We start from the raw sequence: 71,922 nt of genomic DNA, 5'->3' as shown, positions 1-71,922 counted from the left end.
CTAAAACTTGATACCTATGTCATTGACACTAGTCTGGCTCAAGCACTATTTATATGCTGCCATGTTGATGGAGTGCTTGAGTAACAGAATAAGTCAAATAACTACAACTACCTGACTGAATGACCCACTTTCATGTTTTGGACTATTGACAGTGGCAAATGCGACTATCCATAGAGTGGATGAAAGAACAACGTGAGTACTTTTATCCTCTTTATAGGGGGCAAAGGGGGAGGGGGCACTCTAGGGTTGAACCCATGGAAAAGGGGGATTTGACTATCCTCTCCTGTGCCCTAGTGTTGCCGTTTGATTTAACCAAATACACACACACATACAATGGAAAATGAATCTTGAACAGATCTAATGTGACATTATTTAATGCAGTATCCTTGAAATAAAAAGCTACTTGCTTTCAAAACTACCCTCTTCAATTTAAACTCAGGTATAGCAAATTAAAAAAAGGGACTTCAAATTTAATATAGGGTAAGTTAGGAAAGTTATAAAAATTGTCCATTGACTTTTCCAATTGAACAATATTTTGGAACTTCCCAAAATAGAGTTATGGACAAACAATATGGGATAAAGGTAATACTTGAATTCCATTAGATTGGACAAGATGTGTCTCAGCTTTAAGCAATCTGGAAAAGTTTTAATCCTCAACTAACCTGATAAGGGCATTTTTCAGAAAACTAGAAATTCCTAGATACCCTATCAATGAGGGGATCAATCAAAATACTTAAAATTGAATATGGTATATTAAACTCAAAAGATAGAAAGTAGGACAGGTATTTCATTAACATTATTGTACATTTAGTTCAAATAAAGAACTTAGGTGTGGCGGGACTCCTTTAAAAGATGTCTTTCTAGAATTATTCACTATTGCCAGTAATAAGGAATCTTCAGTGGTAGAGCTTATTCAACCTTTTTTTTTTTTTTTTTTTTTATTTTTTATAAAAAATGAAAAAGTAATTAGTTATTTTGACAGCTTTTACTATTTTTTATAAAAATTTTCTTAAAATAAATAATTAATTTAAGGCACACATTAACACATTCTTACTAAAAAAAAAAAAAAAAGAAAGGTAGAATAAAAATTTTCTTCCATGATGATGGATAGCTTTAAGGAAAAGTGCAAGTTAAAAGCACCCATCGTATTTTCATGTCGACAAGGAAGATGGAAGAGGTTGTCAAGATTTCCAAAACCCAACCCCCAAAAGAAGTGACAGCCTACTCAAATCGAATGTGACGTGTGATGGAGATTTGGGTGATGTGAGGAGGTTATTAGTTGATCCAATTAAATCATAGCATTGTGTTTTTTCTTGTTGTCAAGGCCTCAAGAGTCAAGAGCTATTATGTCCATGTCCAGTCATACAAATGCAATTCAAAAGCAACCCAAAAGTCATATGTGACATAAAGAAATTCTTATACTGTATTTCTTTTTATAAAGTGATCCAACGGTTTTGGTGGGTGTAGGTTAGGTTTTAATCCCCACCAACATCATTTATCCAAAGCCAATTAATTAATTCAGTTAAAAAAAAAAAAAAAAAAAAAAAAAAAAAAAAAAAAAAAACAACAACAACAACTCTACCTGTATGTCATTTTATATAGTATGAAATACTCTGTTTTAATAAGATATATACCATGAAATATTTAACAAATAAGGCTTTTTTTCCCCCGAAGTACATAACAAATAGGTTAGATGCATATAAATATAAGATTATTTATTAAAGAAAAAGACTATCAAGTTGGATTAGTAGTCAAATAAATATTTCTTGGTAAACGAGAAAAAAAATGTTTTTACAGATATTATCCATCCTTGGATGTTGATGTTAGTGTCATTTTAGCCCTTAAACTTTTGACTCAAACAATTAAAAATAATGCTAGAGATAAAAACTATTTTACAATTTTTTTACAAACTGCTGATATAGTGAGTGATTATTGGTAGATGAAAAAGTAATATTAATGGTGGGTCTAAATGAAAACCAATAAGAGGTTAGCCACATCAACATTTTGTGAAGAAAAAAAAAAGTGAGTTTCAGTTAGCTCAACTTGAAACTCTCTAAAAAAAAACATTTTGTAAAAATGTTGTAAAATAATTTGTGGTTGTAACATTACTCAACAATTAAACTGCATAACTTTATATTTGTGATAAATCATTAAAAAAATTTAGTGTAAAATATTAAAGTTAAATAGATTTAATCATGTGATGTGCACATGATTTTACCCAATCATATTAAAAGTCCAAAAATGATATTTATGAAACCCCCAAGATTTTTTTTTAATACAAAATATAAATTTTACTCTAGTCTGATCTAAGTGTATATATGTGTGAAGCTCTCTTCTAAAGACTTGAATTTCGGCCTTTACCTCCCACACCCCCACAATACCTATACTGCACAGTGATCATCGTATCAAGGGTGTGTGTGAAACCCCCCAAGAATTAATAAAAGAGATGTTAAGGTGACCATTGGCAAATAGTATAATAAATCATAAAAGTTTTTTTTTAAAATATTTATTATATGGATGACATGACTTCAATTACATTTTTTTGAATAATTTGATAAATACAACAATTAAGGAGATGAATATCACATGTCATATTTCCTTGGGACATCAAGAAATGTCAAGCAAGAAGAATTGAAAGACTTTAGAATAGATGTCATCAAGTACAACCTTTAAATTTGAGCCATTCCATTGAAAAACTTCCCAAAGAACCACCTAAAAAAATTTACTATTTCGTTTTTACTCTCTTTAAACCATGGAGAAAAAGAATAAATATTCTGAGTTCTAACCACTATAATAAATCTAATTTAACCAAAATACTCAGACCTAAATCATATTTGATCCCAAATTTAAAGAACTAAAAAACAGAAACTATATTGGTGGAGGGTACGGGGTCTAATGGAGACAGAGATGTGATTGTCTTCTCAATTTTTTTCAATCTCTCCACTTTCTATGCCTAACTGGATCTCTTTCTCCACTTTCTATTTAGATGGATTTAATGTTTGACTTTTTGAAGCAATTAGTTTTCTTTTTATACAGAGAGGCTATCAAATGGTGTTTTAACGTTAGGAAACATTATAATTTATTGCTTTTTAATTGTGAATGTGGTTGAAAGTTAGATGGGTCTTTTTTCCTATGTGGCAGCACTGCCACTTTCGATGCCTAACCAGATCTCTCTCTCCATTTTTTGTTTGGATGGGTTTAATGTTTGATTTTTTTGAAGCAATTAGTTTTCTTTTTATACGGAGAGGCTATCAAATGGTGTTTTAACATTGTGAAACATATAATTTATTGTTTTTTAATTGTGAATGTGGTTGAAAGTTAGATGGGTCTTTTTTCCTATGTGGCAGCACTGCCACTTTCGATGCCAAACCGGATCTCTCTTTATCTTTCTCTCTCTCCACTTTCTGTTTGGATGGGTTTAATGTTTGATTTTTTGAAGAAGTTAGTTTTCTTTTTATACTGAGAGGCTATCAAACAGTGTTTTAACGTTGTGAAATAGTATAATTTATCACTTTTTAATTGTGAACATGGCTGAAAGTTAGATGGGTCTTTTTTGTTTATGTGGCAGCACTACCTTAATTGCAGGGAAAAACTTCTGCTTTTGTATATAGTAATAGATGTTGTTCTTTGTGGTAATGTTTTTTTCCTAATATTCATTTACAAAATCCAATTTAAATTTTATTATTGTATGGAATTTTCATTTACAAAATCCTAATTAAATTTATTATTGTGTGGCTTTATCTAGCATTTTGTTAGTAAATTTCATTAAAACTTAATAAATGTTAGACTCAAAGCCTCAATAAATATCACACAATAACTCAAGTAAAAATCACAGTAAATTTTTTATTTTTTATTTTTAAGATAGAGAAATAGTTATAGAAACTAAGAACCAGTTAGGTAGTTTAAAAAGAAGTGTTGTTTTGTCATAACAAGTGCCAATAAAACTATGAACCTTTTTTCAAAAATAAGAATACATCTATCACTAGCTCATTGGCTTGCATGCACAAATGTATTTTTTTTTTCTTTTTGAAAGAGTTTCAACATATGACGTTTATGTTAATAATAGTTTTTTATCATCAGATCAAGACACCATTCAGTTTTTGACGTAGATAGGGATTGAACCCCAATTCATTGGTTTGCATGTACAAATATATATTGATTATGTGTATTTTTATAACTATTATTATGTCCACGAGATACACCGCCTAACAAAAATTATATGTAAACTAAATAACAATATAATAAAAATTCAATGATAACAAATAATTTTTTTAAAAAAAAGAAAAGAAAAGAAAAAGAACAGACCTTATTTTAAATTACATAATAAACACACATGATAAGTCCAATTTCTTATCAAAAATCAAATATTAACAATTGGTTATACAGTAATTTAAAATGAATGAAACTCATTTTAACTTAATATTTGCATTTTAATAGTCGTTTTTTTTAATTTAATTTATAAAAAAAAATGTGTAATAGAATTTCACTAAAAACCAGCTAGGCTAATAGTTTCAATTTTCTTATATGAGTCACGTAGCAAAATTATGTCATATAACTTTTAGTGTCAATATGATGTATGGGACCCAACTTTTATTATATATATATATATATATTATAGATTATTAAAATAATATAAAATAAATCATGAAACTTGTTTTAAATTTCTACAAACTCTTAGTAGTAAAATTATAATCAAAGAAATACTTTTAAAATTTTTTAAAATTTTGACAATAGAGTTAGAGATATTATTTTTTAAAGATAAGTTTAAATAACCACTCATGTATTTATATATATATATATATATATTTATATATCACAATTATGTGAATTTTTGTCATTTTTACTAATAGAGATTTGTTGATGCCTTGATGGTATGAATTTAAATTAATTTAAAACTAACCAATTATTAATTATGTAATTTATTTAAATTTTTGAAAAAGGTAGTCATTTTTTTTAAAAAGAAAAAGGGTAATCACTTGGTGAAGTTTGGTAGAAAAGTTTGAGTAATATTATTTATAGTTTTTTGAAATATATATGAGTGAAAAAGTGTGTGGAAATGTGTGTAATGTTGTTTAAAAACTGAAAATAAATTGTTTAACAATTCTACCAAACAGGGCTCAAAAGTTTAGTTACTTGAACCATAAATAAATAGACATTTGGTACAAGTACAACCAAAACTTTAGGACTCAATTTTTATTATATAATAATATATGTGATATTATGTAATATGATTTGTGGACAATGTGAATTTAAATTTTTTAAGTATAAAATACTTTTTTTTTTTTTGAAAACAAGTATTAAATTCCTTAACTTGTGATCTGCACTCCTTAACAAAAATCAAATTATTATAATATTTTATAATTAAAAAAAAAAACAAAAATCAAATTAAAAGCATAACATCGTAAGGGAGAGAGTACAATAATTGTCTTGTCATCCTTTCTCAGCAATGTGAGCCTCCATACAAATAATTCGTGTTTGGATAATTCTCCATTTTTTAGCACCATGTGATTTATATAAATCATGTGTAAAATAGGTTTTTTATTTATTAATTAATTTAAATGTGTAAATAGGCTTTACATAATCATTGAAAGACAAAGTAAAATTTTCTTGATTATAATAAACCAAACAATTACTAGAAAATATCTTTTTAATTAAAAGTTAAAAAAGAAAAAAAAAAGAAAAGAATGGCGGATTGATAATTTAGGTGATTAACGGACCAATTTGGCAATATCTTTTTTATTTTGCAATATATATTAAATTTGTATTTTTTTTTATGAAAAAAATTGAAAATTTTTTAATAGGAGGTTTTTATTTATTTATTTACAAGGTAGAAATTTTATTATAATACGATCTAAGTATATATATGTATGAAACTCCTTCATAAAAACTTGAATCTCAATTCTTACCTCTTATCTGCACAAGTATTTATCTAAAGTTTATCATCATATCAAAAATATGCGACAGTATAGGATTTTTGTTACAGTTTTCTTCTTAAAAAAGGAAAAAGATCTGAATGTGTAGACTGTAGTGACATTTTTTTTTCTTTTCTACAAAATAATTAAAAAAAAAAAAGAAAAAAAAAACCATCTTTTATCTCAACAAAAAATTCCTGATAAACAGAAATTATAAAATGTTGTATTTATTAAATTATTAATTTATTTTCAATTTGCAAAAACAAAATTATAGTCAGAGCTTTGTAGCTGTATCTGTTTGTGAAGATAACGGAGCAACGGGTCTTATTCTTTGGAGGAATCCAATCAGCAAAGATTCTACAACATCATCGTCCTATTCGGCTATTCCTAAAAAGTTAGCTCTGTTAGATTTTGCTTCACAAAATTCCCAGGATTCTTAAAAACTAAAAAGTAAGCTTTTTCTAATTTATTTCGAATGTCAGAAACAAAGCACTGAGCCTTGTTCTCTTTTACACACAGTTCATCAGCTTCTTCGTCTATGTTGTGTTGGTATTTGGCCAAATGGGTTCATTCCATTGATGGGTTTTGGAGCAAAGAGGCTGTTCTCAAAAGGGTATAGCTTGGATTTTTTGGTACCCTTTACTTTCTTTTGGGATTGTTGCTGTTCTATGATATGTGAAGGAATTTTCTGAGGAAATGAGGGTTCATTCTTTGATGGGTTTGCATGTACTTAGGTTTCTCTTAATTGGGTAGAGTTTAGGTTCTTGATTTGTGCTCACAAATGGGCCTTATATTTTGGGTGTTGTTGTTTGTGAAATTGGAGTTTATAAATTGATGGTCTTATTTGGAATTTTGATATCTGTTCACGGAAAGGANGACAATCTGAAAGAGGTGTTGAAGCAGACTGAGAACTTGGTTCAAGATCTGCAAGAGGAACTAGAGATGAAAGATTCAATGACTGTGAAAGAACTGGCTAATGATAACTACGAATCTCAGGATACATGTGATAACTACTGTGACAGGGCTCTAAATGCTTTTTCCCCTGAAATGCATTTAGATGGTTCAACAAAATATGATGATAAAAAATCATATGATCAGAAGGCAGAGGAGAGTTCAGAAACTATGAGTAAAATTGAAGCAGAGCTTGAAGCAGAACTTGAGAGATTGGGACTAAACATCAGTGCACGTAGTTTGGACAGAAGATTGTCTGATATTGTTGAGGTAAGCCTGTCTCTTTATCTTTGAATTCTTAGTAAAAGGTTGATAACATAGCCTCACCATTCAATGGTGTCCTGCCATTGACATTAGACTAGGTGTTCAGCTGTATCATTCATTATTTTTTCTTGTTTAAAGAAATCAAATAATGTGAAGATATTTTATCTAATCTAGTAAAGACAAATGCCATAGAACTCTGCCTATGAAGTTATATAATTCTTCATTATGTCAATTTAAATCTAAGTTCTTTATTATATTTTTTTGGTAAGTAATATAACTTCATTGAAAAAAGAAAACAATACAAAAAACCAAAGCAAACAAGCAGCTTACTGAAGAACTAGAAAAAACAGCAAAACTATAGAGCAAAGAAAGAACAATGATTTAACAAACAGTCAAAGAATTAAAAGTAAAAACACCCAAAGCATTTGTCCACTCTAGCAAAGTTTGGAGAAAAAACTTCATATCATGAGTTGATCTCTCACATCCTTCAAAAGTACGAGCATTCCTCTCCCACCAAATTACCCACATGATACAATGAGGAATCATACTCCAAATCACCAAGGACTTACGTTTGCTACATTTATACAACCAACTTGCAAGAAGATCCACAACACGGCATGGCATAACCCAATGAACCCCAAATAAAGAAAATACCATATTCCACAACTCTCTAGCTACATGACAATGTAAAAATAAATGATCAATGGACTCCTCATCCTTCTTGCACATGCAACACCAATCCAACACAACTACTGTGCATTTTCGTAAATTATCTGTATAATTGAAAACCCCGCTGGCAGAAGGTTTCCAGCATAATTGATCCATTCCATTCCCTCTCACCAAGACAGAATAAATTAAATCCAAAAAGTTGACCACCAACTTATCTATCAAAAAGCAAAATTGACCACCAACTTATCAATCTTTCTAAAATAGTTTACTGATATATGTCTTTTTTTTTTTTTTTTTTTAAGAATGTACTAATATGTGTCTTAAGGATATACATTAATAAATCTATTTTTATAATAACTTTTATTAAGGGGTGTCAACCGAAAAAAGATACCCGATCCAATCATTTGACCCAACATATCTTTTTTTTTTTGAGAAACTGACCCAACATATCTTGTAGCTTAAATGTCGATTTATTGGTTGATGAAGGGTTTTATGCCATAAATATTGGGTGAAAAAGGTAGGAGACTATCTAACCGACTATCTTACAATATACTCCATGTTTCTTCAAAAAAATCTCTCATTAATGAAAAACCATAGTTGGTCATAGGAGGCCGCAATCTTACGACAAAAAAAACCCATAAATGGTCATGGGAGGTCGCAGTCTTTTCCTAAGATTGTCATCTCTCTCCCTCCCCCACCCTTGGTTGTTGCTTGCTCCCCAACGTCAATGCACCCTTATTGGACTTTTTAAATTTTTTTTAAAGAAAATTACAAATTGCACCCTTTAATTTTAACTTATTGTCAATTCCAATTTTTTTTTTTCCAATCCTTTAATTTTAATATGTTTTAATCTAGTCATTTATTTTAGTTTCATTCAATCTCGCTATTAATTTTAGTATTTTTCACTTTTCAAAATAACGGTTAGTTTGGTAGGCTAAATTGTGCAAATTAAGCTAAAGGAATACATTCAAAATGAATAAAATTTTTAATTAAAGACTACTATGAAAAATATAAAATGATTAAACTAAAATATAGGTCTGTATATATATATATATATATTGTGGGGCCAAAGAATTTGGCGACCCCTGCCCATTTCATACTAAGCCCAAGGTTCACGCTGAGGAGGAAGGAATGTCGGAGGACGAACAAATAAAGCACAAATTGCTGAAGATCATAGCTGAGGATAATTCTATCCTCGGCCAACCAAGATCATAGAAGGGAAGAGCGTCACGCCACCTAAGGCAGCCTCCCAGAGCATTCCAAAAAGAATGATGAGTACAATGGACCAGTCATGGGAGCATGGTGTAGGAGCAATTCACGGAGAAACTGTCACCTCCGCATTAAATACCCCCAAGTAACGTCCTGACCGCATTAATGAGGAAATGACTTCTGAATAGTGCTATCTCAGTTACCACGACTCACAGAACTCTAGAAAGAGTGTCTGATGGGACAGACATTCAAGTATAAGCTTGGATGATCAACAAGTGGAAGACCAAGATCGTCTAAAAAATGATATATAATTGGAGAAGCCCACCATAGAGAGGTGGTGGCTGGAAAAAGGGAGAAAAAGTATTATGGCGATCTCAAAAACTCTTGTAACCATTATCACCCAACATATATATAAGAGTAAAGCTCTTCGGATTGTGCTGAGGACAAACTTTCTCTGATAAACTTAACTCATTTTTGTTTGATCGTTATGAACCCCCATATTAACCATTGCCCATGCACCAAAGCCTAACTTTTTGGCCCACTCCCTACAAATTTATTGTATTGGGTTCACTGGGGCCAAGATCCCATTGATTTTTGGGCTTGGTCCAAAAATTGAGACCCTGCATATATATATATATATATATATATATATTTTATATGTATTTATATTTCTGAAAGCATATCTTCACTGGAATTCCACTTTAGTCTCTTTCTATGTTGTATTGGTAGCATTACTATTCATTTTCTTAGGAAATTGGGAGGTCTTATGGAGAATGTAGTTATGGTTGGTTGCCTATTTCAAGATGTTAGGCAACCTCTAGAGATTGAGCCAAACAGCATCTATACGTGTGAAACGACACATGAAAGATACTTGGATATAATTGCTTTCTTGAAAATATTGATCAATTCACATGCATAAGTGGTGGACCAACTACACAACTTAGAGAAATGGAGCCAAACAGCATCTATACGTGTGAAACGACACTTGAAAGATACTTGGATATAATTGCTTTCTTAAAAATATTGATCAATTCACATGCATGAATGGTGGACCAACTACACAACTTAGAGAAATGCCTACTAGGAAGTGGAGTATAAATGAAAACAATAGTTAGGCAAATTATTGCACTAAAGTTCTGTAGATGCTTTTGAGAGAGAAATTCTATAAATACTTGATATAGATTTGACTCGAGCATGACATTTTTAGTTTTCTCTAATTATAATCTACCGGTTTTGTTAATGATTTGCCAACAGGGGTTTGGCTTAATTGATAAGGCTTGGTCACTTTGTCTAACCCACCTAAGTTCGAGTCCCGCTACTAGTAGAAGTCTGTTGGAGGGCATCTACATGAGTTGGCTCAAAGACTTTAACTCTAACACTCTGCCCGGGGGTTAGCGTAACCTAGCGAAGCCCTATTTTTATTTACCAAAAAAAAAAAAAAAAGGTTTTATTAATAATTTTTAAAAAATACTTTTTACAACAACTGAGGAGGAGAAATTTTAATTGTGATTCTCCTTATAAGGGAGACCAGACAATACCGTCAAACTACAGAACTGTTAATGACCTTGTCAATGATTCTAAATGTAATATTCATACTTAGCTTATGATTTCCTTATCTTGCCTAAAACATGGCAGCAAATAAATAATAAAAAAGAGATGGTTTTTGCAGTAATATATCAGGCCTTATAAACATCTATCCTTTATTTTTCCTGAACCGCGGGTCATGGAAGCAACAAGCAAAGAAATTAAAAGGAAAGTAATCGCCATAAATTTCAACAATAAGGTTAATAAAAACAACAATAAAAAATTTCTGAAGGAAAAGAACATAATCACCATAAAATCCTGCATGTCCAAATTTTGAAGTTGCATGATAGTTTCCATTTATTAAGGGGACTCAATGGCTCCAAGTTCCAACTCTTATTGTTCAGTGAGAATATATTTACTCATCTTTTGTCCATTTATTCTGTAACAAGAGGTGAGTAGGTAAAATGTACTTGCTCTTTTGGTAGAAAGGTAAAATTAATTTCAAAGACCTAGAAACTATGTCCTAGGGTGTTGCTGGCAGAATCAATTGATCTCTCAATTTTTTGTCTGATTGACTAACATCTGATGTATCAGATACAGTAATACAGCATGATAAGAACCTTATTATAGTTCCTTGAAGAACAAAAGTTTTTCAAAGCCATCATGGGCTTCCAGTTAGCAAGCTTTCTCAAACCAAGACAGGCACACATACAATCCATGATCCTTGTAATGGAAAGACAGTAAGCCAGATATGGGAAACGATATTAGATCAAATTAAAAATCCAATAAAATTGCTGAATATGTATCACTAACTATTCATGATTCTTTATACAAAGGTTGCAAAACCATCACATGGCTTCATCAAGAATAACAAGTAACAGTGCGAAAATAACAAAACACTAAAAGTGATCTATCTACCTAAAAGGCTTAAACAATAGTAATCATGTAATGGTAATTAATCCCTAGTAAAAGCATAAAGTTATTGTTCAAATTGGTTGATTGCTCAACGTCTACAGCTGAAGTTTCAGTAACCATACAACATTTGGAGTTTGAATTCTCTAAAACTCACATCCCAGCTTGTGGAAAGAGCCAAGATCCAAATATATACCTGTCATGCCAAGTACTTAAACATGCTTGGGTTGTCTAGGTCCCTCTCCAGAAAATCACGAGTGATAAGATCTTCAATTCGTGTTTTGATTAATTTAATATCAGGCTGCACATTCCAAGTTCATCCATGATCAGATTGTAAAGGAGGAGTTATTAGAGAAATAATATAGCAGAAAAGAAGAATACAGGCTATACTCCCCAAAATTACTCAATCCATATCTTTTTTTTAAACTTTAGACAAAAAGCAAAGCTGCACAAGAATTTCAAATTGCTACAACATAAAATGGGCTGTAATTATTCAATACAGTTAACCAGGAACACTAACTACCTAAATTGTTAATATTATATGCTTAAAGTCTTAATGGTTGGCCTTTCAAATTCATAAAAATAATTCATCTATTGATTTCAACTGCAGTCAAATTAAAGCTAATCGAAGACTGTTTAATTTTTTTTTTTTTCAATATCACATATGAAGAAGTATATGCTGTACCTTGAACATGTTGCTTAACTGCTCCACACACTCAATGACCAACTTTTGGAGCTCCAAAACTTTCCGACTTTTCATGATGCGGACTATTGCAGCATCAATAGTGTAGCGCCTGTCTTTGTCAACTTCTTCAATTACCTTCTTCCTTTCATCCACCGGTGGGACAGGAATCTTCATTGAGCAATATAAGAAAAAAAATAATCTTTAATATAAAAAAGAACAACAGAAACCAAAAGAAAGCAAAAAAGGCAAGGGTGAATAGAAGTTATAAGTTAAATTTAAGGATTCTAAAACAATCTGAGACCTTAATCCTCCTCATTCTGTCAGTGAACTTGGAGTTGAACTCGAAGTTGTCAGTTGGAGAGATAGTTTTTGTGTTTGGCTCCTTTTTAAGGATCTTATATTTGGCGCATGACAGTGAATGAAGCAATCTAATCAAGTCATCATCAGTCAAGTTCAACTGAGTTCTGATTTCTGAAAAGCTCAATCTATCTGAAGAGTTAAATAGCAACAGCGCCGCAGCCTGTCAAATATCAACAAAAAAAAAAAACCTTTAAATTCCATATTAAAGTCATTAATCTCATTCCAATAATAAGGTCTCCAACATCCCCTTGTCCTCTTTTCCAAATAAAGTATGAAGGTTGCAGAGTGTAGATTACCTGATAGGTTGACACTATTAGTTCAATAGTTTTTGTCTCAAACTTTGCATTAATGTTGCAAGTTCCCAATGAATAGATCCATGTAAGTCTTCTGTGTTTTGTTTGTGTGTCATAGAAATCTTTAAAAACCTGGACACACTTTGCCTGAACCAAAAAATATGTAAACAGATTAAAACTTTAGGCAACGCCTTTCTCTTTCCTGAAAAATCACACCAGTACTGGAAAGTCAATGTTTGACTATAGAAGTGGACATTACCATCTCCGTGGGGAGACTGAGATTAAAGGATTTATAAGTTGGCCAGAATCCACTGGTAAGAACTGTGACACTAAAATCAATCCCAGGATTTGCATTTGAGTTACTGCGAAGATATTCCACTAATTTGGTCTGATATTCCCGTGCCAATATTATATCGGTGACCTGGAAGAATAAAAAGATGCTAAGCATACTCTTAATTAACACAAAATATATGCACATATAGAAAATTTAAGCTCAATAACCTAGGCCAACTAACCATCCCCTCCATCTTTGATGTAAACAGTCCACCACACAGCTGCTTCAGCTTGGACAGAATACTCTTTTCGTGGTCCTCATTAGCACCCCGATCAAAAAGTAGACGGCGAGCTAGCTTCTTCCTGCCAACAGTCGGAAGAAACAAATATGGGTGCCAACTTGTAAATATAAAATAATAAATTCTATTTCAAACAACAAAGAAAATGAAACATGAAACAAGATGAATACCTACTATAAGATTTAGACTTATACCTGTAGAATTCTGCAAAAAGGTCTTTATCATAAACAAATGCAAGCAGCTTAACTACCTGCAGAAATCAATTATACAGTTTAATTCCAATGCCAGGAATATTCAAAGGAAATCAGGTAGAAAAAAATACATCTATTTATTGGAATTGAGACAATTCTTTCCTTTCTGTTACCAACATAAGATTTATTGGAGATAATGAGATAGATTGAACCAAATGCTTATGCATTGCCTCTCAGGAAGTGACCTATTCTTAAAACATAAAACCTTTGTTCTATATTCTAATTCAACATCATTTTTTTATCAGGAAAATTCTAATAAGCATACCTTCTCAATTGTTTCTTCAATGTCCTCATCACTCTCATTTCCACCCTTGTGGAGGATGTTATCACAGGATGCAGCCAGTAGTTCAGCACTTGATCTGCCAGCAACAGCTTTATTGCAGAATACCTCAAAAGCCTCTTTCAGGGCCTGTTGAACCAAAGAAAAGGGGAGTTTAGACAAAAAAAGATAGAACAAGGTTTAAACATGCAATATTCTCCAATACAAACCTTGTTAAACAAACTGTGGTTTGAGAAAAAATCTTTCACTTGTGCCACGTACTTGTCAAGAAGCTTGATTATTTTTTTGATAAGGACCTGAAGACCACACAACTACATCATGCTCCTTAACCGTCTTCAATATTCCAAAAAACCTGATCATGCAGATTAAAAAATTTACCTGTTCCTGCACCCCAACTTTACTTGCATCCTGGAACATTGTTTTTAGCAATTAGCATCATCGTCAACAATTAGAAACAAAGATCGTTAGATCACTGCATGTTTAGTTTACTAATGGACCTATGCTGAGAGAATATAGAGTTGACCAATGCATACATAACCTAGAAATCCCTTCACATACTGGAAATCTCTTCTTTCCACAACCTATTTTGGTGAAGCATTAATTATCTTATGTCTTCACAAGCAAAAAAAGAAGAAGCTAGTTTACTTTATGAATTAAATCTTCCTCAAATCTAGACAACTAAAGTTACCAGTGAGCAATATTCATAATTTCAACCACAGAGCTATCATTGGCCTCCAGCATTTCTATCTAAATACAAGGTGTCACTGCAATTTACTAGTCAAATTTTGATAGGCATTAAAAATGGAAATAGGAAAAGAAAAAATAAGAAAAAAAATTATGGCGTTATCACTAAGCATAAAACTAATATACACTTCTATGATTGAGGGTAACTGATGTGGGAGATGTAAGAAAATTATTATTTAATATTATTTATATGTGTAAGTCAATTATATTTTTATGTTTTAGGTCCTAGTAGTTTATTGGGCTAATTTAGAAGCAATGTTATTTTTGTAATAAGGCAATTGAGTTTCTTAGCCAATTAGAACTAGGGTTTAGTAATCCTTTATAAGCAACCTATTGTACTCTTGAGGAGATAGTTGATATTTTGATAAATGAAAAACAATGGCCATTTGGTCTTTCTTTGGTCTGGTGCTGACTCCAGGTCTACCTTAGGTGCTGACTCCTAGTGGTTTTCCACTTGGTGCTGATTCCAAGTAAGGCCTAGATGCTGACTCTTAGGTCATATATTTTATTTTTCCGTTATTTCAGTTTTGTTATGGTTGTTCTGCGTCATATTTGGTATCAGAGCAAACATTGATCTATTTGAAGCATTATCGCAGTCAATCCAAAACCAAAAAAAATATATATATGTTAAACCACCGTCACAACCCATTAGAAATCCCAATCACCGTTGCTTCTTAGTTCTTACCACCACTAGAAGACCCCAAAAAAAAAAAAAAAAAAAAAAAAAAAAAAAAATCATGCCAGCACCACCACCATATTGCCACCATTTACAATTTGACACAAACATCCCAATCACTCCAAGACCCCATCCCCATGGCCACAGATCCTAAGCCCATACTCAAATCACCAAACCAGTTGCAACCACGAAGACAGAGAAGTTCTATCACCGCTGACCTTGGTTCATCAATTTTTGGTCTTCCTCGCGCCGGAGATACACCTCCATCGGTTCTCGCTTGCCGCCGTGACCCAGTTGCAGCGACTCACCGCCAGCAGCTTCGATCCCCTTCCATCCTTGTCGCTGCCATGACCATCACTTGCTCGCCACCGTGCCGTAGCAAGTCCACCAGCAACCCCTCAACCCCATCTAAAAGGTAATTTGCCACCTATATTTTTTGTTTTAACCTTTAAGGCTCTGCTTGGGAGTTGATAAGAAAATGGAATGAGATGATCATAAAGGAATAGAAAGTAATAGAATGGAATGGAATGTATTTAAATAAGAGAAAAGAATGAAAAAGAATGGAATGGAATGAAATTAAGTAATCTTGATTGGATGTTTTAAAATAAAAGAATGAAAATGAATGGAATGAGATGATCATAAGGGAATGGAAAGGAATAGAATGGAATGGAATGTATTTAAGTAAGGGAAAGGAATGAAAAAGAATGAAATGAAATGGAATTAAATAACCTTGACTGAATGTTTTAACATAAAAGAATGAAAATGAATCAAAATGAATGGTATGTAAGTAATCTTGTTTGGGAGTAACATAGAGGGAATAGAATGGAAACACTTTATGACAATATTACTATTAAACACCTATTTAAAAATAAATTGTTGAATATATAAGGGTATTTTGGGTGTTTTAGTAAAAAAATTATTAAATCTAATTTCATTCCCTCCCATTCCTACCAATTTCGGGGGTATGAAAATTTGAGGTTTTAAAGGAATAGAGAGGAATGAGTGTTCTCTCCTACTCATTTCATTCCCTCCCACTTAAACTCTCAAACAAGGGAATGGACTTTCCATTCCCTCCATTAAAACTTCCAAACAAGAGAAAGGAAAAATATTCTAAAATTATTTTTTTTGTTCCTTTCCATTCCATTTCATTCCCTCCTCCCAAGCAGAGCCTAAGACTCCAGTACACTTGTTTCTAAAACGCTATCCGGCAGTTTTTGTTTCCCTTTAGAACTGCATTAATCCACCATTTTCCTGACCCAACTACCCCATTAAAAAAAAAAAATGCCCATAATAGGATCAGCCCAGTAAACATCACTCAATAAGATTCTTGGTCATTGGGTTATTATGGCAATATCTGAAACACCTTATTTTGATGGTTGAAAAACTAATCCATGGGATTTTGTCTATTGGATGAATGGGATGGAGCAATTCTTTGAGCAAGCAAATTGGACAGATAACAAAAAGGTTAGGTACGTAAAGTTGAAGTTAAGAGGCGGAGCACAAATGTTTTGGGAGAGGCTTGAATATTTTCGCTATCTAAACTATGAACCTGCCATTAGTGTGTAGGAAGATATGAAAGAAAAGTTTTGTAATGAGTATTTGTCACCATACTTTCGAGCTAAGTATCTACCCCAATCTCAGTGTGGTACTTTTCAAATTGAAGCAAATACGATGAATCCTCTTCCTTATCCCATTTCATGTCCTCAGTGCACTTTTGAACAATCTATCAAGGAATTAAATGAATTATCTGTAAAGCTCATGAAAGATGTTCAAGATGTTCAAGACATGATTGCTTAGATGAAGCACAAGAAGACTCAATCCGATTTAATTGGGAAACCAAGGACACTAGATCCCAATGAACTTATTACTGCCCCAATAGAAGACAACGTTGATGATGAAATCTTGGTCGTGGAGAATCCTCCAGTGACACCAAAGCCTAATGTTGACACAGACGTACATGCCTCAACAAGTGTTGCTTTAACATGCATGCAAGGAAATGAATCTATTGAAGAGCAGCAAGGTGAAGAGATGGTGCCTAAAAAGAGTATTATGTTAGAGGATGCACATGATGTGGAAATTGAAGTTGTTGAATGTGCTTTTGATCAACCCTCCACAGTCCTTGAAGATTTACATCTTAGTGAAGTCGAAGAGGTTAAAACTACAATGCTTTCTATGATTCATAAGGTTCAAGAAGAGATTATACTGATTCCACACATTGATTTTGTTATTCCAAATGAGTTTGATGTGGTGGAATTCAAGGTTTTTGTTTTCCCTGTACTCTCTAGGTGATTCCAAACTTGAAGCACGTGTTACTTGTCAGCATCCTAATACTTCAACGCTTTAGAACTCGAGGTTGAGTTTTCTCCAACCCGAGGAGAATGATGCGGGAGATGTAAGAAAATTATTATTTAATATTATTTATGTGTGCAAGTTAATTGTATTTTTATGTTTTAGGTCCTAGTAGTTTATTGGGATATTAGTATTTTAATTCAGAAGCAATGTTATTTTTGTAATAAGACAATTGGGTTTCCTAGCCAATTAGAACTAGGGTTTAGTAATCTTTTATAAGCAACCTACTGTACTCTTTGAGGAGATAGTTGATATTTTGATAAATGAAAAACAATGGCCGTTTGGTCTTTCTTTAGTCTGGTGCTGACTCCAGGTCTACCCTAGGTGCTGACTCCTAGTGGTTGCCTGCTTAGTGCTGACTCCAAGCAAGACTTAGGTGCTGACTCCTAGGTCATATCTTTTATTTTTCCGTTATTTCAATTTTGTTCTAGTTGTCCTGCGTTAGTAACACTACTAGTCTAAAGTGTAAGATGGATATGTCTACCGTTTGTAACAGAATCACATGCAGTGCAACAGATATTGTGGCTTTATGATCACATAGAATTACTGCTAAGTTGAACTAAAATTCATACATAAGCTTGTTTTATTGACACGCTTTTGTTCCACTTAAAACAAAATTGGCTGCAATCATGTGCATAAAAGCAATTCATGCACAATGAACATAGCATAATTTAGAGGACAGGAATATTAAACATGTGCCAGCTTTACCAACAAAAAAAAAAAAAAAATACTCAACCTGATTTCTTGCTGCATCTTCAGCCTCTTTGACCAAAGCAGTACCTTCACCAGTAATAAGCTGCCACACAAGAACCCTCAACAGTATCAGTAATGTTTAAAAAGAACATGTGAAAGAGGCTCATCTCAGTCTCAAAATGAATCTAAGCACAGAAGCAGCCACCTCTTTGTATATAGAAGCAATATTTTCCAAGCCTTGAGGTATTTCATGGTAAAGTCTATACATTCTGGAAAGATCCTCTACCTAAAAGCAACATATCCAAAGAAGAGAACATTTTTAAGCATCTAGGAAGTAAAAAAGGTTAGAGAAAATTTTTTAAATGGTGAGAAAGCTAGACAAGAATATACCTTCTCTTCTCTAAGCAATGCACAAAATCCAGAACACTCCTTCTCAAGCAGTTGCTTTGATTTGACCATCAACAACTCATGTTGCACTTTCTACAGACAAATTATATAGCTGTGAATAAAATGAACTTGAAAGCACTGACAATCTCCCCAAGAACATATAATCTTAATTAATGTTGCATTCATGAGTCTGAAATTACTGATCAAAACTCTTATGCCGCTGAATTTTTCTTTCCACATCCCTTAACACGGATGGCTAACAGAGAAAGAGACTTACGACAGAGAAATAACTACACCATCATGATGATATTTTACCACGTCTATGACTCTATATAATATATGCAAGGTTGAATCCTCAGATAGGCAGTTATTCAAATATTTTTTGTGCATCAGTGTGCAATGAGGTACTTTTCTCTCCACAAGTAGAAGTTGTTTTCTCAAATTTAACGTATTAATCATCAATTACATTAATTTTTAGAAGAAGATAATCCATTAATTTTTTGAGCTTTAATTAGTGCTGAGAATCAAGGAATATCAGATGTATGGGTCTCTCTCTCTTGGAAAAAAAGAGGGAGAGGGAGAAGGGGGTTTAAGTGATGCAAAACCATAACTTCAAAGAAAACAAATGAAACAGGTGGTGCTTAAGGATTTACTATAATAAATAAATACCACCCCCCCCCCCCCCCCCAAATAGATGCATTAGAAAAAAAAATTAATATATTAACTAACCTCCACCAACTTCTTCTCAGTGCTTGGATGCATGTAATGAGAAACTCTATCCCTCTCCCTTTTCAAGCATTCCTCAGCCTGTGCAAATTTATAATAGGTTTTAGATCAAAGAGATTAAACCAAAAAAAAAGATCTTTATAATTCAGGAATATTATGTTCATATACACTTGCCTTTAACATGTAATCTGGACAAGAATCCTCCACAATCCATTTTGATGCCTTACGAGAATAGTATTCACTAGTATCCTGAAGCATGAGTGCTTCAAAATCCATTTCATAACAATTTATACATTCAGATCCAATTTCTATAAAGAAATCTGAAACATTCTTCAACAGTCCTCGGTCAATTTGCTGTCCTTCACGTTCTTTATTTATCTGATTGACAGGTATTGGTTATTCAACTTTTAATGATAACAAAGAGTAGAACCTCATTAGTTTATAAGGCAGTATACTTACCAGAATAATTACAACATCTATGGCATTTCTACCCACCTCCAGATAAACCTGAGATTAAGTAAAATAGGTACACCAGAATGATTAAAGTGTATTTGAAGCAGAGGAAGAGGAAAGATACTTGAAAAAAATAATTAAAGGTGACGAATCAAGAACTCATAACAAACCAGATTGCGGAAGCGTGTAACTCCAAGTTCCTCAAGTGGAGAAAAATCTAGTTTTTTAACTAGGTAGGAACGAGAAAGATATTCGAAGAAACGTGACAGCCATCTAATCATTACTTTGTTGTTAACCCATCTTTTCACAAGTTCCATAAGCATAATCTCACCATGCTTCTCTTTTATAGATGGTAATACCTTCAAAGGATCCCAAAAGATAATTAGATAAGCAAAGGAAAACAAATAAAGAGTAGTGCTAGTACAAAGATACATTGAGAAATTATTTATGCACGGTACTAGCAGAAGCATTAAAATAAAAATAAAAGGGAATCTTAAAAATAAGGCCATAGAAAGAATTAATCCAACATGTAAAATTAAAATGACATATCAATTCTGATTCCAAGCACACAATTAAGAGTTTCTCAACAGTATAAATGGCCTTATGAAGAGTATTAAAAACTTCAGGAAGCATCATGGTCAGAAATTTCTTATTTTCCAAGATTCTTATCCCACAAACAAGGTATAGTAATAACCACAACAGGGAATATGCAAGTCATAGAAATTGGCATCTACATTATCTTATGATAAAATATGACCAGCCAAGTTAATCTACACATCTGCATTATCTTATGATAAAATATGAATCAAAATATGAACAGAAGAGAATGCCATTATTCCTTACCTTGTGAATTATGTATTCCTCAAACACCTCCTGGTACATTTTATAGACCTTCTCAGAATTATCAGGACGGGGATGTTGATTGCAAATGTTGTAAACGGTTCTGCAATTGAAATTAAGGAAATATCACTCACACTTGCTGACAAAAACCCGTGATTTTGTGACTAAAAAATTCAATACATATTAATTCAATGCAAAAAAAAAAAAAAGAATACGTGTAGAGCATCATAGATTCTGCTATTGTGAAAGATGGCTCTGACAGTCCTTCAAGAATCCTAATAAGCTTTAATATCCCATTGTTTTTCATATATTCCCATCCTTCCTCAACGGTAAAAGTCTTTGCCGTCATTGTTGTAAAGGAAAATATCAGCTTCTCAAACACAAATCTGTAGAACCAAAAACGAAAACAAAAAAACCCATCACAACCTTTTCTATTTGTGTGCCTGTGAGTGCATGTAGTGCAAAAGACTGATCTTGCTGAAAAAAAAAATTGAACTTTGACAAATCAACAAACAATGTGTACGCATGCATGCATGATGCGTGTATTTTTTTTTTTTTTTTTTTACACTTTTGCAACAAGTTTTGAGAGGTAGAGATCATGTATATTCTTCCATAGAACCAATACAGAACCATCAACAAAGTATGATAAATTGAACAAAGAAGAAAACCCAGAAAATTAAAGTACCAGTTCAATTAATTGGTAGCAAAACCAAGTGTAGGTTTGTGAGAAAGTAGGAGCATTGAATTACTCGTATTATTGTAGACTGATTATTATATATATACCTTAACGTTTTTTTAAAGGCGGTTCCCAAGTTTCAAGTTTGGGAGAGAATTCTTCGCCGACTCGGATTAGATTTATTTTTTCATTCAATAAATATAGGACTGCCAAAAATATTCAATAAAATATAAATACAATTCAAAAGAAAAAAAAAAAAAAAAATATATATATATATATATATATATATCAGCTATCTTACTCTTTATAGTATTTGTTCTCTGTCTATTGCCTGCTAAGTTTCTTCCTTTTTTTTTTTTTTTTTTTTTTTTCAGCCGATGCTTGATATTCCCTTTCTTTGCAATTTTACTACTGTCTTACTGCATCACTGATTGCAGAGGCAAATCCAGAAATTTTTGTTTAGGGGGCTCATTTGTGTTGCTAATTTATTAGTCTATACAAACTTTTATATACATACACAAACACATGTATCTATACACATACACAAAAAATTAGCATCTTTCATAATAAATCCTTAGAATCAAATGTTTCATAAAATTAAATTAATCTTTCACCATCTTCTATAGTAAAATCTTTACAATTTTTATTTTCAATATAAGTTACCAAATTGTCTACTGTTGTAATCAATTGAATTAATGAAGTGTTCAAAGACATAAATTATCCAAAACTTTAAAAAATATGAGAACACATTTTACTATAAAAAATGAATTTGAGAAACAATACATTCTCTATGGCTACTATACAAATTGGACAATTTTTTTTAAGAACATTATTGGACCAACTCAAATAGTTGGGGGGGCCAAGTCCTATTTTTTAGGGCTAATTATTAAAATATTAAATATTTCTATATAGTAAAAAAAAAATTCAAAAATTTTGGGGGGGCCCACCCTAACATATATCTCCGCCCCTGACTGTTTGATAATTGTCACTTAATTGTAGCCTAGATTTTTTGGGCACCCTTTGCCTACAAGGTGTTTGATAATTGTTCAAGATAAGAAACGGAGCAAATAATCTGCTTTGGTGCTTGTCTTTCATGTCGATTGGGATTTGCTATTGCTATGATTGTTTCAAACTTGTCTATTTAGTTTGAGTATATTGGCAATGGGACCTTAGTATATTTGGTATATTAGTAATACTAGTAAGTTTTCCGTGTAATGCACAGATAATGTTATAATGTTTTATGTAAATTTGTTTTTGGAAAATATTATACATATATTATAGCATATTTATTATAAAACTTTGTTAGTAATGAGTTCATTATAAAAAGTAACAATTATAAATTGCTTATTGTATAATAAAAGTTGATAAAAACATATTAATTCATTCTATATTATTGATTTTTATTATGTGATGTAATAAAAAGCTACATTACGATTTTTTTTTCTTCAATGATTTGTTATTGCGGTATGGTGACGGTTGTTGTCATCATCAGTTTCTCCATCTTCATCATTTGAAATTTAGTCCATCCATATTTGTTCAATTTTTGAGCTTTCATCATTTTTTTCTTTTGTTGCATCATTTGTGTTAAGTACTAATGAATTGGCACTTACAGATTCTTGATTAGATCTTACAAAGTTTGAACTTTGTCGCTAAGATTTTTCATAGGTATTTGCATTTATATTAAATTTCAATGATGTGATAGTTTTTTGTAAATTTTTTATTTTTGTTAATTTTGGAATAGTGCAGCAAAAAGAATTAATATAGCATGTTGAATTGTGTTTTTTTTTTCTTCCGTACCTTTTTATCATTTGAAGGCGCATCAAAAATCTTAGCAACTATGAAATTTTTAAAACCATCTTTTAGATTGAAGTCATTCAAACGAAGTAGAGAAATCCATTTTTTTCCTAATTTTTTTTTAAAATCACGTGGGATTCCTTCTCCAATATCAATATTTTTACAATAATTTAAATAAGTTGTACCTTAGTTTATTTTTCAACAAGATCTTGATCTTGTAGATTTATTTAGGATTTTCTTGACATCTCGATCAAATATCACAAACTTTGTTTTGTTAGTTGCATTAAAAACTTCAATTTGAATCTTGTATCTGAAGTAGATTGCAATTGTATATATATGGTAGTTATAGTGAGATAAATATATTATAAATATTTGGAGAGTATGTAGTTAATGTAAGTGCCTATAACTTTGGGATAGAATGATTTATTTTTGTTTTACATTTTGCACACCAAAATGATCCTGCTTGTAATTTGACATTCCTTTTACAAAGTATGCACAAAATGTAATACCAACTCATTGTTGTATCAATGTTACTTATTATTGTAATACTTTAGCAGTTCACATCTTGCAATGAACTTTAAAATTAATATGTATTATTTTTTTTAATGTAAATAATATGATGTATTATTATTTTCTTACATAAATGATGAGTATAATATGATATAATTAACAAACCTGTTTCATAGGATCTCATTCAATACATTTTATCTTTACTATTGTCTTCATATTATTTAAAGATAAATCCTCCTATGAAAATTGTTTTGCATGTATTTTTGGTATTTCTTGTATAGGATCATGTTTTTTACTATTCCTATCATTGAATTTTTTTAAAGAAAATATTAAGTTAATGGCATTTTGCGAGATAGTATATGCTATTTATTATACTTTTTTGTTATTATAAATTTTAGAAATATACACTTGTCAATTATTTCAGCAACCTGAGGGATCTCAAGATTTATATACATTTTTGTTGCACTGGTCGATGACAGAGAATTTGTCTGCATAAATTGCATAGAATATTATTAATAGACAAAAGCACATTGAATTGAAATTGGGGAAAAATGAAGAGATATTTCATGAGAATGAGACTTTCTAGAAGTATCATCTATACGTAGGGGAGGAAGAAGAGAGTTTGTAAGAGGGTAAGAGTTTTTGCTTTGATTTATATATGGGAATGGTCAAACTTTGGTCATAATATGTAAGGTAAGAACTGGGCCTGAGTTTTTCATAATGTTTGGTCTACTTTTAAAAGGTAATCCATTTTATAGTGAATAACTTTTGGTCTAATTGGTCTAATTGTCAAGAATAGTTCATATCAATATAATAGTAAAATAAGTTACTATGATCTATTGGGTAACAATAAAAAAAAAAAAAAAAAAAAATTTTTTTTTTTTTTTTTTTTTTTTTCTTAATAAAAAGAGGTTAAAAAATGCTAAATTTATATAATAGTAAAAATAAGTTACTATGATTTATTAGGTAATAGTAAAAAAAAACTGATTAGAAAAAGGTAAAAAAGATTAAATGTAATATTAGAGTGCCACGTGGCAGGACCTCATGCACTCTCACATGAGGTCTCTGCTTTTATATATATATATATATATTGATTTGAAATATTTAGTTTCAGTTTATTGGAATTGAGTTTTTTTTTTTTTTTTTTACAGGATGATGGACAACTCCTGTCAAAACAAGGATACCATGGTTGATTGTACCCCAAAGGTTGGTATGGAGTTTGATACATTAGAGATAGCTTGGATGTTTTGGAAAAATTATGGAATACAAATAAGGTTTAGTGATCGAAAGCATTATGCAAATAAAAGTAAGAGATGGAGAAATAACATCGAGAAGATTTTTGTGTTCTAAAGAGAGTACTGGTAAAGCTAATAAACGAGATCATCTAACCAGTCAACCTCGACAGGAAATAAGGACTAATTGTCTTAGCATGATTGGGTGTTTCATTAGTTCTTGAGATTGGATAGTATAAGGTGTATGATTTTGTATATGAGCACAACCATTTTCTTCATCTTGTAGCAATTGCTTTCATGATGTGATCACAACAAAGGATGTCTGACATCCAAGCTTTTGCTATTACTTTAGCGTATGCTTCTGGAATTAAGCCTAAGGCGACACATGAGTTAATAAGTAGAGAGGCTCGTGGAAGGGCAAATTATGGCTACAATGAAATTGATTAAAAAAAAAAAAAAAAAACTATCTTCAAACTAGATGGCAACGAAGCTTGATATATGGTGAAGTCGGTAGTTTATTAAGGTATTTTTAACAGCAATTGATTCATAATCCATCGTTCTATTATGCTATACAATTGGACAACGAAGAGCAAATAACTAACATATTTTGGGTTGATGCTAAAATGATAATTGATTTTGCCCATTTTGGTGATTTATTGGTTTCAATCACCAACAAAAAAATTTAGGCCTTTAGCTGTGTTTATTGGTTTCAATCACCATAGAGGGGATGGTGATTTTTGGGGCAGCACTTTTATACAACGAGACAACTGAATCATTCAAGTGGTTTTTTGAGAGTTTTTTAAATGCACATAGTGGTAGAAAGACTAAATCTATCTTTACTAATCAAGATTCTGCAATTGCAAAGGCATTAATTGAGATGATGACAAAGACGTAGCATAGGTTACGTACTTGGCACATATTGCAAAATGGAATCAAGAAATTGGGAAATTTGATGAAGGATGACTCACTGCTCCTTTGAGACTTTAAAGATTACAGGTATAAGTATGAGAATGAGAGTGAATTTGAAGAAGCTTGGGATAAAATGACTCAGACCTATACAATTAAGGATCTTAGTTGGTTAAATGACGTATACAAATTGAAGGCAAAATGGGCTAAATGTTATATGAAGGGGGCATTTACTTTGGGAATGTGAAGCACCCATCTTAGTGAAAGTTTGAATGGAGATTTGAAAGATTACTTGTAATCAAATTTGGATATGGGCAAATTTTTTCAACATTTTGAGAGGGTAGTAGAGCAAAAGCGGGATAAGGAATTGGAGGCTGAGTCTAACACTAGGGAAAAATTGCCTACTTGAAGAATTCACTTTTATTGAAGCAAGCAGTGTATACCCTTACAATATTTAAAGTGTTCCAAAATGAGTATAACTATGCATTTGCAATAACAAAGATCGGAATTGTAGCCAGTCAATGCATGAATATATTGTTGTGCTTCTTGAAAAGGTTGGAGAGTATAAAGTATTGTGTAGTTTTATTAGTAGGACAATCTCATGCAGTTTTAGGAAGTTTGAAACAATTCAGATTTTGTTTTGTCGTGTTTTGAAGGTTTTCAACATACTTAATAGTTAATATAAAGATAATTCCTGATGTTTACATTTTGAAAAGATGGACAAGAGAAGCAAAAAATGGATATGTCCAAGATAATACTGGGAATGATGTCCATGGGATGTTAATTAAAAGTTACACAACAGTATAGAAGATTATGTCCCATGTTAGTTAGATTAGCCTCTTAGGTTGCTAACATCAAAGAAGCATATGTTTTGGTAGAGAGTGTTATAAAGGAATTAGAAAAGCAAGTTGAACTTGCCATGAAATTTTCTAGTGTGAGTCTTGAAAACTTTAAAGCTCAAATCTCCTTGGGTGGTAGTGAAATTGTAGATCATGGAGAACCTATGAAGAATTTAATTGAAAAGGTTAAATACCTCAAAAAGAAAGAAGGTCGTAAGGGTGGTAAATGATATAGAAGTTGGGTTGAACAATAATCAAGGCGAAAGAAAAAAACTCCAACGAAAGATACTGTTAGACAAAAATTATCCAAGGTACTCTTGGAAAAAATTACTAGCACTTGAACATATTTACATGCACTGTGTACAGACAATAAAATTTTTATTATTGGTTAAACTAATTTCCTTATATCTTACCACACCGGAAAACAATAACTCCTCTCATAAATTACAATATCTCTATCTCCCTTGTGCAATGCTATTTGCATAAGGTGATCAATCTTGGGAGTTGGTAGTTAAGCAATTTCAAATAATTTTTACTCCAAAAAATCTGAAAATTTTTATGAGAACTATTAGTGATTTGTGATATATGAATCAAAGCAAGCACCTAATTCAATGGCATGGATGACATATGAAGGCCTCCTAGGAAATAGATGACAAAACAGTTTTATTGAATTATTAACGGTGAACTTGCTTAACTTGTTCATGAAGGCCTTCATATGTCATCCATAAACAAGTCAAGCAAGTTCGCTGTTAATGATTCAATGAAATTTTTTTTGGGTCTATTTTCTTGGAGGCCTTCATACGTCACCCACACCATTGAATTAGGTGCTTACTTTGTTTTCTATATCACAAATCACAAATAGTTCTCATAAAAACTTTCATATTTTTAGGAGTAAAAATTAAATAGTTCCCATAAAAACTTTCATATTTTTAGGAGTAAAAATTATTTAAAATTGCTTAACTAGAAACTCACAAGATTGCTCACCTTATTTAAATAGCATTGCACAAGGGAGATAGTGATGGCGGAATCATAACATGGTTAAAGAAAGGATATTCTCTTTGAAAGTCTAAGGCTAAGGCAAAGCCCAAGAATAAGCGTCCAGGGTAGTTAATTAAGTTTTTATATTTTATTTGGTTATTCTTGAGTCAATGGTATTTTTAGTAATTTTACAATTGTTGGGTATGGGCCATAGTTATAGGCCATGGGTTTTATTAATGAGTCTTATTTAATTATGGGTCTCTATGTATGGGCTTTGGTTTAATTTATTAGGGTTAAATAGTAGTCCTTGTACTATTGGGAATCCTAATACTACTAGTACAAGTAAGAGTCTTTATATAAATAGGGTGCTTAATGTATTGAAGGAGCAGAATGAGTTGATTAATAAAATTGAGTGTTTTGAGTAATAGGCACATTGGTCTTGTTGTTTATTTCTCTTTCTCTCTTTTCTTTATTTTCTCTTCTTTCTTTCTAGGGTTACCGTTCACGAGTACTGTTCACACAACCCCTAAACAGCCGTAACTTCTCTCTAATTCTTCTTTCCTAACCCTAAACCCACCACAATTGAACATAGACAAATCCCTAATTTGTCCTACATCAAATAGAGCTATTGTAATTTATAAGAGAAGAGCTATTGTTTTCCTATATGATAAGACATAAAGAGTTAGTTTAACCAAGAATAAAAAGTTTATAGTTAGTACTATGTTCAAGTGCTTTTCAACAAGATACTCACCTTGGATAATTGTTGTCTAACAGTATCTTTCGTTGGAGTTTTTTTTTTTTTTTTTTTTTTCCTACTTGATTGTTGCTCAACCCAACTTTTACATCATTTCCCACCCTTATGGCCTTTCTTTTTGAGGCATTTAAGCTTTTCAATTAAATTATTTATAGGTTCTTCATGATCCACAATTTCACTACCACCCAAGGACATTTAAGCTTTAGAATTATAAAGACTCACACTTGAAAATTTCATGGCAATATCTTCAACTTGCTTTTCTAATTCCTTTGTAACACTCTCTACCAAAGCATATGATTCTTTGATGTCAGCAACTTGAGAGGCTAATCTAACTAACATGGACATAATCTTCTATACCGTTGTGTAACTTTTAAGTTAATATCCCATGCACATCCTTCCTAGTATTCTCTTTGACATATTATTTTTTTGATTCTCTTGTCCATCTCTTCAAAATGTAAGCATCAGGAATCATCTTTATATCAAGTATGTCGAAAACCTTTAAAATATGACAACACAAAATCTCAATTGTTTCAAACTTCCTACAATTGCATGAGATTGTCCTACTAATAGGACTACACAATACTTTATATTCTCCAACCTTTTCAAGAAGCACAACAATATATTCATGCATCGGCTAGTTACAATTTTGAGCTAATGCATAGTCGTACTTATTTTGGAACACTTGAAGTATTGTAGGGGTATACACTTACAATGCTTGCTTCAATAAAGGTGAATTCTTCAAGCACAAAGGAGGCAATTTTGCCCTAGCATTATACTCAGCCTCCAACTCTTTATCCCGCTTTTGCCTTACTACCCTCTCAAAATGCTGAAGAAATTCGTCCATATCCAAATTTGATTTCAAGTAATCTTTCAAATTCTCATTCAAACTTTCACTAAGCTAAGTACTTCACATTCCCAGAGTATAAATGCCCTCTTCATGTAACATTTACCCATTTTGCCTTCAATTTGTATATGTCATTTAACCAACTAAGATCCTTAATTGTATAGGTTTGAATCCCTAGCTTCTTCAAATTCACTCTCATTCTCATACTTATGCATGCAATCATTGAGGTCTCGAAGGAACAATGAGCCATTCTTCATCAAATTTCCCAATTTCTTGATTCCATTTTGCATTATGTGCCAAGTACAGAATCCATGACACGTTTGCGGCATCACCTCAGCTAACGCCTTTGCAATTGCAGAATCTTGATTAGTAGATATAGATTTAGGCTTTCTACCATTATGTGCATTTAAAAAACTCTCAAAAAGCCACTTGAATGATTCAGCTGTCTCATCATATAAAAGTGTAGCCCCAAAAGTCGCCATCTCTATGGTGATTGAAATTAATAAACATAGCTAAAGACCTAAATTCTTTGTTGGTGATTGAAACCAATAAACATAGCTAAATGCTTAAATTCTTTGTTTGTGCCAAATGTAGTGTCAAAACCAAAATTGCCTCCAAAATGGGCATAATTTATTATCATTTTAGCATCAACCCTATATTAGTTATTAGCTCTTCATTATCCAATTGTATAGCATGGAACAATGGTTTAGAGGGGTGTTTTGCTACATACCTTAAAAATAAAAGATATTTAGTCATTTTGCCCTAAAAACTAATGTCATTAATATTCACATGTAAAAACAATAATTCAACGGTTGATGATAATAATTTCATGCTCAACTAATCTATCATATACTTTATAATAAAATTAGTTCTTAAAAATTGTGTTTGTGTCAAATAAATACCCTACCTATTCAAATTCCAAATCTCTTATTTTGAATGACCTGAGACTTTACCAATTGAGTTAATTGAAACCCACTTATAATAAAGTTCAGAGTTTTCTAATTAGTGTGTATTTGTTATAATGGAGGTCCCCCCCCCCCCTAAGGGGGGCCCCCCCCCCCCCCCTCCCCAAAAAAAAAAAAAACAACTTGATTAAACGTTGTAGTTTCTAACTGTCTATTTTTTTCCATCTTGCCAAATCAACTTCATAAGAGCTTAATTGGCACATCCCTATACACAAAATGCTTGGAGGTCTAGAGGGAAATGGTTCAAGCAATGGAGTCAGTAGCATATTGTAACTAAAAAGAAAAAAGAAAAGAAGGCTTCATAAGAGAGAATATCAAGAGATTAAATTTTGTAAGAATGTGGTGTAAAACCCAAATTTTACACCCTTTACTCCTAACATGCCACAACATAATATCACATATTAAAATATAGGTACAACTGCATATTAAAGAATAAAGAACCTGTTACTTAGTTCCTCCAATTGCGCAAGAGAAACCATGTCACCCTCAGCTATAAGGTCTTAGGTCCCACCCAAGTTCCAAAAATTTCCTCTTTCCTCCAACGCAAACCTCTACTCCAACACAAACCATGTCACCCTCAGCTATAACTCAAGGGATTACTATTTCCCAACTGTCCCATGGGTTGAACCAAATACAATAGGGTACAAATTTAATTCTTTATCAGAAGTGGGCATTAAATTAGATGAAACTCTTTATTCTTTCTCAATTACGTTTTATACATTATCAGAACACCAATAACCAAGCCTTACTCCCAACTTTTTGGGGTCGGCTACATTTTATACATTACTCATTACTAAAAAGCAAACATGTAAAGCCTTAGTCCCAACTTTTTGGGGTCGGCTACGTTTTATACATTACTCATTACTAAAAAGCAAACATGTAACCTTGTGATACCATGAAGAATGCATTTGTATAATGGCATGCGGCCACTGACCAAGGAGCCAAAATTAATAATTATACAACATTTAACAAGGGAAAAAAGAATAGGACTCAGAAAACTACTGGCTATTCAAAGGAATTTATCAGATCTCTAAAATTGAAAACCACCCAATCGGCTTTTGCTGCAACAGCCTCTCGATGTTGGACACCAGCATAACAAATAAACAAGTCTGCACCTCCTGGTTTACGAGCCTATATATAGAAACAAAACAAATTAAAAAGAAAAGAAAATCTACATTGGATAGGAAAATCTTAGCAAAAAAAATCACATTAACAAACAGCCATGGAGGAGTGGAGGACACAACTGGTAAATGACTATCTTGTGGGAACCGAAATAGGGGTTTGGCCAATCACATAAAGCACGCTAACTTGATGGAGAGGCCATTGTAGGTTTTTAGTTTCTCTTTTTCTTCCTCTCCAACCATTGGAGCAGTCTATGTTAACACAACTTCACAACTTTTATTTAGGACTCAACTCAAAATCTAATAGTTAAAGGTAAGTTGAGGATGAAAAACATTTCCTTGAATACATGTATGTTGAAATGTGACAACTTGTAGAACATAAACATCAGTTGCTTCAGCAGTTCTCTAATGGAAATCTGCCACAAGTAAACGATTGAAGTTTGGATGAATTTACTTACCTCAAGATCAGTTGCACCATCCCCAATCATGACTAATGCCTTGTACCCATGAGCCTGGAGAACCAAATCCATTAGCTTCATAAGCAACATGCTTAACAACCAAAAATTAAACAAACAGCTAATAGACTTACCTTCCTTATCTGTTGTACTGCAGTGGCTTTTCCTCCACTTCTTGAAGTAGGCTCCTTGGTGTCAAAGCCCACAAACTCCCCAGAACTTCCAAATAGAAGTTGATTGGCATATATGTTTTCAGGTGGAATCCCAAGGATTGATGCAACAGGCTTCAAAGGAAGAAGATTTATTAGTACTTACAAAGAGTAGATCGATGTTCAGCTAATTCTCCAATTTAAAACAGAAATAGATGATCTATGCTGGATCTCACATAAACAAGACACTTTATTAGTCCTACTATCACAACAGAAATATCAAATCATTAAAAATACACACACACACATTAACATTCTATGGTGTAAAAGGAAGGAATTATTACATGAACAATCCATATAGTTCTTTGCTTTAATAACCTCTGATAGATTATCCTTAGCATACAATATGTAAATTAACAAAGCTTTTTCTAAGTGCTATCATTTTTTTTTTTTTTCAAATTTTGGTCCCAAAGACAGGGAGAAAGATATATTTGAACTAGTAACCTCTGCTTCATGGGCAGTCTCCAATTGCTATCATCAATTAAAGCTTTTCATATTTAATGAGTCCAGCAAGCTCTTTGACTCAGTTGGATCTCATGTCATGTTAGGATCCACCAAACAGTGATTCAACACAGTTATAAGAACATTACATGTTCCAATTTCCTAAAATTGACTACTCACAATCACTATCCAGCAAAATGAAGTAATTGTGTCACCACCAGTTTATTCTTAAATATGCATGCATGTGTGTGTGTGCGCACCAGCCTGTGCCCCATGCGCACGTATACTTGTTTTATTCTTCAATGAATGCTTCTACAGAAAACAAAACTACCAACAGACACTCATTAGTCATTCCATTATTTGATGTCATACATTGATCATTTGACGAAAGCCTCCAGAGATCAGGTAAACAGTGGTATTATTAGCCCTCAGCATCTTGACTAACTCTTCTATGCCAGGAGAAAGCCTACATATCAATAAGTAACATTAGCAAATATCATTCAATTAAAATTTAAATCATATTTTGTTAATTTAAATATATACTACATAAATCGTGTATAGTCGCAGTTTGGAATAGGATGAAGCAAACTATATTTACGAAGCTTTATTGTTGCTCACCATCAAAACCATACAGTTAATTCGTTTTCTAATATTTAAAGATTTCCCCTCATATACAGAGTACAAAGTTTTGATTTGATGGCATGACCAAATATAGTTGTACTAACAGTTGGAACATAATAGCATCCATTATATTGACAAGCCTTAGATCTGCCACTTCAAGATTCCCATGCTTCATTCTCATACTGGTTAAACACTTATTCTGGTGAAAGTTGCAGTTATACTTAATATTAATAATTTGTGAATGGGAAAATTTTCAAAAATAATGATACAAGAATTACAAAACTTGCATCAGGTGGCCTAACAAACATTATTTGACATGGTTAGTAGGTGGATTGTTTCAAGAAATATTTTATTTATTAAAATGATGACTCTAAAAGTCTCTTCCCTTATGATTTGATAACCTGATCCACAAAGATGCAAACATGGAATTAACTTTGATGCCACCATGCAGTCAAACTACATTAGATCAAAGATATGACACACGCATCAAGAATTGAAAATACTTGTAAAGTTTTAAGAGGTCACAACATTTAACTTTGTGTTCCTGATCCATTCATGAGCAAAATAAGTATATGTTCATCCAATTGAAACAGATCCTAAAATATTTTGCACGATCTTGTAGAAATATAAAATAAAACATTATCATGACTTTAGCCGTGCAGAAACCTATAACACAGTGGACGATTTTTAAAATAGCTACCTGGAATAGAAAATGAAAAGTTTTACTGTAGTAAAAATAAAAGAAAACAACAGCCTATGCAATCAGGTAACATGATAAGTAAACTTGATAAAGAAACATACTCTACTCAAGAAAATGATGCACCTATTAATGCATTAAAGAGAAGCTTTGCTATCTCAAAGAACTTGGACAGTGCTTCATGTTTTATAAGATTTGGTGCCAGCAAACTATGGTTTTGGTTACACCTGAAGCATCCTGTCTTTTAGAATTAACATCCATTTTCAATATATATTTTCAGATGTAGGACAATATAAATCATATATCTCTATTGGTAAGATGGCAATGTTTCTATGGTTGTCTTCAAGTGTCAATGCACAAATTCAATTTTTTACCAAACTATCCAGCCCACCCATATTAAGCAAACAAGTCAAAACATGCTCAAAATAGTGTAGGAAGCCCACATACCTTGGGGGCCTCTTTTCAAGAAAGTCTTGTACTTGGGAAAGGGAAGGATTAAACAAAGATAATCTGGCAGCCAAGGCCTCCTCAAAAGGAACAGAGCCACTCATTGCCCTAGCAATATCGAAACACAAAATCAATAATAGAGACTAATACCATACCAATTCAAGAGTTCTAATTAATGTGAGATGTCAAACCTAGAAGTCCATTCCGCAACAGCCTTTCCAGCTCCACAAAATTCTGCAAGTTCATCAATGCCCTCATCTAGGCACACCGTACTATCAACATCAAAGCACACCGCATTGGCATTTCTCCATAACTCAAGAACCTCTACAAATTTAAGATGACTACCATCAACCACAGAAACATTATTCTAAATTATCAAAATTAGCATTGAAAAACTAAATAGTGAATATTTCAAGAGTCGAATGATTTGTTATCATAAGCTCTAAAGATCATGTCTAGATAAGCAAACTCCAATCTTTGGACATAAATTTCAAAACTCAAGTGATAAGTCAATTCACTATTTTCTTGTATTTAATAAGAAATGCAACTGAAAAGAAGGAATCAACCAAGTTAAATATTAGACTCAACTAAATAAAAAAGTACTTAAGTTTGAATTAAACCCATGTTTCTGTCAAACTTGAAAATTGCAGATACAAAGAAACATTGAATGCTAACCTTTCGATGGTAGAGTGTTATCGAAGGGGCCCAACTTAGCATCTTCCAACGGTTGAATGGAAGCAGCAATTAAGTTCAATGATTTAGGTGATTTGCTCGTCCCAATTAGACTGAGATTGAATTTTTTCGTAAATCGGGTAGAAAACACAGGAAGGAAAGGTGAGCTAAGTTGCTTACAATGAGCAGTAATTGGTGTCATCTGTGAACCCACCAACCCTTCCATCAATTTATCTGTTTCCATCAAAACAGAAAATAAAATAATCTTTACCACAAATGCTACTATACCAAAACATCCATAAACAATTGCACACCAAACTATAAAGGTTAGTTCAACAAAAACACAAGTACCCATTTATTCATAACCAACAATTAAGCCAATAAAAGCAAAACAAAAACCAAAAAACTAAAAATAAGTACATTTCAGCAGGACTAGAACTCAAAATTTTAAAGCATTAATGATTCACAACAAGCAAAATAAGCTCCAGATCCACAAAAAATGCTACAAATATTAAAATTAGAGAACACTAACCCTCTGTTTCATACCCCAGAAAAATTCTCAACCCCAGATTCATAAACCGAAAAAAAAAATGATTGAAATACATAAAGCTTTCACATGCAGATTACAATGGGGTACGATGATATTAATATAGAAATGCAAATATTATATTAATGAAAGAACATACTTACAGTGCTAAAAATATGAAGAAAACAATAACAAACAATAATCACCTTGTTCTTTAGATCTATCTGGTTCTGTTTCTGGTTGTTGGCAACTTTCAGTTTATGCTGTTTAAATGTTTGGTAAAGTGTCTGAATGTTCTTTGAACAAAAATTACTGTGAAGCCCCTTCACCAACCCCTGATATTCATCTTATTTTTTGCACCCGGGTTACCATGTCAGCATGCTTTCACCCAATTAAAAAAAAAAAAAAATCTAAAATTTAAAATCAAACAAAATACCCAAAAGAACACTGAAACTGAAACTGAAAATCTAAAATTTATTGAACTTATCCAACCGAGTAGATGCTGGAGACGACGAAGGGTGGCCGGAGCAGGCCGAGTAGTGGCCGGAGACGCCGAAAAACCTCCCCGGAGCCGCCGAAAACGATTTCTCTTTTGGTTTAGGGAGTGGCTGAATATCTCTCTTATGCTACAGTTAGGAGATAAGTTTTTAGCTTTTAATCCTTTTTTTTTCTTTCTAATGTTTTTATGGTCTTAATCTTATTTTAAATATGTTCTAGTGAGTTTGGGAAGTGATTATAAATATTAGCTTTTTACTTATTTTATATATTATTTGTGAGTTCATACCATTTTTTGTCTTGAATTTATTTTAAATAATTTAATTTTCAACTTTTTGAAAATACATTCTCAAAAAAAAAAATTGAAAATAAATTAATTCTTAATTTTTCATCTCAAATTATGCAAATAAACAATACAAATATCTAATTTATAGCTTTTTAAAAATAATTTAGTTTCTAACTTTTTGTTGAAATTTATGCAAATAAGCTATCATGCATAAACTATGTCAAAATGCATACTTAGTTGAGTTGTATTTTCTTCTAAAATAAATAAAGCTTAGTTGAATTTAAAATTAAGGTGGCAAACTATCATTAGATCAGCTAGGTTACATTGTAGGGATCACACCTTACACATGTAGGTTATAGTCTCCTTTTGTTTCACAATTTTTACTATAAATTTGATCCGATTAATTATGAGTGTGGAGAAAAGTAATGGTTTACTGCTCACATTCAACTATTTAACATGACTAGCATCATACTCCTAATGCACCAAAAAATTTGTGTCAACAACCATAGCAACTGCATGCGTTTTATTTGACGAGTTTGGGTCAAGGTCCAATCCTTTTGAACCATTTAATAAGCTGTCATTTTGGCATAGTGCTACAAAATTTCATGCTTCTTTGGAATACAGTTCAAATGCATTTCTAACAAAAAGAAAATGCTTAATACATATCATGGGTGCACTTGTCGGCAGCTTTTCCCTTTAACATATTAGTTTATTTATATATATGTACAATCTTTTAAAGTCTTACTCAGTAAATAAGCAAATCAATAAATTAATATAAAACACACCAATTAACACATACATTACACATAGCCAATTGTCGGATATGATCTAAATTTCACATAAACTTAATTAGGATGGACATTGTCTACCTACTCTGACATATTAATTGTATTATTATTTTATTGTTATTTTGGCATTGTTTCTTTTCCTAAACTTCAATAAGAAGATTGCATATTCTTATGATGTGTTAGTACAGTTAGTTGTTTTTATGTTTTTTGATAACTAGGGAAAGTGAAATTAAACTCAAATCTTTGAGGAAGAAAAGGTAACATAACTAGTGAACCATAAGGCTCATGTCAGTAGGGTTTTTATTTTTTATTTTATAACAATTGGGAAAGGTAAATTCAAACCTAGATCTTCGTTGAAGAAAACCGAACATCACCAATGAAACATAAGGCTTTTGTCTGTGGGCTAAGGTTTTTTTGGAGAATGGGACTTTGGGAGGAAGGGGGGCTAGATAATCATGTGTGTTGAAAAATTTATTTAAAAAAAAAAAAAAAAAAACTACTAATATAGGTCCAATATATCCTCACTAACAAAGACCCACTTAGAAATAGTAGAGACGGATTATAAATAAAAAAAAAATAGTAGAGACGAGCGTAGGCCCATTATAGAGTCACAAAACTAAGCCCATCTAACAAGGTTGTGTACAATTTTCTTTTCTTTCTTTTTATTTTTTTGGCAATTTCCTTAACTAAACAAAAGTCCCAACCGTTCAAAAATTTATTGAATAAATAAATAAATAAATAAAAACTAACGTCTCCTTGATATCATCACTATTGGGTTGAATTTCCCAGTGAAGCTCAACAACTACTCATTTGACCTTATCATTCACTTGTTTTACATCTCCCTCTAAAATGACGAGCTTTATTTTTGCAAATAATTTAAATTCTATATTTTTTTTTTTGGGAAATTAGCTAATTTCAACTTTTTTTTGTTGTTGTCACACATTTAACATAAAAAAAAAATGCCAAAACCTATATATATATATATATATATATTTAAATACGATGCAAATAAGCTAGTGAAAATTGCATGTATCACAAACGAACACCTAATATCCTTATTATTAAAATTGCTAAAAAAACAGCCCTAGATTCGAACCATAAAGAACATCTTTGCACAACCATATATATAGGACTTTTTGTTGGAAAAATTGGATTTGAAAAATTTTTGTTTTCCTAACTTTAAGGCAAAATAAAAGTGAAACCATGGGTCCTTTGAGGTGGGCTCAAGTTAGGATGTTTTCTCCTCTGTGAGGAAAATAAATTCATTTAGTCACTTGCCCAAAACCATGAAGGAGATAATGAAAAATTGACTTCTAAAGTATCTACTTAAACATAGGTGAAAGTAGTGTTTTTGCTTGAATCCCATGGAGGAAAGAAAAAAGACATTTTGTGTGTTTCTATGCCCATGTGTTAGGATGAGAGGTGTGCATCAAACCCACCAACTAGACCCATTACGCAATATAACCCGACACTTCGGGTTGGTTTTTGTGGGTTGGGTTGGGTTGAAATTTTATTTTGAGCCTTGGATCGAGTCAGGTTCAAGTTTATAGTTTTTTTTCTACCCAACCCAACCCTCCATGTATAAAAGTTTATTTTATTATCTTCATTTAAATTTTTTTTTTAATTGATTTTGGTATTTTGAGAATTAGTTTTGATAAATTTAAAATTTTGGAATATAATTTAAACATATCATATGGGTTGTAATAATTTATTGAAAAAAAAAATGTTGCCCTTAAATCCTACTGTATGATGCTATGTATGACATTATGTATGACTTAATGTTGTAATTAATAAAGTTGTTTTATTATTATCTAAAATAATGGTAACATGAATATTTGGATATTATCATATAGTTCATGAGATGAATAGTATGTGATTTATTCATAGAAGATATAAGTCACAAGTTCTTTGTAAACTCAGAATTTTAGTTCGTAATCGGTGATGAAATTGGACATTTCATCTGCAAAGACTATAAAATATCAACTAAGATGATTTGTCTTAATCATGGAAGTGAAGACTTCTAGTTGGTATGTTGATATGTTTTAAGAGTTAAGACATATTGAATTGGACCACTGTGAGATTTATTATTCTTCTAACGACTATCAAATGAATAATAAATCTCACGACTTCTATTTACATGAACTCTTAATCCTAAGAGAATAATGGACCTAATTATAAAGTATAGGTTACTTTGATATATTAGGAGTGAGATCTAAAGTCACGATCAAAATCTCAGTATGTTGGGCAGTTACATTTAGTGTTGATGGAACATATATTCTCAAGATGGAATTCATAATCTCTTAATGGAGATATAAAATATTCACTTAAGATAAGTTTAATAAGTTTAGTTATTCAGAGTTTTAAGCTTAACCATTTTAGTAAAGAGTTACTAAAGTATATATTTATGAAATTGGATTTCATAAATATATGATGAATAACTTAAAGGATTAAACTGAGTACTCAAGGATTAAAATGTAGTAATCTTCAAAGTGACAGTCAACATTCATGACTTTGTATTACTATGAATATTTTATGAAGGGGTTGCATGTACAATAAAGTCTTAGGATATAATTAATTAATAAGGCCTAAAGTGCAACTATATTTATATAGTGGTATTAAATATAATTAATGGTAACTTTAGACTTGTCAAGAATTGACAAAAAAGCCTAAGGCGCATTAGAGCTAGTATCTTATTTGTTCCCTTTTGGTCCCATTCCAAACCACATACTAAAACCCAATTGAAATGACTCAAAAGACTATCATAATTAGATAATCAGTTATAAGGAGATAAACATACAGAATTTTGTAAGAGAATGAAATGGTTTGTATGTGAGTGTAGGACACTCTCTTATTCTTCCTTGAACACACTCATATAAATTGATTCAAAGACCACACTTCTTAGGCACAAGTGGAATTGGAATGAAGATTAAAAGTGTTCCCAAGTACTTCTAATCTTTGGTTTTGAATTTCATCACACCAAGGTACACTCTCTTTTTCTTATATTCTGAAATTTATATAATACATGTTATCAATTGCGAATGAAGTAGATTCGTTAATTTTTCACTGCGTATGTTTTGTATGCGATACAAACATATATTTTTCTAACATTAATAACTGATAAAACCCAAATTTTTTATAAGGTATAAAAAAAAATGTATACATAACCCATCGACTTGACTCATATGGGTTGGGTTTGATTAGTTTCTATACATGTGATAGGTTTGAAATTTCTCAACTCAAGAAGGTTGGGTTAAGTTGAAAAAAACCTTCCGACCTAAAACATGCACACCCTCAATTAGGATATTGAGTAGGCCCCTAAGGGGCACCCCATCTTGTGTACTTTAAGAGCCTCGTTCTATGCATTACTTTCATAACATGGTCAAGTTTTTTCTTTGACTATGCACCTTGACGCAACATGCATGCCAACATCTCATCACAAATCACCAACCAGCTGACACATGCACACCCCCAATTAGGATATTGAGTTGGCCCCTAAGGGGCACCCCATCTTGTGTGCTTATAATAAGAGCCTCATTCTATGCATTACTTTGATCACATAGTCAAGTTTTTTCTTTGACTATGGACCTTGATGCAACATGCATGCTAACATCTCATCACAAATCACCACCATCTATCTCCCTTAACTCGCATTTGAGCCAATTTTCGTGTGTGGTGTATTACGTGTGTAATATAATTTGTCACACTCTTTCTTAAAAGCAATTATGATTTTTTAGTAGAATTTATAATGTACTCTTATGTTAATCTCATTCCTTCTCTCTTGCGTGCGTATTGGTGCTGCTCTATAAAAATTATGTAAAATCGTCTTCTTTTATTTAAAAATTTTGTACTTTTTTTTTTTAATCTATATTATAATCTAAAGATTTTGCACTTTGACTCTGAGCCACGGATCAGTATCTTTCGCTATTGGAGTTGTGTATTTCTGGGTTGGTGAACCATTAATTATGTCCTTTTTTGTGATAAGGAGTTATTTGGTGAACCACTATACTTTCTTTAATCTAAAGTTGAGTGGGACTTATTAGGGAACCATTGCATATATTCTGTTTCAGTATATACGAAATAAATATATGACTTTTGTAACATCGTCAACTGTCATATATAAAGCCATGCCAAGAGGATTGAAACGAATATGAAAAAGAAATAGACACACATTACACATATATAACGAACTTGTTTCTAATAGCATTTGATGATGTTTTTACATCATAAATTTCTAAGAAATCTAACGGTTAAAAAAAATCATTAAATGTTATTATTTTTCACCTTATTACTTAATTAACACTAGCAGTCTCTCTCTCTCTCTCCTTATTTATTGCTTACCACTAGATAATATTTCTTCAACACAATCTAACCCCAAAAAAAAAAAAAAAATTGCAAAAATAATCACATTTTCATTGATTTCACAAAACTACCCAAAACAAGAGTCAAATAACTTTCAATTTGCTCCTTAAAATAAATAAATAAAGGAAATTAAAAAAACTTCAAATCTGAGCCTATCATACACTAAACAATCAAACCTCCCATTTTGTCAACAAGCAATTGAAAGGTAGACCTTCTACCTTCACTAACTGCTTCAATGCAGTCTAACCAAAAAAGAAAATTTGTTTATATTCATATATCACATACGATGTAATTGAGTAGTTTTGTTTGAGATTTTAAATATGTAAATACAATTTGTTTATGTGTATTTGTTAAAACGCTGATATTGTAGAATGCAATTCAAAAAAAATTTGATATTTTGTTTAGTGTATGATAGGCTCAGATTAGTGTTGGTAATTTTTTTTTAAGGAACAGTTGAAAGTTATCTGACTCTTGTTTTTGGTAGCAATTGAAATGATTTTTTTTTTTTCCTTCAAAAAAAACTGAAAGGATTTTTTTTGTTATTCACAGCCGAAGCTGCAAATAATTATCAAAATCATAATTGTTTGTGCTTCAATTACTTGAGCCTTGTTATGGACTCTGCTGATCCTAATCATCATACTAGTTTCAATTCAAATACAAGAGATGGAGATAAGGACATATCCGGCAACCACACCAAATACAAGTCCTAAGTCTATAGAAGTCTATCCTTAGTGATAAGATAATCAGATTGTATCTTAGGTGATGAGGTTGTTTGCAAATCAACAAACATTTAAAAAAGATTTTAAAAAATCAAGTAAATAAAATTGGAACACAAGATACAAGGAACCTAAACTAAAAATAATTAGAAGTTATTTTCAAGAATTCGTGATCTTAAACATTTTGTTAAAAAGGATGAGGAAAGTGATAGAGGTTTTATTTAGGGGAGTAAAAAAACTGACTGATGTAAGGAAATGTTAGAAAGATGAAGAGGGTAGAAGAGTTTGATAAATTGCAGAAGAAGAAAAATAAAAGATTCCAATGAAAGAACTTAATAAAGACTAAAGAGAGAGGAAAAAAAAAAACACAATCAGCAATTAATAAGGAAAGAGATAATGATGATGCTATTAATTTGGTAAGTATTTAATGATATAGTGATGAATAATAGTGTTTTCTTTTAACCGTTTGATCGATCTTTTAGAAATCTACGGCTTAAAAAATGTGTAACTCTTATGGAGTTATACCAAGTGTAACTTCTAAGTGTAACTTGAACCCATCTATATATATACACACACACACACTCACACGTAAAACTTAGAGAAAGTTGAATTAGAATTTGAAATTAGAATCCAATTTTGCGCCATGTGTCGATATTTATGTGGAGACTACACCATAATTATCCACTTAAGTTTGTGCCATGTGTCCACTTAAGCTTTTTAATTTTTATATCAAGTAAGTTAATAAGTGCAAAATACTAAGAATTTAATATTAATGAACTATAAAATAAAATAAAAATAAAACCAATCACATATATTCAATAAAAATCACCACACAATAAAAATCACCACACGTTCAATCTTATTAAAAATTAGAAAAAAAAATGATCATAAGTAGTATCAAATTTAAGTAAAAATTTTAATATGTGGCTAATTATGCTTACTTTAAAAAAAAAAATTTTGACTAATTATCTATATTTTTATGATAAAAATTATATTTAATTTTAAATGTATGTATATATATATATATATATTCTTACTTTAAAAAAAAAAATTTTGACTAATTATCTATATTTTTATGATAAAAATTATATTTAATGTATAAATATATATATATATATATATATATATGCATGTGTTACATGCTATTTTTTTAATAATTAGACTAATTATTTATATTTTTATAATAAAAATAGGAAAGTGTAGCGAATATTAATTTGTAGAACACACTGTGTAGATTATATAGAACGAGCATGTAACTCATGCAAACACATGGATGAATATAAAATTAAACACAATTTTATCAATGTTTAAAGGCATTGACAACGAATTCATGAATTCTTCCATATTATTATTAATTTAAGTCAATGGCGACTCCAAGATTTTTTTCTAGAGGGGTCAATAATGGCGGAGCCAAAAATTTATTGGCAGAGGGGAGGCGCAAGTGAAAAAAATAAGATGATTAATAGTTGTTTTTGGTTTTTCTATATATACAACTTCCAAGTTCTAAAAAATTACTAACAGTTTAAAGATCGTAAGAGTCTTATTACAATAATCATTGGATGTATAAACAAATAGAATTAAATAACTAATCATACATATTTTGATCAAATTAATAATAACTTATTATATTTATAAATTATATCAATTGAATAAAAAAAATAGAATAAATAAGAATAGTAGAGTATTCTAAACACTTTACATATATATATATATATATAAATAGTAACACGGTTAGAAGTAGGGCTAGGAGTAACTGTGAAATGAAGAAAAATAATACTCCAGTAATAAATTTTTTCTTTTGAAGTGTACAGTTTTATAAATATACACGTGGTCACTCTTTCGGAATTGGAGTAAGCAGTAAAAGATTTCTTGGGTTTGAAAATGTGTAGAGCACTTTTCAAATTACTTGATTAAACATTGAGAAAAACTAAGACAACATAAAAACTAAGGATCATGTTCAAGTTTATTTCAATTAAACTTAACCAAAAATTTAGAATCAGGATGTTCATATTTTTGTTGTAGGGGTCAAAACAAGATTAAGGGGACCAGGTCAGGGTGTTCATTTAAACCCCTTGGGCTGCTCTTGGAGCCGCCCTTGATTTAAGTTCTTCCACATTATTGTATCTTAGAAATATAGGGCCCTAGATTCTCAAAAAAACAATAATTTAACTACATTATTATTCACTGTATTAATAATAAAAATCAATGAAAAATTACAATTCTATTTGATTTATAATAATTTTCATAACACTTTTTTTTTTTTTTTACTTGTGAATGTTTAATCTGTCTGATTTTATATGTTTAATTAACTAGAGAATATTTTCCAAAATTCGTGTTGCAGCACTTGATGCCATTATCACCATATTAAAATAGCTTCACAAAATAAATGTGGGGTTCAAGACTTCAAGTAGCTAGCTTGATAATCTGCAATATTCTGGTCACTTTCTTGATGTCATCCGAACTTGTTTTCTTTGGAGACTAAATTAAATATCGGGGTTGATGCACATTCCAAAGCAAAAGAGCACATATGGTGTGAAGCCATTGTAGTTTCACACGTATTAAACCCATGGTTTTCAACTACATCAAAGAAGGTTTGGTGAAGCATGTAATCATATAATTAATCAATTAAGTATATGAATATATATATATATATGTGTCAATGATGCAAGTATATACAATAATTCAAGAAGCTGGGAACTAGGTAGTACAGAATATACCTAGCTAGGAAGGATTCAACCAACCATTAAGGATGAAACCTTTAATTAAAGTCCACATAGCAGTTATCCAATCTTTCATTTAATCAAACCAGCCCTATTTCTGACCTAGTTTAGATCCAAACTAGCCAGATATGTAGGTGCACAATCCCTTTCAATATCTCCGACCCAAAAAAGAAAAAACAAAAGCTTCAATTTGGAGAGCCCCTCTTAGCATGCAATGCATGTGCAAAACTAGAGAGAGAAAAAAAGAAACTTGCAAATAAAACTATGAAAACCAGGGTTACTAAATAATTTTCCATCACCTAAACCAAATACAGCTCATATTCTCTTGCAAGAGAAGAGAAACTAGAAATGGGTTATCTATAATGCTCTGTCTCTCTCTCTCTGTCTCTCTCTCTCTCTCTCTCATTTCACAACCTTTTTGTTTTCATGCATTTAACTTAGTACTTGAACTTGATCAACTGCTCTTTCTATATCGCATCACTCTCCGCTGGCCTCCAACAATTAAAACATAAGTCTTACTTAACTTACATGTCTTATTCAAGTCCATATCAAACCAAACACACAAATTTAATCTTTCCATATATCTCACCGTCAAACTTTCCATTTCATACTCAACCACTCAAGCCAAGAAACCCACGAAAAAATCAATTAAAAAAACAAGCATTTCTATAACTAGCTATAGCTCTCAAGAAACCAAAATACCACTACTCTCTCCTCCATATATATTCACGTATATATCCAACAATATTCATGCATTCATTGAGCACTTATCATAAAAAACCTATTCATCTTCTTTTTCTTTCAAGAACATACTAGTCTACATTTCACCATTATTACATGCACCCCTCATTAGATTTTCCATCAAAATTTAACAAATAATTCTAAGATACCCATCAATGGAGACGCATGTAAAGTCCCAACCCAACCAAGAGCTCTCTATCTCAGCTCGTTCACTATCATCCTCATCATCATCAACATCTTCTTCTTCTTGTTATAATGTTACTATTGTTCCTCGTTCTTTCTCTACTGTTCAGACAAAACCTCAAGGAACCAGACCACCATATGATCATGGGACTAATCATGATGATGATCAGTTGCTCGAAAATGGAGAGGTGTACTCCATGGCTGCTGGGTCAGCCATTGATAATATTGAAGGGCTGAGATTCATTGACATCATGGGCAACGGTGGGATGGAGTGGAAGAATGTGGAGGAGAGATTCAATCAGCTCGCCTTCACTCAGAATAGTGGCCATGAACCGCTCATGAAATGGTCAGATTTCGGTATTTGTATAGGTGAGAGTGAGAAACATCATATTTGGAAATTTATGTAATAATTTTAAATCAACTCTCTTAGCTAATTTCAATTGAAATGAATTCCGGTCTTACTGAAATTGTGTGGAAAAAGAATTGCAATAAATTTTACAAAACTAATGCCTTATCAATCACAAAAGAAAAAAAAATATTAATTCAAATATTTATTTAATTATTATGGTGTTAAAATGACGTTAACTATTTTCATATCATATTAGGTTATAAGTATTTTGGTTAATTTTTTTTCTTTCATTTTATACCTATTGTTGTTTCAAAAGTACCCTCTCTTTTTTTTTTTTTTTTTTAATTTTATGAACAAGAAGGGAGTGAATATTGTGACTCATCTCCTCAGCGTGACCATAGGAGACACTCGTTAGAGAATATTACATTAAGTCATAGTTACTTTGGTTGATAGTGACAACAGACCTCACCCTAGCCCCACGAGAGAACTAATAAATCAGGAGTCAGCTGTAAGAGGCAGCCCCACTCCCCGTTAGGGTTCGAACATGGGACCTCAAGACAACGATCACACACCTTGACTACTAGACCACCTCTCTTGGTGCTACCAAAAGTAACTTTTTGAAGTCTTGAAGAGGAATATAGTCATATACATCGTGGGTTGACATATAAATTTAAGCTTTGAGCATCTTTTGTTTTCAATATTTTTTTTACATTCATTTATATCCATTATTTTATTCCCGTATATATAATTGATATTGAATTGTCTATATGTCAGAAGTGGATGAAAAAATATATGTGGGAGAATAAATGCCTCTATATAGAACTCTCCCATTGTTGAAAGAAAACAGTCCAACTTGATTATTAAATAGTAATATATATATATATATATATATATAAACTTTCAACTTTGCTTGCCTTGTGGTTGGCTAATTGCTGCCAATGGCAAAGTAACGCACCCACTACACTAGACCGCCAGCATGCATGTTCTCCTATTATATTACGCCATTCTTTATTTGATTCATTCTTTTTTCTTCATATTATAATTCGAATTTCTGAAAGAGAATTTTTATTTTTGAAAAAAAAAAATTAACATATACAAACAGCTTTTATTTTATCTTGAAGAACTAACTCAACTTATTCTTTTTTTTCTTTTTCTTTTTTGGCTTTGGAAGGGATGCAACAATCCCCCGAATTTGCTAATGAGCTATTAAGGGCACTAAGAGCAACAAGGGACTGGAAATTTCATATCACAAAATGTGAGCTTCACTGTTTCTGGTGTCGCATGATGGACCCCTCCTTCGATTCAAGAATACGAATTTTCTTTGACATGTAATAATTTTCATTCAAATTCTCCATTGTGTAATCTATACATTTTATATAAAAAAAAACAAGTTTGATTCTATTCACAATATTTCAATAGTTTGGCTTTTTACAATATCTTACAAGAAAGACCTTTTTTTTTTCCTTTGTAATTTTTGCAGGTGTGATAGAGATATGGATGGAAGAATTACTAAGATGAAGATTAAGCAGGTAATGTCATGAAAAGCAGTTTGCCACCAAATTATGTTTTTATATTCTTTGTTTTATTTTTTTTAATCTAGTTTATTTAGAAAACTTTAAGTAAGCTGGCATTTATGTAAAGTTTGGGACGATAAATTTCTGTTCATGTTTCATATAAATTTGGACAATTCTACAGACTATTTTGTTAAGTGCTTCCACCAATAAGTTGTCTTTGACTCACGAGGAAGCAGAATGCTATGCCACTTTGGTCATGGAAGTGCTTGACACTGAAAACCTCGGCTACATTGAGGTACCATTTTAACCTCACTCTTAGTCTTTAACTTAATAATCTAAGATAACCTCTTAATTGTTATGTTGAGCTATTCTAATAGTTGGGATTCAGATAGAATAAAGTTTGTCTCAAAGCCGCTTTTGAGCTATCTTTTCTAATTTCATTATGTGATAATTTATAAAACTATTCATGTGTATTATTTAAATAAGTCATATAAATCATTAACAAAATTATAGGACTAAAATTATACATTAATAATCTTTTCAATTGCCACATGGTAGGTTGGAAGAAGAAAGCTTCAAATGAATCAAATCAGTTGGTAGCCAAGTTTTTTTTTAAATTTTTTTTTTAGTGCAATATATTTAACCAAGTTAAATGTAACATTCTTTCTTAAAAAAAAAAAAGAAAAAAAAAAGAAAAAGTTAAATGTAACATACACACTATATTAGGGATTTTATATATGCTATTGATTGCCAACTAGACAATACATCACTATATTTGACCTAATTGATACACAACTTTTTATATATCGCAGCTATCCCAATTCAAGACTCTCTTTAAAGTATACTTATCAAGGGGCTCAATTCAAAACAATCAATTATCAATCAATACACATTCTCCTTATCACATTTATCACAATGACCCATTTCAAGAACCATTGTCAAAGGCCGAAGTACTATTTCGATCCTATTGGCGACGTGCATGGATTGTTTTGCTTTGGTTAACTGTGTGCTTTGCTCTCTTTGCTTGGAAATTCATTCAATACCGTCATAGAACAGCTTTTGAAATCATGGGCTATTGCGTCTCCACTGCCAAGGGTGCTGCGGAAACCTTAAAATTCAACATGGCTTTGATTCTCCTACCTGTTTGCCGTAACACAATTACATGGTTTCGCAAACATCGGTGGATCAACTCCATTGTTCCATTTAACGACAATATCAACTTCCACAAGGTAATGTGGCATTTAAATAAATAGCCATTTCTATTTGGTGGGTTCGCGTTAGTTTGATTGATAAAATCTTTTACCTTGAGTAAAAATTTAGTTTGATCCAAACTACAATAAAAAGAAACACGTTCTAGTTTGATTCCAAAATTCTCAATGATGATAAAAAGAAATATGTAGATATTTTAATATAATAATAAAAAATAATTATCATTGAACAAACACTATAGATTTCAAATGCTCCCGTATCTATTAAAAAGAATATTTGAAATTGGTTGGGAATGAATATTTTATGAGGCTAAGGTTTGATAATCCTATTGACTTCATAACATTTTGTTATGCTTTATATTTTATGCAATGCATGTCAAATTTACAAATATATGATTGAATAATACACATGACTTGACAATTAATACAGTTAGCATGCCAAATTGGTAACCAAATTGAAGCAAAACTTTTTATATTTAGAATAAGGGCAAATTACAACTTACTTACTTGTGGTTTGACCAAAATTTAAGTTACTTATCTATGGTTTGAAATTTGACATTTTACCTACCTAAGATTTGACCGAAATTTAAATTTACTATTTATGGTTTGAAATCCCATATTGCAAGATTCTTTTTGATCTTATTTGATCTTGTTTTTTTATGCTTTTTTTTTTAATTTGTATTTTTGAATGAAAGAGACATAAAATTTGAGTAAAACTATATATTTAACCATGTTTTTAACATAAGTGGTTTACGTAACTCTAACTGAATTAACCTCAGTTGAGTAAAATGTCAAATTTCAAACTACAAGTAGGCAGTTTAAATTTTGATCAAACCACTAGTGAATAAGTTATAATTTTCCCTAAGAACAATTTTTTACATGAAACTGAGATGAAAAAAGTTCTAAAGAAAAGCAACTAGAAATTTGAATAAAATGGAAAAATGAAGATAAAATTGATAACCAAAAACTGCATTGTGCACAAACTTTGTAGAGTATATTAACAAGAAACTTTTTGGTGTAGATGATTGCAGGAGCGATAGTAATAGGTGTGATCCTACATGGGGGTACACACCTTGCTTGTGATTTCCCAAGAATCAGTGAATCAGACCATACACTGTTCCGGCAAACAATAGCTGCTGGATTTGGGTACCATCAACCAACATACATTGATATATTGTGCACTACAGAGGTGGCAACAGGAATTGCAATGGTCATATTAATGACAATCGCATTTTCACTAGCAACAAAGAGGCCAAGACGCCAATCACCTTCACTACCAAGGTCTGTCCGAAGGGTCACTGGATATAACACCTTTTGGTACTCGCACCACTTGTTCATTCTTGTCTATGCATTGCTCATTATTCACTCCTTGTTCCTCTTCCTAACCGACAAACTAAATGAAAAAACGGTAAGCCTATATCATTAGCATTTACGATATCAAGTCAGGGATTAAGCACTATGTTATAAAGTTTTAACTGGTAATAATACACTTTGTTAGATATATCTAACAAATGGGTAAGGGTTAGGTCCAATGCATTAGAACCACGTCGTATCAGCTTCAATGCACTGAAATTTGCCACGTGTTCACATCATGTCGGCTCCAATATACTGGAGAATTGAAACTAGCCCATGTCCATGAAAAACAAAATCTTAACTATGAAATTGCCTTCATTATTTCACTAGAAATGGATAGGATTTTTTTTAAGGCAATCACAAGACAATCGGATTTATATATCATGTAACGGGTAAATGATAAAATATATTGAATTTTTTACTATTTTGCTGCAATGGATTTTTTTTTTTTTTTTTTTTGCATTATAATTTAGATTAATAGTACTAATGTTAAGAATCTATACTTATGTAGACGTGGATGTACATAGCCATTCCCGTTTTATTATATGTTGGTGAGCGAATCTTTCGAGCCATAAGATCAGGGTTGTATGAAGTGGAAATTTTGAAGGTATATATCGTTGTCCTGTTTGGAAGAAAATTTAGCACAAAAGTTCATAATTTTGGCAACTGTTCAATGCAATCTGCATTGACTTATTTCTGCTTTAATGACAACTGCTTAATCACCATTATGTTGTGTTTATTTTTTTTCTTTGTATTATACATATGCAGGCAAGTATTTATCCAGGAAAAGTTTTGTCCCTCAAATTGCAAAAACCAGAAGGTTTTAAGTACCATAGTGGCATGTACATATTCATTCAATGCCCTCACATTTCAACTTTTGAATGGTAATTTTACACAATTCATCTTATTGTTTTTCATTTTAGACTTTCTATTCTATTTGTCAACAAATTTAGGTTGAGTTTGGATAGCCCCTAGCCATTGAACCATTACTGACCTTACATTATGAAGTGCACTAATTTATTATATTTGCTTGTTTACACTGCCCAACCTCTTCCAACTTTGGAGCACCAAAATAATGTTACAATTTGGTACACTTCTCTCTATCTTCATTTTTTTTTTCAGGCATCCATTCTCTTTAACTTCAGGACCAGAAGATGACTACCTAAGTGTGCATATTAGAACTCTTGGAGATTGGAGTTACAATATATACAACCTCTTCCAAGAGGTAATGATTGAAGAGAAGGGATGGAATTATTTCTATACAAGGTTGCAACAACAATTTCATAAATGTTCCATTACTTTCGAGTTTGTAGGCTAAATTATCTGGGCCAAAGGAGTGCCCAAGAATATACATAGATGGACCCTATGGTGCTGCTTCTCAAGACCATGTCAAATATGATATTGTCGTGCTAATTGGCCTTGGCATAGGAGCCACACCTTTTCTGAGCATCCTCAAAGATGTTGCTAACAGTAACCCAAAGGCACATTTTGATCATGTAAGTTTTGCATTTGGATCAATATGTTTTATGTGCTTGAAAAATTCATTTGCTAATTCCATCTTTTGGTCACTGATAAATTTATGTTGTGCACCTTAAAAGACTGGTTGCAGAGACTGCAGCATAAAAAAAGGTCCATTAAAATCCTATCTTTATTGGATTACAAGAGAACAAAGCTCCTTTGACTGGTTTAGAGATGTCATGAAGGAGATATCAAATTCAAACCAACAACAGGTACATGCCAATCTTCAATATCTATCATCAAAATGGATTTATTTTCATGGTATAGATTAAATACGAGTTTCACAAATTTAAAGATATATTCAGAGTCGCGTCATTTAAAATTTTGAATGATGCGACGCTTTATACATTGTCAAATTCATAAAATAAAATATTTTGATCACTCTAATTTCACTAATGGCCATGTAGTCCGTTATAGAGATGCATAACTTCCTAACAAATGTGCATCAAGAAGGAGATGTGCGATCAGCATTAATAAGCGCAATTCAAGCCCTATATCATGCTAAGAATGGAATTGACTTTCTCTCCGGGACTCCGGTAAGATCTCTTATTTATCCAAAGCATTATTGCTAGTAAGTTTAGTCAACATAATCATTAATGAAGTTCTACTAATTCTCATTAGATACTTTTCTTTGGTGCGTGCATGTTAACTACATCAAGTTATTAACAACTTTGTAACTCGATGACATTGTATGGTCTTTTTATAAGAACCAAGGTTTAAATCACCACTCTCCCACTTATTTTGACAATTGACTTTGTTTATTATCCTTTTCTTTTTATTTTATATATTAAGATTCCAACTTGAAAGATCCCGTATTTTTTTTTATTAAAGATTCCCAACACCTGCCTCGAGAGAAACCATACAATTAGTGCCATTGTTAACATTCTCAACTTTTCTCTAATGCATGCGTGTTAAGTGTTAACTACATCAACTTATTAACAATTTTGTAGATCAATGACATTATTTAGTCTTTTTTATAAAAACCAAGGTTTAAATCACTACTCTCCCACTTATTTTAAGTTTTTTAACAATTGACTTCGTTTATATATATATATATAAAGAAATATCCTACCTGCTTGAAAATTAATTCTAACTTGAAAGATCCCCCTTTTTTAAGATTCTCAACTACTGCTTGGAGAGACACACCAAACAGTTTGTGCCATGGCACCTGATTAGAATATTCAGACACCAACCACAGTAACTTGTACTTTTTAATGCACATTTATATTGATTAGGAAAACCTATTTGAATTAATAATATTATTTTCATCAATTTGGACTTTTCAGGGACACACACATTTTGCCCGACCAAACTGGTTTAACATTTTCTCAAAATTGGCTCGTCAACACAGAGGAACAAAGATTGGTAAGATGTAATTAAAAAAGAGTACATCTTAATTTAACCTCTTTAACTTTTAAGAGGGTCTAGATAATAATTCCCGTGAAGTTGGTCATCAACTCTTCCGAAAAGATATTTCTAGGATTTTGTCCTGATAGCTGAATAGTGAATACTGAAAATGTGAATTTTCTTGGATAGGGGTTTTCTACTGTGGGCCATCAGCTTTAGCAAGAGAGTTGGAAAGGTTATGCATCAAATTCTCCACCAAAACCTCTACTAGATTTGTATTTCACAAGGAGAACTATTAAATGTTTTCATAACCACCCTAATGGGTGTTGTACCAATTCTACCAATGACAAGGCCATAAAATGCCCTTAAGATTGAATTGTATATTATCATAATATGATGCTCTCTCTCTCTCTCTCTCTCTTATGCTGCTTTTGTGTCTATAAGACAAGCCCATGCAGCTTTTCAACCAGAAGGATTTTTTCAGTTAATATTTTAAAATAACAAGATGCTCTAATTTGAGAGTTGCAGCTGCAGGTGGTACAAGGGCAGATAAGAAATATAGGAATCATCTAGTTTTGAGGATTCTAATTTTGGTTACAATGCATCGTAAATGCAAAACTCATTCTTCAGAAAATGCATTTTACATAACTCGAAAAAAATTGCTAAACTCCTCAAAAGTTGACTTGTAGCACTTAATCATCAAACTGAAAATATAAAATGATTGTGAAACATTGTTGTCCATTCAGGACCCATGCTACCAATCAAAGAATAGACTCATGCCATTGATCTAAAACTAAAGGACATAGAGTTCTTATTTTGTGTAACAGGTTATATATAACATTTCTGAAGAACATGAGACATTCTATTTGAGCCTTATTTTAAGGAGGTGGTATCTTATGTATCCGCTGCATGCAGTATCTTTCTCTCATTGTGTAGACCCATCAGTGAGATAACAAAACAAACCAAATGAAAGACAAGTCCCCAAACCATAGTCATTAAAATTAAAGAGGAATTTTAAGGCACATAAGTTAAAAGGAAAAAAAAAATCAGAAAAATCCATTAAAATCATCACAAATAGGATTGTTAATTCCCAGCACGAAGATTGACACTGAGTAATTATTAGGGTGCTCACAAAGTTTTAAACCCTTTGATATGTAGTCTAACAAAAACACAAAGCACTTATAATTTAAAAAGAACAAGATAATAATAAAAATTTACTGAGAAATTAATTGTGTTCCTAAATAATATATACTTTTTCTTGCACAGATGGAGGCATCATTGCCAAATCTATAATCTGATTATTATAGGGGTAAGCCCAGCTGAACCAAAAAAATTTATAATTAAAAAAAAAAAAATCCCCAAAAGTGGCACCATGAAGTTCTAGGATAGCCACATTATTTCGTCACCATCGGATAAACAAGAAGTTGGCTGTCTGCAATTAGCCCTTAAGTGCTGATGCTCCAGATATAATCTCAATCAATTCAGTGGTAATAGATGCTTGACGAGTTCTATCATAAACAATCAGATGAACAACAGAGATCAGTCATGATGGAGACAGAAATAACAAAAAATAAGAGTAGACAAGTATTATATTAACTAACAAGAGTTGCTAAAATTGAAAGAAAATAATTCAATTGGTGAGTTCCATTATGAATGACCACATCATTGTTCACACACTCATGCTTAATCACTTTATCCCAAGTTAAGGCAATTTTATTTTGTGTGTGTGTGAGTGTTTGAGAGAGAGAGAGAGAGACCTGTTGTAAGTAAGTGTGAGACGATCAAGCATCTCGCCAGCATTTCTGCTTGAGCTATCCATGGCAGACATCCTTGCTCCTTGCTCACTGCAAGCATTCTCCAACACAGCATTGAACATGACCTGGGGGGAAAATGGATATTTTTTTTGATAAATCAACTAAAATCATTACAGAAATTAGAGGCAATAAGCATCTTAATTATTGGTACTGACTTCAAAGTTGCATAGCACAGCTGCCTATCAAATATTAACAACATCAAAAGAAACAAACGATGAAACTAAACCTTTCCAGCAACATCTACAGCATTTAAACAAATGTTGGAACACAAAAACATATATATTAAATTTCTTGTCCAGCAAGCGTTTAAAATCAAAGTCACACTAGCTATTTCAAAAAGTGATGGGTCTCAAGTCAGTGATCTCTCCTCCCATAAGATTGGGTGGAGGATAAACTGGATTCAAAATCCACTTGGTGCATGTGTAACTTACCAATAACTACAACCCAAAACTAATAATAATAATAATAATGGGTCTCAATTTCAGATACTGCCAGCTTCAGCAAGAAATATTGGCTGGGAACTACTACTCAGCAAATTATCAAAATATCAGATAATTCCAGAAACTTGGTTGACAGCATCAACTACTAGGCATGCTTAAATTTTCGGAATTAGTCATTAAGACTTTACACATTAACTGTTTAGATTCTTAGTTCATACAAGACAATTTGATTGTTACAGAAAACAATAAACACAATCCCAACTGACAGCTACTGTTAAGAAATAGAAATACATTCAGCCTGAAAGAAAACTCACACAAGAAAATTGGAACTCTGCCAGGTTTTGTAGTATTTCTCCCTTGGTTTCCCCACCTTCAATCTCATAAGAATCTAGCTCACCAAGAATTCCCCCAGATTCAGACTCTCTCTCCACAGTCTACATAAGCATAACATCCACATAAACACTGTTTTAAAACCAAAAGTAAAATAGGGGACTGATTTTTTTTTTAAATGAACATTTATTAAAATGAAGCATCCCCATCACCTCAGGGGATAAAACGGTTGCCACTGTGGGAGGAAATGAGACAACTGAATGGAACTTGTTGAAGACAATCCTCAAAGCATCATACTCCACATTCTTTAAAATGTCATCTGCCAGAACAGAGACCTAAAAGGGCAACAATTTGAAAGGAGAATTAGAAAAAGTGATCACATTTTTGAAGATATAAAGACTTCTACTTTTTTTCCATAATAGGGGAATTCCGTATCTGTAGATACCATAGAATTTTTCATAAGTAGAAAACAAATCATCAAAATTAGGGAAGACCTTATTGCAAGTAAAAACTCACTGCAACAGATTATCAATCAAAATCAGTATGAACTAAAGAGGACAAGCTTAAGCCAAAGGCTCATTGAATACATCGAAATCCAATAATGCTTTAATTTAAATTGAACTGGCATTCAAAAGGCCTGACATAATAAACCAAAACCTACAAGAAACCTTGTCAGCAAGATGAACAGATCTTCACCGCACTCTGAAAATTCATTATTTCATTTCTTAGATAGCTAACTTTTACTACATTGTCCTATTGTTTCTGAGTTGTGGTCTATGGTGTTCACCTCATTTGGTATCTATTAGCGATGACAAATACTGTGGTTGAGCTCCTTGCATATTGGCAAGGAAATTTTGATCATCATCATAATGGTGTTATTTGGATGGTTGTCCCTCATTGTTTGATGGGGTGCATTTGGAGGGAGAGAAACAACAGGTGTTTTGAAGATTCTGAAAGGACTATAGCCAATTTAAAACTTTTCTTCTTTAAAACAACAGGTGTTTTGATTGTTTTGGTCCCCTGCTGTATACTTCCTGTATACTTGGGTGACACATTATTATGTCTTTGAATAAAAAAATTTTTACTTATCAAAAAAAAAAACTTGGAGCTTTCAATATATTACTTACAATGATGTGAGGCTTTTTGCATTCTCATGTCGTGGCTAGGCATTTAATGGATCAGCAAAAAAATTCGGTAAAAAATAAAGAGGAAAAACACGAGCTTAAGACAAAGCCTTAATGAAGACATTGAAATCTGATAATGCTTTAATGTAAATTAAACTGGTATTCATAAGGCCTCACATTACAAGACCTAAAGCCAGAAAAACCTTGTTGACCAGAATCACCAGATGAATAGATCTTAACCGCACTCCTAGCATTCACTACATTTTCTTTGATAGATAACTTTGAGCTTTCAATATATGACTTACAACAAGATATTAGTTTTGAATTCACATTCACATATATTCAAACAAACAATAAAAAAACTTTCTTCTCCCATAATATATGGTACCAAGAAACAAAAGAGACTAACCTGTGTATAATTTAATGGATTTCTTTGCAATTCTGTGATGCATAATTCAATATTATTTTTTGAGTCACGTATGAATTGCGCTTTGGCCTTTTCTCCTAAAATAACATACGTACTTTGTTTTTCAGGACCTGTGGCATTAGAAAAATATGTTATTGTAGATAACAACCAATATTATTTGATGATAAGGAATTGGCTTACAAAATATACCAGAAGTCAACTTTTGCAGTGCCTTGCTCATCTTGACAGAAGTAGAGTTAATCCCACCGCATAGGCCTTTATCTGAAGAAACTGTAATGATCACATTCTTCTTGACGTCAACACCTAGGATTGCAACACAAGGAAAGACAATGAGGGCAACTAAAAATCAAGAATGGAAGATATGTATTGGTCAAAAGGGATGAAAAATAAAGAATAGAAAGAGAAGTCACAAAATGAACATATAAGAAACATCATTCTAAAGAAGAATTGCAATGTTTTACAATTTCAAGGGTGGAGGAAAGACTTCTAGTAAGGGTGACTGTAAATCTACCAAGTACAGCTTTGATTAAAAATCTGTGAGCAAAGTACTTTTAGCACTTTCTTGTTAGCCTGAATTGGCCAAATTCTAGCAAAAGGTATTTTTCAATCTCTCATCTAAGCACTTTCAGCAAAAATTTTCAAAAGCGTGCTTGAACATTAAAAAGGACAAATAAATTAAAAAATTGCTGCAATTTCGAAAGTATGCGATGCACTATGCAGCCGAAAAAAGAAATAAAAATAAAAACAAAAAATCTTTCAAGGTTTAGAAAAGCATGCCCCTTGCACAAAAAATTAAACCAAGCAAACAAAACCTAAAAGTCTAACTCAATTATTGAAAGCAAAAATATGAAACCTGTGCTTGTAAGTTATGCACCTAGGCTTTGAACTCACAACTTCACCCTTTACCTCATTCTTACTAGGGATGGAGGTGTTACTAGAGTCAAAACTCATTGGCACTATATATATATATATATATATATTTTTTTTTTTTTTTAAATTAGTGCAACTATTTATTGAATGTTTTAATAGTTATAATAGAGAGGGGAATTTTGAACACTAGATATCTCTGTTGGAAACACCAAGAGATGCCAATCAAATTACAAGGCTCTTGGCTCATTAGCACTACCATCACTATCTATTAAAAGGGATGGAGTACTAGTACTCAAACCCAACCTATGAACCAAAAACATTAACCATTTTTGCCCGACGGGCTAACAAAGAAAGTGGTGTATTTTTTGAAAAGATTTGGAGAAAATCAAGCACAAATATCTTAGCTAATGTAGACTTGAGAATTTCTGCGTAACCAACTTCTGTTGATAAATTTGAATAAATAAATAGCACCATTCCATTATCCTTGAAGAAATAAATTATTTTCACACATTTTCATTGCAATGGACTCTAATATCAAAAAGTAAAGCATTTCAGAAGAAAATTGTGCAAATATTGTCAGAGTTGAAAAGAGGATTCCTCACTTTTTTCTCTCATTCAAAACCTAACTTTTATCTTTTATCGTGACGTAAGTAAGCAATTCTTATTGTATCAGACCAAAAGCTCACTAATTGATCTTTATGGTGCTTTTTCTATCAATTAGATACCCTTTCTTTATCTACAGACTAAGGGATCTAGGCATACCTATTTCTTCACATTTCGACTTCTATGAAGTTTCTTTCTTTTTCTTTTTCTTTGCTACAACTGATAAAAAATCAGCTGTAGCAAAGAAACAGATATAATGAACAACACCATTTCAAAAGATCAGAACATTGGAAAACCCCAAGGGGTAGCACAATCAGCTAGAACCACACCGAATGAAGCAGAGGTCACAAGTTCAATTCTTCCCTTCTCCAATCCTCCTCGGGGCCAAACTTACTTTTCAAAAATTTTAAAAATCAGAACATGGAAAACTGGTGTGTGCTACTAAGGGCATCAGTGACCTACTTTCAGTAAATTCCATTTCTACCAAGGGGAATGTTGACCAATATGTATCAAACAAAAGTATTTTAGTAGTTGATCTTTAAAATGAAAAAAACCAAGCACTTGATTTGATAATGTGTCAAACAACAGCATCATAATGTGTCAAGCTGTAGTTTGTAATAGCATTCTAAACAACAGTTTGCAATCTATTGCAAACTTTACATTTGATATAAATATATATATATATATATAAAATAAAAATAAATAGATAAATAAACCTGTAATTGAGCAACTAGCACGCATGAAGAATAAAGGTTATTTAAGACACATACTGGGATTGTCACCAAGAAGAGCAGTAAATGGCTGCCATATGCCACGAGAGTTTTCAGCTTTAACTTGAATAGCTCTAAGTTTTGAGGCTGCAACCATTTTCATTGCTTTTGTAATTTTCTGGATATTCTTCACACTCTTCATCCGATTTCTGACTGTACGTAAAAAGCGCCAACAACATCAACAATCTCATATCTGAACAATGGTAACCAAAAGGCAGCCGAATGCAAATCTGAACAAAATGATGAAAGTAATTCTTACCAATTTGAGTTGAAATTGAGCGCACTCCCAGAGGGGCCTGTTCTCTGCCCACCCAAGCCAAATAATTTAGTACTTCCAAAGCAAAAAAGAAATGCAACAATTTTATAAAAGCAGATATGGAGCAATTAGACAATAAATATAAAAATTATGAAACTAAATTATTCATTAACTCCAAAAATTCTCGATATAGGTATTCCCAAGTCCGGTGAATTCCACATGTTTCTAAAGTGTACCAAAATTTCAAACTTCTCCAAATAAAAATGTTTAATTTTGCTAGCTAAAATTCAAATACATGATCCAGTAATTGGTAGGGCTCCAAGAAAATAGTTATAATGCTACTAAGTACAAATTAATGTAATTGAATAGAGGCATCAATCCTTCTTTCTTTTTTATAATGTAGGAAACATTTCTAAAGAAGAATCATTTGAACTTGCCTCTAACCAGTAAAACTTAAGAACAATTGACTTCATTCACTCTACCTATTTTAACCAGTTACTAGTTAATCTAGGGGCATTCACCCTTATTGGCTAAAGGGTATAGGAGGTGCCAATTCTAATGACACAAAAACAAAATAAAGCATAAAATTTATTTTAAATCTTTGTGATTTCTTTTCTTAACCCTATGTTTGGGTGAAATAGTATATATTCCAATCACTTTCCTATCTTCTCATCATTTGAACTTGCCTCTAACCAGTAAAACTTAAGAACAATTGACTTCATCCACTCTACCTATTTTAACCGGTTACTAGTTAATCTAGGGGCATTCACCCTTATTGGCTAAAGGGTACAGGAGGTGTCAATTCTAATGACAAAAAAAACAAAATAAAGCATAAAATTTATTTTAAATCTTTGTGATTTCTTTTCTTAATCCTATGTTTGAGTGGAATAGTATATATTCAGTCACTTTCCTATCTACCCTTCCTCCGTTCCAAACGTACCTTTAAGAATGTGTTTTCATTGCGATTTATAATTTCTTCAAGTTTGTATAAATTTTAATTTCTCAGCACCATTACAGCCAAAAATAAATAAATAATTCATTTAGAACAATTTCCTATTGCATTTCCCAAAGTTTTCTCATCAAACAAACAGCAGATAAAATAAAAATACTACTAAGCACTGTCATATTAATCAGCAAGAGATTAATAAAACCTAGCTAGAACAATTTATTCAACACAATTTTCGATAACGTTTCATTTTTTTTTTTTTTCTATAATCATTTCTTATCAACCAAACAGAAGAAGATAAAGACGAGAGAGAGAGAGGAGAGGAAAGTACGAACTGAGAGATGAGGGAGGATTGGACGGCGGAGATTGGTTGAGGAGAGATCAGAGGGACGAAACGCCTCCCCTCTCGTCGGAGCGCAGCCATGGCCATTTCGCTCTGTGAAGAACCCTAGAAAGTGGGAGCAAACGTTTGTGTCGTAGATGAGATGAGAACTGTTTGTTAACAGAGAACAGGTCAGAATAATAGTAGGTGTTGCACTTTTATATATATATATATATATATATAGGGCTGAGCTTGTACCCTGAGAAACTGAGAAGGTTTTGTACATGTGATTACAAATGTTCATGCACGGGGAGAGAGCTTCGGTTTCTCTCCCACTCTTGGCTGCCCACAAAACCAACACGTCCCCTTTTTTGACACGTGTTCTGTAAATATGTCACCCTTTAATTTTCGTCCACCAAAACATCCTGCGACTCCGAATGATTATTCTTTACATCAATTAATTTTTTATATAAACATGATCAAATCATAAATCTTTTATTCGATTATAAGAAATTATTATCAATTGAGTGAATTAGAACTCGCTCTTCATCCATTATTTAAGTTGAAAAAATTAGAGAGTACCCAAATCAACTATAGGAAATGTCGCATTTTTTTTTTGAGAAGATACTAAGTATTTTAACACATACACAAGGAGAGGGAGAGAGTCCTAAAGAAATTAAATGTAACATTGTGAATGTAATTGGTGCACCTAAATTCTTCTTTTATAGTGGTCTCATATATGATATATATGTAAAGAGTGCAATTTAATCACAAGTTGACACTTAAATATATTGTAAAATTAGATGTGAGTTTTGATATGTTGATAGGTAAATTAAGTTATAAAAAAATCTAAAAGAAAAATTCACAAATCATAACAATCTCATTTTGAATTATAGGTGATATGTATTTTAATTTATTACATTTTATACTTCAATTCTCAAATAGAATGGTAGTGCACTCAATCTTATTTCCTTTTGTGTCCCATTTTATTTTATTATATCTTATGGTGGATTTATATCAATTTATTTCAAGGGAATTTTTCTCGTATCAGAGGCTGTACTGATTTGACCAGTGGAACGATATATTTCAGTACCGGTATACCATTTCAGGTTTACCGTTATTTTTTATATTTATATGTGTGTGTGTGTGTGTTATATAATAAATATAAAAGTTTGCCATAAAATATTACCTCAATTCAAAACAAATTATTTATGGTTTTAGACTTTAGCATCAATTAAAAGAAAAGAAAAAACACAATATAAAAAATAAAAAGTTTAATTGTTTATTGCATACTAAGAAAACAAATAATACTAATAAAATAATGCAAATAAATTATCATTCAGCCCTTACAAAAATTCAAAAATTACAAAACTAAAAATTAAAAAAAAAAAAACTTTTTTTTTGTACTAGCCGGTAATGCTCGAAATCGGATGGTATAGCCGTTACAGCCGGTATTTAAACCGGTACGAACGTTGGCATTTTGATATCGGTATACATACCAGTACGGCCAGTACCGGTACAGTATCGATCACCTTAATTTATTTTGAAAATATTTTGTGATTTTATCGGTACAAGAACTCAAATTGTAAAGTGATATTCATTGATACATAGTATGCCTAGAATTTCAATCCTAACAACCAACAATTCACTACAAAAGAAAAAAAAAAAAAACTAATAATAATAATTTTATTATTCCAATTCTCTCTCCCTACTCTGCAAAGATATTCTAAGCCAACCAAAATTAACTAGAAGGATTTATATTTTATTGGACAAATAATTACAAATATCAATTTAGGTACAGATTCAGATTTTTTAGATTTCCTATAAGGTACTTTATCAATAGATTTCTTTAATCTAGTAAGGTACAGAAATTGCGACTTTAATAGAATTCTTTAATCTGGAAATTAAGATTTTCTAAAAACAACTTTTAGAAGAAAAAATAAATTAAAAAAACCTATAAAAAATTTTCTCTTTGGCTATTTTACCACCAACACTCAATAATAAGTTTCTCCGATCAACACCAATAGATCAAATGATCAATATTGTTAGTTTCTGAGATTCTGACTTCGAAGTTGCATTGCACCTCTACCTAGCGTACTTCTTTAGCCTCAATTAATCTACAAAACCATAGCATCACATGACATTTTAATAAATCCAAAAGCAAAACAAGGAAAAAGAGCAAAAACTATAATTAAAAAAAAAAAAAAAAAAAAAAAAAAAAAAAAAATTTTGGGGAAAAACTCAAAATGTGTAAAATATATTGTGTAATTTTTTAATAATAAGAAAGTTGTCACATCAATGCTTCATTTTTTAAACTTCAAGGATTAATAACACTTTTTTGGAAGTTGAAACTTCAAGAACCAGTCGACATGGCAAGTGGTCTAGTGGCTAGGTTTTGGGCTAACAAGACTTTAGTCTTGGATTTAAATCTCCTTGACCTCCACTAGTAAGCATGTTGATGCCTATTTCCCTTACAACAAACTTTAAGAACTAAAAATATTTAGTACGCAAACTTTAATTCAAGGGCCAATAATGTATTTTTATTATTTTATTTTTAAAATACCTCGCCCAACTTTGAATATTGAATAAGAAATGATGGTTAGTTTCTCTATATAGGAAAGCTCTCTTTCTAGCTTCTCTTATACAGTAGAATAGAGGTCCCTTCCTTAGGAAGGTGTGATAGTATTCCTTGGAATAACACTGTTATTCTAAGGTTTGTGGGGTTTTTTTCTAGGGTTACTGGGAAACAGTATAGGTTTTCTACTCATCCTTTGTGTATCTCATCAACATGGAGGATTTGACCACTGATTGGAATCGCCTTACTTTATCAGAAAAAGAAGGTCTAGGTTGCTTCCTAGACGAGGAACTGAGCTCCCCGGAGTTCATCATTGCGACTAAATTCCTAACAAAGAGACCGCTGAACATTTATGCTATCGCAAAAACTTTTACTCCCCTTTGGCGATCTCGAAACAGATTCAAGGTGCGTAATTTAGGTGATCATAAGATACTATTCGTTTTTGATAACAAAGCGGAGGCTGACAAAGTGATCCAAAGTGAACCATGGACATTTGATAAGCATCTGATAGTAATGGAAAGGTATGATCCTAGCTCTTCCATTGATGAACTTGCATTGGACAAGACTACTTTTTGGGTGCAAGTTCACGGTCTTCCCATTAAGTTCATGAATGTGAAGGCAGCGGAGAAGATTTGTGAGGTTCTGGGGAAGGTTATACCTACTGTCAATCCGAATGCACTAGAAGAAGGAAATTTTATCCGGGTTCGTGTTTCAATGGATTGGTGTCAATAGGGCAAGAGAAACAAGTCTGGATTAGCTTCAAATATGAAAGATTACCAAATATTTGCTATTGGTGTGGTTGCTTTGACCATGATGACAAGGATTGCGAGATTTGGCTGAATAGTGAAGGTTCACTCTCTCAGGAGCAGAGGCAATTCGGTCCAACTCTCAGGGCAACCCCCTTCTCATATTCACGTAAACAGGTACTTGTAGTTCCTGGTTTTTACAAGTCCAGGCCAAGCCATGCTCCATCCTCGATGAATAAGGACTCAAATGGGAATAAGGATGATGGGGAGGGGAAGGATAAAAACAAAACTCAGGTGGATGTACCATCATCACCACCATTGAGCAACTGTAAGCCTAAAGAAGACATGCAGAAACAAAACAAACCAGCAATGATGGGGAAATCTCAAAATTTAATGTAGTTCATTACATGCATTAATTGTCCACCGGAAGTAATGCCCATCAATCCCTAATCCATTGAAAGCAATTATGTGCCTCCAATAAGTACGCATCACACGGATTTGCACATTAAAGAGATTGGTATAGCATTAAATGGGTTTGATCCCATTAAGAATCCCACCCAAAACGGTAACTCTTCAGGTCTCCCTTTTCCAGTATCATGTCTAAATACATCCGCTGAAATTTTTACTACAATCCCAGCCCCAAAAGGAAATATCTCAGGAGCATTTACTCAGGAATTTAATCAGGAGTTAAATCCGAATTTAATTCCTCATGAGGCTCTCAATGCAGCACGTGACAGCCAAAGTGCTAAGGCTCCAACGCTTGCATCCAAGCCACGATGGACTAGAGTTTGCCGTGTAATTACAACACCATCTGAGGATGTGTCTAAAGGTATTCTGAACAATGGGAAATGACCCTTCCCAACCAGTGATGAACATTCCAAGTTACCCAACAAACGTTGCCAAGTTTCAAGGAGTGAGGAAGATGACTGTATTGAATTGGCGGAGGCTGATATACAGCCCTGCCAGTTGCCATGAATTGCTTAGTGTGGAACTGTTGCGGGCTTGGGAACCTGCGTACAAGGAAAGAGCTTGGCGAGATAGTTCGGGCTAAAGATCCTTCTGTCATGTTCATTGCAGAAACATTGGCAGATGAAACAAGGCTAGACTTGATTCAAGCGAATTTAGACTTTGAACACAAGTGGGTTGTACCAAGGGTAGGGCATGGTGGTGGATTAGCACTTTTTTGGAGGTCGTCGGTGAATTTAATGGTGATGGATTCATCCAATTATTACATTGATACTTGGATTGATAAAGGTTCCGATAATGAGTGGAGGTTTACCGACTTTTATGGTGAACCAGAAACATCTAGACGAAGTGAGGCATGGGATAGTTTGAGAACTTTAAACCATCATCCTGACGTGCCTTAGATGTGTGCGGGTGACTTCAACGAAATAATTCTATAGGAAGAAATACTTGGTGGAGCAATCTGCAACCATGGGCAGATGCAACTCTTTAGGGATGTGTTGGATGAGTGTGGGTTTCTTGATTTGGGTTTTGTGGGTAGTAGGTTCATATGGAGTAAGCATTTTGCAGACGGCCACTCTATTTGGGAGAGACTTGACTGGGGTGTGGCCAATGCTAACTGGTTTCTTAAATTTCCAGGTACAATTGTACATCATCTTCAATGCACCTCATCAGATCACTTGTCTCTTTGTATCAATTTGTCAGGTTTGGAAATTCCACCACGTAAGAAGGTGTTTAGGTTTGAAGAAATGTGGCCTTCGGATGTACGGTGTGCAGAGATGGTGGAGGCTTCGTGGTCATCCTATTCCCATGGGCATGGAGACGATGCAATCATTAAGAAAGTGGAACAATGTGGTAAAGACCTTACATGGTGGAACCATGATATTTTTGGTAATGTGAGAAAGGAATTGGCAAAAAAGAAGGAGCTTTTGGTGGTTGCCGAAATGGAAGCACAAATACATGGGCAGAATGCACGACTTAGGGCTCTTAAAGAAGAAATTAATGCTCTCTTGGATAAGGAGGCACGCATGTGGAGCCAAAGATCACGCACACTTTGGCTGAAAAATGGAGACAATAATACAAATTCTTTCATTGTCGAGCCACTAAAAGATTCAAGAAAAATCTAATCTGTGGGATCATGGATAAGGATAACAATTGGAGAGTGGAACCGGGTGAGATTGCAACCCACTTGATCAATTACTACCAAGAACTCTTTACCTCCTCCAATCCGATCTCTCATGGATCAGCCTTGGAATATATTCCAAGGGTTATCACTGACCACATGAATGCACCCCTAGTTGCACCCTTCAAAGTTAAGGAAGTGAAGGAAGCACTCAAGAAAATGGCTCCTCTCAAAGCACCCGGATCCGATGGCATGCCACCATTGTTCTATCAGCACTTTTGGGGCGTGGTTGATAATGATGTAACCAACTCTGTCCTTTCATGGCTTAATTCAGGTACACTTCCATACCCCCTAAACCACACCTTTGTTACACTCATTCCTAAGACAAAAAATCCTGAATATGTCACTCAATACCCCCCCTCCCATTAGCTTGTGCAATGCCCTATATAAAATTTTCTCTAAAGTTCTTGCAAATAGACTTAAGAAAATTTTACCCACCATCATCACTGAGCACCAATCCGCTTTTACCAAAAATAGATTGATTACTGATAATATACTTTTGCATTTGAGTCACTAAACAGTATGAAAAATATGAGTTTAGGAAAGACAAGGCACATGGCAATTAAGCTTGACATGAGCAAAGCTTACGATCGGGTGGAATGGGGATACCTTGAGAACGTCATGAGGAAGATGGGCTTCAATGAGAGGTGGATTGGACTAATTATGGTGTGTGTAAAAATAGTCACTTACTCCATCATGGTTAATGGGGAACCTCAAGGTTTAATCCACCCCACTAGAGGAATTCGCCAAGGCAACCCGTTATCTCCCTTCCTTTTCCTCCTGTGCACGAAAGGGCTTCATGGTCTCATCCAACACGCAGCAAGTGCGAGGGAAATTAAAGGCTTCTTTCTTTGCAGAAGGGGTCTAGCACTAACCCATCTTTTGTTTGCAGATGACAGCCTCCTTTTTTGTAGGGCAATGAGAAATGAATGCAGAAAAATCATGGAGATCCTGGAGACATATGAAGGGGAATCGGGTCAAAACGTAAACAAGAACAAAACAGCCATATTCTTTAGCAAATCAACTGATGAAGCAACCAAGCAAGAAATCAAGGAAGCCTTGGGTCTACAAGAAATTGGACATTTTGAGCAATACCTTGGGCTGCCTTCCTTGGTGGGTAGGAGGAAGAAGGAAGGGTTCAATTTTATTAAAGAAAAAGTATGGCGAAAGTGGCAAGGTTGGGAAGGAAAGCTCTTGTCTCAAGCCGGTCGAGAAGTACTCATAAAAGCTGTCATCCAAGCCATTCCTATATATGATATGGGTTGTTTCAAATTGCCATTGGGTCTATGCTATGAAATTGAAACCATGATCAAGAAATTTTGGTGGGGCCAAAGAGGGGATAAAAGGAAGATACATTGGTTGAAGTAGGATGAATTGACAAGATCAAAATTGGAGGGAGGAATGGGATTTAGAGATGTTGCCATGTTCAATGATTCCTTGTTGGCTAAACAAGCTTGGAGACTCTTGAAAAATCCCGAATCATTATTTTCAAAGTCTTCAAGGCTCATTTCTTTCCAAATTGTACAATCATGGAGGTGAAGCACACAAGTGGTGGTTCACATGCTTGGAATAGTATATTGCATGGGAGGGATGTTTTACTCAGGGGTTGTCGATGGAGGATTGGGAATGGCAAGGCAGTGAGCATATGGCAACACCATTGGTTACCAAGGAAAAATCCACCACAAGTTCTTTCACTTATGGTGGAGTCATTAGCAGATGCGAAAGTGGCATTATTGATTAATGAATCTACAAGGCAGTGGAACAATGAGATGATAGACAACATCTTCACCCCTGTGGAAGCAGATATGATCAAAGCCATCCCACTCTCATGGTGTGAGGCAGATGATATCCTGTTCTGGCCATTCACAAACAATGGCATTGTAGGGACCAGGTTCGGGCACCTGATGAGTTACGAGAGTGGACCCAAGCCCAGCTAGCCCTGCAATTAATTTGTAGAGAGCGGGGTCAAGAACTAGGCCCTAGTAAGGGGTGCAACGACCATGCGTGGTAGTTCTCAGATGAACGCGAACAATGCTGCTCCTAGACCTTTCTCTTGGGAGCTTGCCGTTCTTATGACTTCCTCCGTGATTGGTTACAATTGCTCCTCTCCTTTTTCTCCTTTTTTCCCCCCCTTTCCAAAAGGGTTCCCTCACATTATATACTCCTTTCTCCATTGATCCTAGCCCTACATTTGTTAAGCAACCAGGCCACTACTTGAGTACTTGTCCCATCAGCCATCTTCCCATTCTTCCTGTGGGTTGCAGCAACTAAGGCAACACTGTTCCCCTCCTCATTAATGCGGCTAGGATGTTAGTTGTGAGCATTTAATGTGGAGGTGACAGCTCGTCTTAGACTTGCTCCTCCACCGTGCTCCCATTGTTGACGCATGGCACTTGCTCTTTCCTCCTCGATTATTCAAGAAGACCCCCCTTGATGGTGTGGTGCTTGTGTACTTCTATGGTCTCGAGTGTCTGAGGACGGAGTCGTCCTCGGACCAATTCCTTGGGGACTAGACCTTTTACTTTTATCCTCAGACCCTACATGCATCCTCGGCATGGGCTTTTAGGCCTGGTTTGAAGTGGGCCGAGGCTGCCTGACTTTCTGGCCCCACAATAGCCCCTCAAAATCTTGCTACCCGCATCCTCAGGCGGGAAGAAGGATTTTGACATCCTCGGGCCTGCTCCATGTCCAGTCGAGTCTTGTCCCCCGTCAGTACTAGGGTCTTTTCATCTGCACAAGGCGCATTGCTGACGCTTCGGTGCGCGTAACGTGCCCTTCATTAAATTCAGGCGGCTCTGTGCTCCCCACGTTCAAAAAGGTGACGCCAATCTAACGGTGGAGGTTCGCCTAGCATTTATGGGTAGAAAAACCCGTACGGTTCCTTGATTTGGGGTATAAATACCCATTCAAACTGCTTTTTCCTCTTTTTCATTTGCAATCAAGAGTTCTCGCGCGCCTATCCTGAGTCCAGCCAAACTCTCACTTACATCTCCAGCACAAAAAGCCTGTCCGAGGAGCTCCTCCTCATTCCTGTAAGTCGTTCTATCCCTCTCTGAGCTCTCTTCCTCTCTACTCCTTCTCTTTCATTTGCTCTTCCTTAGTTCTTTTAGGCATCACTTAAGATGGGTAGATTTAAGAAGTATGTCTACACTGAGGAGGTGATGGAGAAATTTATCACCAACTATGGGATACCTAGCAACGTAGGCTTAAGGTATTGTGAGGATGGGGAGTGGCTCCTTCGAAGAAAGGAGGGTGGGGTGGTGATTCCCATTATCGCCTTCCTCAAAGGGGGTATGAGAATCCCCATGGGATCGGTGACGAGGGGCTACCTTATGCACTTCTGGCTAGCCCCCACCCAGTGTGCAATAGATGTTTTCAGGATTTTGGGTTGTGTGGACGCCCTAAATGAGAAGATGGGGCTGAGGTTGACCCACCACGATGTGAACTGGTGTTACAACCTTCAGCTCCTAAAGGGCAAGTCGTATTACATGAAGACAAGGGATGATAGGGTACGACTTATCCAGTGCCTCCTTGAGTCTAGCAAGGGGCTGAACGAGGATTTCCTCATCGTGTTCGAAGAGTGGCATGATGGCCTTCATTACCCAACGACGGAGGGGATACCAGGTGGGGCAGTGGGAATAGGAGGGGGTTCAAGTTCTCTTTTCTCTTTTTTTTTTTTTTTTTTTTTTTTNAGTGGGAGGTAAAGGCTATGGATGAGGTAGATAGAGTCGGGTTGAAAAAAAAAAGTATTGCTTTAAAAAGTTGTACATAAAAATTAAAAACTTAAAAACTAAAAATTAAGCTTATAAATTGACGTGAAATAGTCATATTTATTTCTCGCAGAAAATCATTGCCAAATTTCTTTTTTAACAATCCAGAAAAAATGCTCAATACGCAACTGAAGTGAAACATTTGTCCATTTTTTAGGCTCTTTTGATCACAGCCGACTTTTAAACTTCAGTACAGTCTTTGACTAGAACTCATTTTGATACTTGAACGGTAGTTAGCAAATTCAATATCTTATTTAATCACGTTGCAATTTATCTTTCTCTCTATTCAGCAACCACATTTAATAAAGAAAATTACATCTATGGTGCGTGCAGCATGCGCTGACAGATTGGGTCGTTGTTAAGAGCTCGTATTTTTACGGCGGACTATTCATCAGGCCTTTGAGTTCGGGACGATCATGTTCAGTCACGGACAATTCGAAGTTTGCAAAAAGAAGAGAATGTGGTTTGACAAGTAGGAGAGTGAATTTTATTTTTATTTTTTTGTCCTATTGTCAGACTTATTAGCCCTGCCCTTGGTCAACTTTACCAAGAGGTTAATTCTAATCAACAATAGGCATGCATAATTTTCCTTTTTTATTTCCTTTCAATTTTCTCATCAATACAAATTAGTCTCCACTACATTAAATGCACCTCCACTGCAACCATTCTTCTTTGAAAATTCAAGTTTTTTTTTTTTGGAAAGACTTTGAAAATTTACCAATATAAATTGGTTTGATTCCGATAAAACTTTGAGACTTGAAAAATGATTCAAATGAATAGTACTCTTTAAATATTTTTCAAGAGTTTCAACTCTTGAAAAATTGGTTTTGAATGAGCTAGAGATGATTATATTAATAGTCGTTTTTCAATATAAATCTTATTTTAAATTATTTTCTTTGAAAATAAGCCGTCACCTTTTTAAGCCCAAAATCAAAAGGTCTTATCAAAACTTTGTGTACATTGATAATTATTCATGATTTTATTTATTTTATTGAAAATAATTATCAACTAATTTGATTTTTTTTTTCTTTTGAGAAAGATCAATTAGTTTGATTTGATGGCTATCCCCGGATCTTTTGTTTTGTTTTTTTTTTTTGTTTTTGGTTGAGAAGAGCCTATAACTATATCTTGTATGTCCAAGTGAGACATGACAATTATTTAATTTAATCTATCAATATGATATCAACGACTTAGATGGGTTGTTTCAAATTGCCATTGGGTCTATGCCATGAAATTGAAACCATGATCAAGAAATTTTGGTGGGGCCAAAGAGGGGATAAAAGGAAGATACATTGGTTGAAATGGGACGAATTGACAAAATCAAAATTGGAGGGAGGAATGGGATTTAGAGACATTGCCATGTTCAATGATTCCTTGTTGGCAAAACAAGCTTGGAGACTCTTGAAAAACCCCGAGTCATTATTTTTCAAAGTCTTCAAGGCTCGTTTCTTTCCAAATTGTACAATCATGGAGGCGAAGCACACAAGTGGGGGTTCACATGCTTGGAATAGTATATTGCATGGGAGGGATGTTTTACTCAGGGGTTGTCAATGGAGGATTGGGAATGACAAGGCAGTGAGCATTTGGCAACACCATTGGTTACCAAGGAAAAATCCACCACAAGTTCTTTCACCTATGGTGGAGTCACTAGCAGATGCGAAAGTGGCATTATTGATTAACGAATCTACAAGGCAGTGGAACAATGAGATGATAGACGGCATCTTCACCCCTGTGGAAGCAGATATGATCAAAGCCATCCCACTCTCACG

The 71,922-nt window shown here is 33.0% G+C and overlaps 6 protein-coding genes across 8 annotated transcripts in view; 1 reads left to right on the top strand and 5 right to left on the bottom strand.

Moving 5' to 3' along the window:
* The window catches only part of LOC112005079 (uncharacterized), a 1,809-nt gene extending 1,134 nt beyond the window's left edge, over positions 1-675 (bottom strand). The window contains exons 1-2 of the mRNA XM_065782696.1: positions 663-675; positions 112-164 (exon numbers count right to left, since the gene is read on the bottom strand). Of these exons, the coding sequence (XP_065638768.1) occupies positions 112-164; positions 663-675 (66 nt within the window). The remainder of the gene's footprint in view (positions 1-111; positions 165-662) is intronic.
* Positions 676-11,637: 10,962 nt separating this feature from the next.
* Positions 11,638-18,626, bottom strand: LOC112005100 (cullin-1). The gene is made up of 12 exons (XM_024037350.2): positions 18,550-18,626; positions 18,388-18,447; positions 14,261-14,290; positions 14,092-14,178; positions 13,868-14,011; positions 13,546-13,601; positions 13,295-13,415; positions 13,039-13,200; positions 12,783-12,926; positions 12,428-12,646; positions 12,127-12,294; positions 11,638-11,742 (listed from the first exon to the last, which is right to left on the bottom strand). The coding sequence occupies exons 1-12, from the start codon at positions 18,610-18,612 to the stop codon at positions 11,641-11,643; spliced, it is 1,356 nt and encodes a 451-aa protein (XP_023893118.2). The 5' UTR covers positions 18,613-18,626; the 3' UTR covers positions 11,638-11,640.
* Positions 18,627-29,283, bottom strand: LOC136071413 (cullin-1-like). Its single transcript, XM_065782695.1, has 9 exons — positions 29,150-29,283; positions 20,966-21,136; positions 20,754-20,853; positions 20,081-20,269; positions 19,917-19,964; positions 19,626-19,835; positions 19,461-19,532; positions 18,735-18,824; positions 18,627-18,671 (listed from the first exon to the last, which is right to left on the bottom strand). Exons 1-9 carry the CDS (start codon positions 29,281-29,283, stop codon positions 18,627-18,629), a joined length of 1,059 nt encoding a protein of 352 aa, XP_065638767.1.
* A 1,632-nt stretch (positions 29,284-30,915) lies between these two features.
* On the bottom strand, positions 30,916-36,086 carry LOC112005095 (phosphoserine phosphatase, chloroplastic). Of its 3 annotated transcripts, none has more exons than XM_024037346.2 (9): positions 35,930-36,086; positions 35,602-35,818; positions 34,915-35,145; positions 34,431-34,563; positions 34,240-34,347; positions 32,847-32,940; positions 31,959-32,108; positions 31,828-31,881; positions 30,916-31,379 (listed from the first exon to the last, which is right to left on the bottom strand). In XM_024037346.2, exons 3-9 carry the CDS (start codon positions 35,135-35,137, stop codon positions 31,254-31,256), a joined length of 888 nt encoding a protein of 295 aa, XP_023893114.1. In that variant the 5' UTR covers positions 35,138-35,145; positions 35,602-35,818; positions 35,930-36,086; the 3' UTR covers positions 30,916-31,253. The 3 variants fall into 3 exon arrangements, with proteins under 3 accessions (XP_023893114.1, XP_023893112.1, XP_023893113.1); XM_024037344.2 differs by having other exon boundaries at positions 35,644-35,818; XM_024037345.2 differs by having other exon boundaries at positions 35,644-35,783.
* Positions 36,087-45,491: 9,405 nt separating this feature from the next.
* Positions 45,492-53,406, top strand: LOC112005103 (respiratory burst oxidase homolog protein A). The gene is made up of 14 exons (XM_024037353.2): positions 45,492-46,094; positions 47,246-47,402; positions 47,555-47,603; positions 47,770-47,883; positions 48,401-48,817; positions 49,818-50,204; positions 50,661-50,756; positions 50,918-51,033; positions 51,272-51,374; positions 51,463-51,645; positions 51,748-51,879; positions 52,075-52,203; positions 52,954-53,032; positions 53,204-53,406. Exons 1-14 carry the CDS (start codon positions 45,698-45,700, stop codon positions 53,311-53,313), a joined length of 2,469 nt encoding a protein of 822 aa, XP_023893121.1. The 5' UTR covers positions 45,492-45,697; the 3' UTR covers positions 53,314-53,406.
* Positions 53,407-54,169: 763 nt separating this feature from the next.
* Positions 54,170-61,104, bottom strand: LOC112005087 (ATP synthase subunit gamma, mitochondrial). The gene is made up of 9 exons (XM_065782676.1): positions 60,930-61,104; positions 59,652-59,695; positions 59,393-59,545; positions 57,339-57,452; positions 57,132-57,259; positions 55,811-55,933; positions 55,583-55,702; positions 54,772-54,893; positions 54,170-54,522 (listed from the first exon to the last, which is right to left on the bottom strand). The coding sequence occupies exons 1-9, from the start codon at positions 61,022-61,024 to the stop codon at positions 54,453-54,455; spliced, it is 969 nt and encodes a 322-aa protein (XP_065638748.1). The 5' UTR covers positions 61,025-61,104; the 3' UTR covers positions 54,170-54,452.
* Positions 61,105-71,922: the final 10,818 nt, after the last annotated feature.

Source organism: Quercus suber, unplaced genomic scaffold (assembly GCF_002906115.3).
Source record: "Quercus suber isolate HL8 unplaced genomic scaffold, Cork oak 2.0 scaffold_310, whole genome shotgun sequence".
Taxonomy (NCBI): domain Eukaryota; kingdom Viridiplantae; phylum Streptophyta; class Magnoliopsida; order Fagales; family Fagaceae; genus Quercus; species Quercus suber.
Note: the sequence above shows the minus strand (reverse complement) of the source record. Positions and strands in the feature narration are given on the sequence as shown.

Coding starts and splice junctions, on each gene's coding strand:
- LOC112005100 (XM_024037350.2), bottom strand. CDS start 18,612: ATGTATAGACTTTACCATGAAATACCTCAAGGCTTGGAAAATATTGCT. Junction 18,448..18,549: donor TTGCTTCTATATACAAAGAG/GTGGCTGCTTCT, acceptor CTTGTGTGGCAG/CTTATTACTGGTGAAGGTAC. Junction 12,295..12,427: donor ACAGAATGAGGAGGATTAAG/GTCTCAGATTGT, acceptor TGCTCAATGAAG/ATTCCTGTCCCACCGGTGGA.
- LOC136071413 (XM_065782695.1), bottom strand. CDS start 29,283: ATGGACGAATTTCTTCAGCATTTTGAGAGGGTAGTAAGGCAAAAGCGG. Junction 20,854..20,965: donor GAATCTATGATGCTCTACAC/GTATTCTTTTTT, acceptor TTTCAATTGCAG/AACCGTTTACAACATTTGCA. Junction 19,965..20,080: donor TTACACGCTTCCGCAATCTG/GTTTGTTATGAG, acceptor ACTTAATCTCAG/GTTTATCTGGAGGTGGGTAG.
- LOC112005095 (XM_024037346.2), bottom strand. CDS start 35,137: ATGGAAGGGTTGGTGGGTTCACAGATGACACCAATTACTGCTCATTGT. Junction 34,348..34,430: donor GTTGCGGAATGGACTTCTAG/GTTTGACATCTC, acceptor CGATATTGCTAG/GGCAATGAGTGGCTCTGTTC. Junction 31,380..31,827: donor ATGGTGCAACTGATCTTGAG/GTAAGTAAATTC, acceptor TTCTATATATAG/GCTCGTAAACCAGGAGGTGC.
- LOC112005103 (XM_024037353.2), top strand. CDS start 45,698: ATGGAGACGCATGTAAAGTCCCAACCCAACCAAGAGCTCTCTATCTCA. Junction 51,034..51,271: donor CACATTTCAACTTTTGAATG/GTAATTTTACAC, acceptor TTTTTTTTTCAG/GCATCCATTCTCTTTAACTT. Junction 51,646..51,747: donor CAAAGGCACATTTTGATCAT/GTAAGTTTTGCA, acceptor GCACCTTAAAAG/ACTGGTTGCAGAGACTGCAG.
- LOC112005087 (XM_065782676.1), bottom strand. CDS start 61,024: ATGGCCATGGCTGCGCTCCGACGAGAGGGGAGGCGTTTCGTCCCTCTG. Junction 59,546..59,651: donor CTCAATTTCAACTCAAATTG/GTAAGAATTACT, acceptor TTTTACGTACAG/TCAGAAATCGGATGAAGAGT. Junction 57,453..59,392: donor TCTTCTTGGTGACAATCCCA/GTATGTGTCTTA, acceptor TTGCAATCCTAG/GTGTTGACGTCAAGAAGAAT.